Below are 72,089 nucleotides of genomic sequence, written 5' to 3' on the forward strand. Positions count from 1 at the left end.
AATAAATTACACATCTCATGGGATGTTGTAGAGGGTGTATACATGATGTATAAAAAGTTTCATATGTTGACATGATTATTTGAGTGAGTTATGGTGGTTTAAAGGAAGGCTAGTTATTTTAATGTCTACTAGTGTAGTTGAGTTACAAAGTTGGAGAGTTTAAGTTTCCACAAGAACATGTGAGAAGGTATATAGTCATGTCATTGGGGATGTGTAAAGGATGTATAAATGTGTCTAATACTCAAAGGGTTTGTGATTCTAATAACCTGCAAGGCAATTATATGTATTTTACTAAGAGGGTGACAATGTTCTTGAGAGGGCAAGACTTATTGGAGAATTAAAAGATGATGATTTTTTTTGTTTTTTGAGTTTTACTAATGTCTTAGGATGATCAAAGATTATGTTTTAGATGTGTTGATAGTCTACATTATTTGCATTGACCAAGGTAACCAAGTTCAATGAATTTGAAGAAAAAAAATTGTTCTAGGTTGATATGCTAAAAGAACATTATAAAATGGCTTATGAGAAATTGGTAAAAAAATTTAGGGTTAAGGTTACGATCTTTATGTGTTTGAGATGGATCAAAGACATGCTTGGAAAGTGTGTAGTAATTATGACGGTTCATTTTTCTGCTAGGATATAGATGTATTGATATTATGATTTTCTAACCTAGGTTTTATTGATGAAGAATTATTTGAATCCATGTATTGCATATTTATTTTTGTTATGAATGTAGGGGGTTTATTTTTTAGTTTTTTTTCAGATCTACCAAAGGCTAAATTACTTTTTGGCATGTGGCAAAAGGAATTGCATAAAGAGATTTGACTATACTTTAAGGGGATTGAGCTAGGCATAATGAGATGCTAATTATAGTTGGTATTATAAGATCATTCCTTTAGAAAGCCTGCCAACTTGAGGGAGATCCAGAGATGGCAGCATACAAGGACAACCCTAGATTTGATGGAATCAACTATGCATTGTGGAAGAACATGATGATTGTACATATCATATGCATTAATGAATATTATTGGAAGATCACAAAGGACTCTTATAATCCTCCTCAAAATCTAATAAATCTAAATGAAATCAATCATGACAACATGACTATTAGAGAAAAGTAATCTTTAGTGAGTGCATTAACTAATGCATAATTGAGTAGTATCATGGAATTAGGGATAGCTAATCAGATATGGGAGAAGCCAGAGATTCTTTATGAAGGTGACATTGTAGTAAAGATGGCCAAGTTGTAGAGCCTAAAAGGAAATTATGAAGCCATGAGAATGAGTGAAGGTGAAGATATCTTATTTGATATGTTAAAATAACATATGTTATCATATGCATTGGCGGTGTAGTTGATGAAGATGAAGTTTCAAAAATCTTGAGATTATTGCCTCTTGACTATGAAAACAAGGTAGCATGTATTCAAGAGATAATGATAGTAGCGACTATGAAAATGGAAAATATTATTGAGAAGCTTATAAATTTTTAACTAAGTACCCTAGGTGTCACACTACAAAATAATGAGATAACATCTAAAGCCACATTGACTGGAGGGAACATGCAAAGATCAAATCAGATTAACAAACCTATGAGAAGGATGGATAGATGGAAAAGCAAAGAAGGTGATCGAAGAAGAAGAAGACAAAGAGCTTGAAGAACTTGAAGAAAGGTTTGTATAGAATGTAGTGTAGAGCTTCTCCCAATAGTAAATATAAAGGAAAAATATCGTGTAAATTTGCTTCATGTGGAAAGGTATGACACTTCGCATCTAGATTTCCAACCAAATAGAGTTATGAAGTACAAGTATGAGCCTAATCCTAGAAAAAGATGTTATTATGCTCTTAATGATGAAGGTTTTACTCATGAAGAATTTGATGAAGCTAACAATACTGTAGATATCTTTTCATTATTTGTCATTAAAGAATGTGCAAATTCTATGGCTCACATAAAAATGGTCCCCAAATTCACCAACTAGAAATCTCTAACTTCCCAAATAGTGAAGGAAGATAAGTTGGTAATTAATAGAGGATCCTCTCAACACATGATCGATGATAAGAGTAAACTTGATATCTATGAGAAATGTGAAGGAGAGGTGACACAGGGTGATAAATTTTGACGGTAAGATCAAAGGAAGAGGATCTATTGCTTTGGATGGAAAATGTTAGGATTAAAGAGATAAAACTAATAATTACATGAAAATATAACCAATATTAGGAAATAATAAATTGTATAGAAGAGAACACAAAACATAAAGATTTAATGTGGTTCACCCAATCCTTGGGCTACATACACCAAATAGTGAGTCCATGATACAACAACATCCTAGGGTAGTTTGCAATCCTGCATGGTGAAGTGGTTGAACCTTGGAGTTGGAGAATTTGGTCATAGAAGGACCAGTGCTTGGTCATTATTGGGTAGTTCTTGAGTGTAGTGTTGGCCAAGAATCTTGGTTGCTAAAGGTTTTCTTGGCATCTACATTATTTCTCATCTTATATTATATTGTTTGGCACTCGAAGGATCTTGATAGTGCATGGTTAATGGTTGTTGATGCTTGGCAATTTAGGCTTGCCGAATGGAATTCTTGCAGATTTGATCAATTGACTTGGTATATTTAATATGTAAGGAGTGTGATCATGACGTGGACCAATCATGAGAATTTTTGTGGACCTATTTGGGTCTTGGTTATTTATCCTATTTGTATTTAATGGGCATTGTAAGCCTTCTAATTTATTTGGTATTTAGTATCTATTGTAGGCCCACTTATAATATGTATTTAATGTAAGGATTTTCTTTAATTTGTAACTTGCTAGGCTAACCTGTGGCTTAATTGGCTATAAGTAGAGGATCTTCTGGAGTCTAGAGTAATAAGCATCTGTATGGAGAAGGAGTAGCTGAGAGAGCAAATTTGAGCAAAGCTAGTAGCTGAGCGTAGCTTGGAGAACAAGGAGGTTGTTCGGTGGCTTGCAAGCCCCAATTTAGATTCTTCTTGGAGTTTCTACTAGATTGTGGATTTGAACTAGCTAGAGGTTGTACCTTGCAAGGTATAGTAGAAATACTATTGCAATTGCTTTGTATTCGGTTGTAACCCAGAAGGCCATACAGTCGAACATGTTGGATGAAAATATTATGATTCTATTATGAGAATTGGCATTTTTGTGCATATTAATATTCATGTTATCATTTATATTTTATTGTGTGGTTAATTATTGGGGGCTAGGATATATCCTTTTGGGATTCTCCTACCTTGCACTACACCAGGTGGTATTAGTGCCTTGTTTTCTTGTGTGTGTAGACAGGTCATCAAAATTGAGGCACTTTGCACCAAGACTTGGGGTGAAGATTATCAGAGAGAAGGTTGATCTTGTGGATTTGTTGTTTTGGGTTTGAAAAAATCTTGGAAGATGCCTTGAATAATATTGGACCCTAGGGAGATTGAAGATCTTTATTGTGTTGTGGAAGCAAGGATCTTAGAGAAGGTTTAAATAGATTTCAGATATGAGATGGAGTTAATGAAGAATGAGATCATGAGAGCTATTGTTGGTGTACCTAGGAATGTGGGTACTAAATATGGATATGAGGAAGTTCCTAGAGACTTTGAAGTTGCTAGATCAAGTTGTGAAGAAAAAATTGATCGCATGGAGAGATCTATTGAAGAAAGGGTTGGCTAGTTGGGTAGATCTAGATCTCAATTGAAATTGAAGCACAAGATGATGTTTCTAATTTCTCAGGTACTTTGAATCCTAAAGACCTAATTGATTGGATTGCAAAGTTGAAAGACTACTTTGAGTTAGAGGATATTGGAGATCTGCTTAGAGTGAGGTTGGAAAAAGCTAAGCTAAAGGGACATGTTATTTTGTTGTAGAAATAATTGCAAAGAGATAGAGAAGAAGGTGAAATAAAGATCACTAGGTTGAGATTTATGGTGACTAAGTTGAAGGCTAAGTTCATACATGTTGATTATGAACTTGAATTGTTTAAGAGGTTGTAGAATCTGAAATAGAAGGATATTTATTTGAAGGATTATACCAAGGAATTTAACAAGTTGACTATTCGGTCTGGACATCGAGAACTTTCTAAGGAGAAGGTGTCTTGGTACATTAATGGCTTGAGATTCAATATTTAGGATGAGATTAGTATGCTAAATATTGAATTTTTTGAGGATACTTATCAATATTCTATAAGGGCTGAAGAGAAGTTGAAGAGAATAAATCAAGGTAAATCCCATGGGAAAGAGAAGCAAGATCACTCAGAAAAGGATAAACCGAGTATAGAAGGTGAACCAAAATCTAGTGTACAAAAGAAGAGAACAGGTAGAGGTGCATTTAAGGGTACTTTCTATAGATGTGGTGAAGAAGGTCATATAGCCTTTGAGTTTTCACAAAAGGTTGGTGATAGGAGAGTTGTTGTGATGAATGAAGTTGAAGGTCATGTCAGTGAACATGAGTAGGAAGGGGAGAACTTTTTTTCTCGGTGATTACTATTTGGTAAAAGGGTTCTAGAACCTTGTAACTTGTTCAATACTCATTTTCTATATGTTGGTAAAATCTACAATGTGATTGTGGATGGTGGTAGTTCAGATAACCTTGTTGCTAAGGAGATGATTCAGCAACTTGGTTTGAAGAGAATGAGACATCCTTTTCCTTATATTGGTTGGTTACAAGATGATCATGCTTTGGAATTGAGAGAGAAATGTCTTATTAATTTTTAGATTAGACAGTATAAGGATCAATTTTTATATGATATTGTGGACATGAGTAGTCACATATTAGTTGGTAGACTTCGGCAGTATGATTGTAGGGCTATGCAAGATTGTGTCAAGAATGTGATTACTACTGAGAAAGGTGGTAGGAAGCATTCCCTTATTCCTTTGTAGAATGAAGAACTTGGTAGGAGGAACCTAAGTATTTGTAGCCAAGTTGAGTTGAAGGATTCTGAGAGGGTGAGAGATCAGTGTGGAAAAAAATCCTATGGAAATGAAGCAAAAATGGAATGAGGGAAAGAGTATGCAATATAAAGACCAGGAGGACAATTATGTGAAGAACCAGTTTGGGATTTATGTATTGAATCCTAGAAGATTCTCTTATAGCTACTAAAAATATATTTTTGCACCAAAGGTGTTTGATGTAGGAGTATCCTAGGGTAATTTGCAATCTTGCATGGTGAAGTGGTTGGACCCTAGAGTTGGAGAACTTGGTCATAGAAGGACTAGTGCTCGATAATTATTGGGAAGTTCTTGGGTGTAGTGTTGGAAGTCGCCGAAGTTTTTCTCGACATCTACACTATTTCTCATCTTGTAATGTATTTCTCAACACACAAAGGAGCTCAGGAGTGCTTGGTTGGTGGTTGTTCATGCTCGATAGTTTGGGCTTTCCAAACAAGTTCTTATGGATTTGATCAATCAACTAGGTAAATTTAACATGTGAGGAGTGTGGTTGTGAAGTGGAGTGATAGTGGGAGTTTCTATGGACCTATTTAGGTCTTAGTTATTTTTCCTATGTGTATTTAATGGGTGTTGTAAGCCTTCTAAAGAATTTGGTATTTAGTATCTATTGTAGGCCAACTTGTGGCTTAACTATGTATTTAATGTAAGGGTTTATTTAATTTTTAACTTTCTAGGTTAACGTGTGGCTTAGTTGGGTATAAGTAGAGGGTCTTGTGGATTCTAGAGTCATAATCATCCAATATGGAGAAGGAGTAGCAGAGAGAGTGAAGTTGAGCAAAGCTAGTAGCTAAGTGTAGCTTGGAGAGCAAGGAGGTCCCTTGGTGACTTGTGAGCCCAAATTTAGATCCTTTCTGGAGTTTCTACTAGATTATGGATCTAGGATAGCTAGTTGTTGGATCTTGTAAGGTCTTGCAAAATTACTATTGTAATTTCTTTGTATTGGGTCGTGACCCGAAAGGCCTTATAGTCAGGCATCTTGGATGAAAATCTTATGATTCAATAATGAGAATTGGCATTTTTGTGGATCTTAATCTCCATTTTATTATTTATATTTTTTTGTGTGGTTAATTGTTGGGGGATAGGACATCTCCTTTGAGGATTCTCCTGCCTTGCACTGCACTAGTTCAATATTCTTATTATCTAGTGATTATAATATGTAATCCCCTACACCTCAATACCATCACAAGAAGCTACAATTTCATTATACATTATGAAATCCCCAAGCCTAAGCCAATATTATACAATATTTTTGTCACTTATAAAATTACAGCTAGAATAAGCCACCAATATAAAAATAGTAGTCGACGTCTTTGACAATAATAAAGTTGGTTGAGCTTTCACTCGAAACCCCTGCGAGGGCATTGCCCCTCAACCCCACCTTGTACTATAGGAAGCAAACTTGAGGTTCTATCCCAGGACCCCACAATGGGCACTCTTGGGGATGTTGCCCCCAAACCCTCATAGAATTAATCTAGGGAAAAATTGTGCTGAATAAAGTGGGGAAAAATAACCTTCGAGTCTAATTAGGCTCTACATCAAAATAGTCTCCCACTTGGAAACATATCAAACTCCACAACAATAACCTCCCACTTGGAGACTAGTCATAGCACTGTTAAACCTATAGCTCCTACGAGAATGTAAAACCATCCCAGACTATGTTGTTATTTTATTCTATTCAGTCTAGAAGACCAACTAAAGCTGAAGAGGAGTTCAACTTCTCCCTTATCACTGTCTTTGTAAAAATATTTGTTAGATAATCATATGTATGTATCTTTTGAATCTTTAATTGTCCATCATCCAAAACTTACCAAATGAAATGTTATCACAGTTGTATGGGTTTTTTCTTTAAATGTAGAGAAAAAATATTTTCAAGATGAATGACACTCTGACTGTCTGTAAACAAATAATTGTCCATCTAAGGGTGCCCTAACTCTTCCATGAAGCATTGAAGTCATATCATCTCCTTGGTTGCCTCTATAGAAACAACATACTCTAACTCTATAGTGGATAATGCATTTACCTTCTGCAACCAAGAAATCCAACTCATTGTTGTCCCACCAATGGTAAAGACATATCATGTAGTACTCCACCTAATATCTAGATCCCCTACCAAATATGAGTCAACATAGCCTTGTAAATTAGTAATAGAGCCCCCAGAATGTAAACATTTATTGGATGTTCCTCTCAAATATCTAAGAATCCATTTGATTGCATTCCACTCGACTTTAGGATGACTCATATACCTACTAACAACTACCACTACATGTGCAATAGCTGACCTGGTACATACCATAGCATACATCAAACTTCCTACAATTGAAGCTAAAGGTACTTGAGATTTATTATCCTCCTCTTCTTGTGTCTTTGGACGTATCTCCTTAGTCAATTTTAAATGATTAGGCAAAGGTGTATTGGCATCTTTGGCCTTCTCTATACAAAAATATTGCAACACCTTCTCAATATAATCAGCCTGAGATAATATTAATTATTTTTTCTTCCTATCTCTACAAACTTTCATACCAAGGATTTGTTTTTTTGGCCCCAATATCCTTCATAGAAAATGAATGGACTACTTGTTATTTTAACCCCTTTAATGTAATCTATGGTAGACCCAGCTACAAACATATCATCAACATATAAACATAAAATAATGTAGTTGTTATCATCTAACCTCTTAAAATAAACACAATGATCTAAATGATGCCTAGTGTATCTATCCTCATGCATAAAACTGTCAAATTTAAGATACCATCGCTAAGGTGCTTGCTTTAAGCCTTGTAAACTTTTCTTCAATCTGCACATTAAATTCTCCTTAACTTTGACTACAGATCCCTATGGTTATTTCATATATATTTCTTCATCCAAATTACCACGAAGAAAAGTTTTTTTAACATCAAGTTTCTCTAAATGAAAATCTTCAATAGCCACAATACTTAAAACAACACAAATAGAAGTCATTTTAACAAAAGGAGGAAATATCTCATTAAAATCAATGCCCTTTTTTTGTGAAAATTGTTTGACAACTAACCTAGCTTTAAATATATTTTTACCCCATCCTCTTCTTTTAACCTATAAACCCATTTATTATGTAAAGCCTTTTTACCTTCAAGAAACTTGCATAAATCTCAAATCTAATTTTTCAGCAAGGAAGTCCATTTCATCTGTCATTGTAGACTCCCATTGAAGCTTTGTATACACCTACACAACTTCATCATAACATCCAAGTTCACCCGCATTTGTTAATAAAATAGAATACAAAGAAGGAGAGAATTTTTTTGGAGGTCTACTTAGCCTTGTTGACCATCTAACATTCACTAGTGGTTGTGGTATTCTATGTTGTGATTGTTGTAGAGCATGAGGGGTTGTTGGAACATCATCCTTTTGAGTATCATCTTGCACTACAGAATCATTTTCTTTCTTCTCATGTTGGTGCAACAAATCTTTGTACAACACTTTCTTATTGAATATGATATCCCTATTTCTCACAATTTTATTATTTTCAAAATCCCAAAGCATTTAACCAAACTCATCAATGTCATATCCAAAAAATATACATTTATATGACTTAGCTTTCATCTTGGTTCTATTTTCAGAATCTATATGTGCAAATGCTTCACAATTGAAGATTTTGAGAAAAGATTAACTCACATTCTTACTAGTCCATGCTTCCTCTGGAATACCACAACCTAAAGGAGTAGAGGGACCTCTATTAATCAAATACACAACAATATTAATAGCCTCCTCCCACAAGTTTAAAGGCATCTCATCATGTAACCATTGTTGTCATGTTCGTGCTTTCAACCACTCCATTTCTTGTGGAGTCTTGGAACAGTTTGTTGCCTACCAATACCATTAGTTGAACAATAATATTGAAACTCATTATTGCAATACTCACCACCATTATCAAATCTGGGACATTTTAGCCTTTTACTAGTCTCATTTTCAACTAAGCATTTCTATTACTTACAAGTTATAAACACATCAGATTTTTGTCTAAGGAAATAAACCCATATTTTTCTAGTTGCATCATCAATAAATGTGACATAATAATGAGAGCCACCGAGGAAAGATACTTGATTCGATTCTCATACATCTGTATGCACAAGCTCTAATTTTTCAATTTTCATTTCCTTTCCACTCTTCACAAAACTCACTTTTTTTTCATACACACAACTTTCACAGATATCCATATTGATACATTTCAAACCTGGTAAAACTTTCTTTTAATGAATTGATTGCATACCTTCGTTACTCATGTGTCCAAGTCTGTTGTGCCATATTGTTGTACCAAAACCTACAACATTTGTATGTTCTCTCTACTCAATTACAACAATTCTTCTTGAACATTCATTTTTCTCTTAAACAATTATAGTAGAAACAATAGTATGACCTTTACAAAGATATAAGGTGCCTACTTTCACACCTTTTGCTACTACAAGGGAGCCTTTTGAAACCTTCTCATTTTTATCATTAAAAGTAACTGTGAAACCCTCATCACCCAGTTGCCCTACTGAAATTAAATTCCTACTCAGCCTTGGAACATGTCTTATCTTTTGTAGTAGCTAATGATTCTCATTCTACAATTTAATCTTAATTTTATCCTTTCCAATAATCAGATAGTGTTCATTATCCCCCAAATAAACAAGCCCAGAATCCCCTTGGACATAACCAAGAAAATAACCTCAATGGGGAGTAGCATGAAATGAAGCCCCTAAATCTAAAGTCTGTGAATCCTCAACACTCTCTAAAGAAAGAAGCAAAGAGCCCTCTTCAGATTTATTACTTACCACATATGCCTCCTTGTTCCCTTCTTGATTGTCTCCTTCATTGTTCTTTTGAGTCCAACAATCTTCCTTCTTATGCCCTAGTTTCTCACAATATCAGCAATCTCTTGGTCCTCTTGATTGAGATCTCTTCCCCTTTGATTTTCCTCTCGATTTCCCATGACTTCCATAATTGTTTCCTTTCTCATTCGTTCTGCCTCTTATTTGTGCATTCAAAATACTTCTTGATGTAGATCCACATGATATTTTTCTCAATTAGAATAACACCAATCACATCATCAAATTTTAGGGTATTAGATCTAGAAAAAAATTACTCATAACCATTCCATCCTTTAGGAAAAGAATACAAAATCAAGAGATCCCCAATGTCTTCATCAAAATTAACATTTACAAAAGATAATTGATTGGTAACCATATTAAACTTATTTAAATGGTCTGCAACAGATCCACCTTTTTTTGTAACGTTTTGCCATGTGACCTAAAAGAGATTAACCTAAAGTTTTACTAAGTTTGCCAAACATTTTTTTTAAAGATAAAGATACAACAAAAATTATAGAAAAGTGAAAGCAATAACATACATTCATACATAAGCAATACATAAACATATTACATTCCTTAAGGATCCTATGATGTTGAATCACATTTAATTTTAATTAATACTAACTCCAATATATAATAAATGTCCATATTAAAGAATAACTACAACTAAAAATTCTATTTAAATAATATACAATTACAAGATGCCACTTGGCAATAAACAGAATGCACAATCATCCACTATACAAGTCACAGGGTATGAGAGGCTAAAATAATATACATCATGAAATAGATTACAACATCTCTTATGATCCATGAATTAAAATACAATACAATATGGATAACCATCCATCATAGAAATACAAGATTCAGATAGAAAGGAACATCTACACAAACACATCCAGCAACGGCATCCAACAGTCATATTTCAATGGTATAAGAAAAAGCACTACCCCTCAACCTTGTGGAACTGAAAAAGGTCCACTCCCACCGTACTAAGGAGATAAACTCAAGTCCCAAATAGGATAACAAAGTCAAAATTCAAAACCAACATCTAGGTTCAAGGAATCACTTGAAACAAAACTATCTCAAAGGGTACCAAGACACAAGTATCAACTAAACCTAGAGGCAACACAAACACGTAGGAAATTTATTATGCATGTGGACAAGTGTCATCACACGAGCCAACTCTAAGGTTACCTGGCTATTCTTTTAATCCTTTGGCCCCCTAGTGACTCTATGTGGCACTAGTATCCTTTTGTACTGACAAGGCATATTAACAAATCAGCTCTAAGGTTACTCGGCTAGTCTTTTAATCCTCCAGCCCCTTAGTGACTTTATGTAGTACCAATATCTTGTTAATTCATTTTAAACTCATTTAATGAAATGTTATCACTTATTAAATAACCTAAAATGGGTTACCCATCGGCCTCTTTAGGGCCTTGGCCTCCATTACAAGCTACTTCACAACATGACATACAGATAACCTACCCTAAGCTCAGTAAAATCAAAAGGTCTCATATGACCATAAACCACACATTAGTTCTTAAACAAGCAACTGACAAGCATTAAAATATCACTGCTCAAAAACCAAGTACACATAAATCAATCCACATCATAACATGACATCACCAAGAATAATATCATACAAACACCTCAGTCCTATAAAAGTGACTGGAAAGCAATCCAAACACAACTGATCAAAGACTCAAAATGTTAAATTAGATAGGTCACACCCTTCACCTCAGTTTCACACAAGAACATTGGAAAGCAATAACAATCAATAGATGAAAACTCCTTATAGAGCATACAAGAAATATTACCATGGTTGAGTATAAAAGATCAAGATCAAAACATCATCATGACATCACAAAATAGAACTCCCAAGCCTCTGGTAAACATCCTAATTGGTCAAAGCTAAGTCAACCCTGAAAGCCAAATCATAATACAACATACATCACGTCAAAAGTAAAACACAGTGCACCTTCCATGATTCATTAGGTTTGAAAACACAGCAGTTCCATTTTTCACTATAAATTTTCAAGTTTCAATTTTTGTTTTTCAAATATTACAATTCATAATGTTTGTGATCTCAAATAGGATTTCAATTTCCATTTCTCTAGTTACCAGATTTACTAAAGTTTCCAAGTTCACTAGAATTTCAGACGATTCAACAAATCATATAAAGTTGTTTAAACATTGTTTCATAGTTTAATTCATTATCAAAACATAAGAGTTCAGTGAACATACACATTAGAGTTTTCATCTTTTTAAAGTATGTTAATTACTAAGGTTTTCAAATAAGAAAATTTCCCTAGCAATATAAATCATTTTCATATAGAATTGAATCATCAAGCACAACCCAAGTTCACTAAAGATAACCATTAATTCTCCCAATTAGTTTCTTTGATTTTTAATTTACTTTAGAATTATATTTAAATAATAAAGTAATAAATCAATTTTTCACATATTTTAATTTGAAATTTTAACAATACTTATTACAATTATTAATAATAATTATCAATTATTACCATAATAATTTTAAATTAATACAGCTTTGGGAAAAAAAATTCCCAAAAAGGAAACTTGCTAAAAATAAAGACTTTTCTGAAATGGAAACCTGCTAAAAATAGAAACTTTCCTAAAATAGAAACCTACTAAAAATAGAGACTTTTTCGAAATGGAAACTTGATAAAAATAGAAACTTTCCCAAAATATAAAGTGGCTAAAATGGAAACTTTTTTGAAATAGAAACTTGCTAAAAATATAGACTTTCTCGAAATGGAAACTTGTTAAAAATAGAAACTTTCCCAAGATGGAAATTTGCCTAAAATAGAAACCTGCTAAACATTAAGACTTTCTCGAAATGGAAACTTATTAAAAACAAAGACTTTCCTAAAATGAAAACATGTTAAAAATAGAAACTTTCTTGAAATAGAAACCTGCTAAAAATAGAGACTTTCTTGAAATAGAAACCTGCTAAAAATTTAAAAAAATCTCCAAATAGAAACCTGCTAAAAATAAAAACTTTCCAAAAATGGAAACATATTAAAAACAAAAACTTACTAAAAATTGAAACTTTTCAAAAATGGAAATTTACTAAAAATGAAAACTTTCCAAAATGGAAAAATATGGTTAACCAATCAAATATTGTATGTTTTAATTTCAATTTATTTTCTAAACCCTCATCCCAATTTTAACAATTCCAATACAAGTCACCTAGTTCATCAAATGAGGGTTTCAATTCTAAATTAACAAACAATGATTTCAAAAGAATGACATTCATTCACAGATGTCTTCGAAAATGAAGAGCAATAAATATGCAAACAAGGGTTTCAACCCAGAAGAATTCTGAAAATAGAAACACAACATACACGAAGAAGATAGAAATTCGAAGGATCAAAAACCACTACACAAATAAACCATGAGATCCTACCTGGATCTGATGCTAAAATAACAATCGCACAAAGCACACAAAACAATCCCCTTTCTCTAAAAACTTCCTTCTTTGAAAATTGCTCCTCCAAAACTTGTGTAATTGCATAATGAGCTCTAGATCTCTGATAAAGAGTTATCCCCTAAATTTGGGGCTCTAATTGTGCAATCACGAGAGGGAACTCATTGATCAATTATTGTTTATTACTTTATTACCTTTTACCTTTTCATGCATAACTCTATTAGATATTTAATTACAAAATATCTTTATTTAATTAATTAGGTTTCTCTCTTTAGTTAATTCATTATATTTTAATTTCATGGATACACTTTATGCAATTTAATTAAGATAAATCTTATTAAATTTATGTTTTCTCTCTCTAGTTAATTACAAGACATTTTAATAATATGTTTATGAATTCAACTAATAATATTATTTAGAGTTTATTATTTAAAATAAAACTCCTAAATAATAATTATTGAATTAAATAAATATAATTACGGCTAAATTAGAACCATAACTTTATCTTTAAGTTTCATTCTTTTATTTAAATAAATTCACGAGACATTTTTAATAATATATTCATTAACTTAATTGATAACATTATTTAGAGTTTATTATTAAAATAAAACTCCTAAATAATTATCATTAAATTAAATAAATATAAATACATCAAAAATATAACTTTAATAAAATCTTTTAAATATAAATCTTTTATTTAATTAATTTCTCAAAAAATAAATATCGAATTTCTTTATAAAATTTTCATTAAATTATTTTTAATTCTATTTAATTATAATAGAAAATCACCACATGCCCACAAGACTGAATATGAAAACCCATCATACAGAACATAAAACTAAATCAAACACTAGGGTCAAAATCACGAATTCACGTCACTTTACACATTCAGACGAGTAAACTAACTCAGATACTTGTCCTATTTTCTAGGGCAATTGGCTTAGGTTAGGATTCGGACTCGAGTTATTTGCCCACTTATACCATTGAAATATTGTGATAGGGTACGCTCATCCTGGCAATTTAGGAAAGTTGATACTTGGTACCTACAATCTGCATAAAATCCACGCATGTACAAACACAATATTATAAACTAAAAGTCGTTCATCATGTAGATCTCGACGAGCAGATGACTACGACTCCCTTCCTCAACTACATTAGAAACATCACACATAAAGAAAACATACACGCATGCCATACACATGCAAGTATGGGGTAAGTATCCATAAAACTACATATAAATCATTCATCTAACTAACATCATGAAATAACTAAAATCACTAAATGAACATACATATATTATCATTGAAAGGATAAACATAAACACATGAAATAACTGAAATAACTAAGTAAATCATCACATATATCAACTGAATATGAAATACATCTAATTAAACTTAGTAACCAAGTACCGATAATCATAAAACACAATTTGAAAACTGGCCTAAAAGAATTCGGCAATATAACATAAAAGTCAAGGGTAGGCATTACATTTGTCATCTTCATATTAAATAAACACTTCATGAGAAATACCTTGTTTGAAGTGGAGGGTTTTTCATACAACTTTGCTAGGGTTGGATCAACTCTTTTGTCATCTTAGCTTTCATAATATTAAATGACATAGATTGTGCCAGACATAAACAAATACTTCCAATTGCCTTTTGATCCAAAATATCCCAGTCCTCATCTATCATAGTAGTTAGTTTCTTGAATTTTCCTTACAATGGTCGTCATAAATCCTTTTGATAAAGAGAGACCTCCATTTGCATTTTCCATAATTGAAGGTTTTGCCCATTAAACTTATCAACCTTTAGCTTACCCTTGTCTTCCATCACTCTCACTCAACCGTGAGATTCCCACTCAGCCATGAGACTTTTTTGTAGAGGATAACTTAAACAACCTCGCTCTGATACCACTTGTTAGGATTAATGAGACATAAATAACAATTACATGCAAATATAACCAATATTAGAAAATAATAAATTGTACATAAGAGAACACAAGACACAAATATTTAGTGTGGTTCACCCTTAACTACCCCTTGGCCTTGTCTTGGGGGTGTTGCCTCTAGACCCTTGTAGAAATAATCTGGGGGGGGACCATGCTGAATAAAGTGGGAAAAAATAACCTCTGACTCTGATTAGGCTCCACATCACAACATAAAAAGTAGCATTGTTGATGTCTTTCTTGTAGAAGGTTTGAAACACAACCTTCTACATGTTGGTTAGTTGATGGATGAAGGGTATGGTTTACATTTCAAATATGATATGTGCAAGATCCTAAATTGATGGAGCAAGCCAATCTCAATTCACAGAGAAATTAATAAATTCATAACAAAACACAAAACAAATTCAAACTCTCAATTCTTCATTCCTCTAAACTACTTCTACATGGATCTCTAACTCGATTAAATAACAACTACTACAAAAAAATAGGAAATTTCCAAATTTGGCAAATTTTGACAATAGGGAAAAAAATCCCATTTTTGGTAACTTCTAATAAAGCTCTAAAAGAAAATTTGAAGTTTTCTAAATCTACCCTTTAAACTAAAAAGGCGAATTGCCAACTAATCTTTGAAATTTAGAAAGAAATGTCGAAGTTATTACAAATCAAAAAAACACCTAAGATATTTTAAAAGTGAAATTCAGAGGTCAAGATGGAATTTCTGGCTCTCGAAAAAATAGTTTAAATGGCCCCAATAGAGCTAGTTGAGCTGGAATCCACTTCAACTATAGATTTGGAAAAAAAAACCCAGAAAAATATAAGAAAACCCAGATTCGAGTCAAGAGTTATGACTCTCTGAACTCCTTGCATCATAAATGGTCATGGAAAGGAAATTGTTAGTGGAACCTAGACAAGAGGTGACCCATTTCTTTTTGAATAGTGGAAAAAATACCTATTTGATTGCTCAAATAGATGAAAGTTTTCTATGAAATTAAAATTTGTGTCATGTAAACTTTAAAAATATAGTTCCTAGTTCTACATCTATTGTTAGAGATTTTCCCTTGATGAAGATGTTTCCTAATAGTTTTTGCAAGGAATATCAATTGAGAAAAATTAGGTCTATTATTACTCTAAAAAATGAAAACTCCAAGGGATTACTTGATCTTGTTCGTATTGAATTTTGTGGTCCTACAGAGACAAGAAGCTTTCTAGGTAAAAATGTATTTTATGTTATGCATAAATGATTACTCAAGATGATATGGGCAATTTTTTTGAAGAATAAATCTAAAGTTTATGATACACTGAAACTCTTTAAGGCATTTGTTGAAAATTATTCATATTTATAGATTAAGAAGGTGAGATCATATACTGGAGGTAAGCTCATATCAAGTCAACTCATCTTATTAATTTTTGAGAACACGGGAGAGCATAAGAACATAATAATTTTTGAGACAACAAAGACCATGATGTTGGAAAGGAATATTCCAAAGATGTTATGTAGATAGGTTATGGCAATGCAGTCCACAAACTCAACTGCATATAGATCAAAGATGGGACTGGTAAGACCTGTCATGAACTCTGGAATGGACAATCTAGGATTTATTATAATGTGGTTTTTTTTATATTGCAGGATGAAGTTTCTTTATCCTCATTTAATAAGTGATAAGTCTTCTAGTTGGTGGCATCCTGACCATTTGATCATGGGCACCCCTATTTCTTCGTAGCTATTGGTGGATGAGGCTTGTTCTTCTCTCTCATTTAATCTAATTATTACTCTTATCTATTCCCCATAGGTTGATATAGATACTTATGTCTTCTCTTGTTCCAGTGGCCATGTCAAGGTACTTTGGGATGTCTTGTGATGTTACTTAATTAATGGATTCTTCAACTCCACTTGTAGTTTTCCTAGGGATAGTGATGGTAAAGGGCAATGTCCCTTCTGCACGTTAAATTGATCTAGATGAAGATGTTTCCTAGAATATTGTCCAAATAAGGAAGAAAAGTCTTCTTAAATTGGTTTCTAACTCCCATCCTAGGATTGAGGAGTTGATGAGCAATAGGAAAAATACAAGCATTGTTTAGCTACCTATTTTGTTGCTCTTTCTTTTATGGACTAAGGTCCCTTGTTTTAAGTTTGTTGTAACGTGACTACTATCTCACTGTACATAGGATTAATGTCAGTTTCTTTAGTCAAGTGGTCTATTTCTGGTCAAGTGTGCTTATCTTGTTATCGATTTGATTATAAAGGTTTTTTAATCCATAATTTAGAAAAACGGAAAAAATAAGAATAGACTAACAATGTGTACCTCCATATTAAATTTTTGTCCCTATAAAAGTTTACTAGGAAACCTCTGTGATTGTTGATCTAACTATACATAATTATTACACTGAATTTATTCAGCTTCTACCTACGTCTATATTTACTACTTTCAACTAAAAAATATTATCTTTCAAAAATAGCAATCATATCTCATAAAAAAAAGTTGATCACACAAAAGGAACTTAATTTTTTAAGTAAATAAGGTTTCACTTAATTACTTAAGTAGAATACAAATTAGAAATAACTTGTACTACATGCACATTCATACAAAACTATGAGTAGGCCCCAAACTTAGTTAAAAAGCTCAATGTCTACACACTCTTTATCAAATAGGCCAGTAGAGATTCTCTTAACAAGTAGAGCATAAACTTCATATTGACAAAAACTTCTTAGATAGGCTAATCCTATTATTTGCGTGTTTCTTTGAACTCCTTCTCTTTTTTAAATTCCTCTATTATCATTGAATGGAGCTTTGATTCTTACTAGCCTTATGTTCTTACAAATATATTCATTTTCTTCAACTTTGCTTCTTTGCTTCTTTCTTGAGAAGGTTTGACAGTTTCTAACTATATACATGACTTCCACCTATTTATTAACTTGAAAATATAACATTTATAGAACTATTTTCTTTTCTTTTTTTTATTCTAAACACACATATAATGAGGAGCAAATGCACAAATCATATTTTCTCAACCCATTTGATTGCTTGTGAAGGTCGAAAGACCAAAACTTGACCACTTTGACAAAGCTCACAAGCAATTTCCAAAAAGATTAAGCTTTACATCTCTTTTCTCTTCATTGTATTTTCCTCGTTAAAATTAAGCTTGTTTTGACTAAAGTAAAATGAACGGCAAAAGTTGTCCTATGATGGCAATGATTAAATAAGAAAAAACAAAACGTTGATTTTAGTAAACGGGTGTAAGGGCAAGCAGTTTCATTCTCATATCATAGAGATGTGAAGAGGTTACATCGCCTATTAGACGCTTTCAAGGTGACGGACATGGTGCTCCATCAAATACATCGAAGGATGGAAAGGCATAAGTGAGCATGAAAGTTTATGCTTCCCCTTTGATTTTCCCCCAGATTTTGATGGCATTCTTTTGCAATAAAGAACGAACAATAACTCGTGTCTTATAAATATTACATTCTAAAAATTTATGCCGCCTCTTTGAAATATCACGTGTACTAAACTTCTTATTGTTGTAAGTCAATATTATTGCATTCACTTTATTCTTATAAGACTCCCTTCTTTTTTTTGGAGGTTCTTCCATATAACATTATATGAAATCAAATCACCTATTAAATATTTAATTTATAAACTTTAATAGCTTTACTAACAAAAAAAAAAAAAGCATTATACTACAAATCTTGAAATCTATATTTTAAATATCATATCAAAATTCTAAATATTTTTATTATAGTAAATAAAAAATTACATTATTACAACCTAAATGAGTGATTAAATTAATAAAACTATCAATAATAAATAACATAAGTATCAATTCAAATTCAAATTTATTATAAATACTTTGATTATAATTACAATTTAACCATTATTACTTTTGAAATAATCAATTATAAATATATGATAAATTTATTTATTTTTATAATATTAATTTAGCGATAGGCTATTTGTGAAAACTTTGTTCCTGGAAAACTAAATTTTTGACGAAAAAATTGCAAGAATTTGGCTGGAAAATTGAAAATCCTTCCCATTAATTATTTACGGGCGAATTTTTATCTCCCTCCACTTTTTATTCTTGTTTTAATATTTATTAGTTATTATCTCCACTTTTAACTATTGTTTTTCTTTTTCTATTTATTAGTTGTGATCTCACATTAGCTCACATAGCTCTTGTGATGTATTCAATTAACTTTTGATTTTTAAAATTAATTTAGATTTTAGTTTTTAAATTATTTTTTAAAAAAAATTATATTAGTTTAATTTTTACTTTAAATACTATTTTTTAGTTTCTATAATTTATTTAGTCAATAGAATATTTATTAGACATATTATTTTTTTCATTTTTCTTATTAATTTTTCATAATAAAATTTTGATGGGTTTTTTTTTAAATGATTATTTTTTTATTTGATCAATTTAATTTAAATAAATAATATTTATTAATCTATTTAAAAGATTTTAGTAAATATTATATTATTTAAATTAAAAATTATTAATAATCTAATTTGTTCACATAAGATTATAATTTAAATATCCACTTTTAATTATTGTTTTTCTTTTCTTATTTATTTAAAAAAATAATTATTTGTGATCTCCACATTAAATTATGTTGTGATCTCTATTTATTAGACTTTTGGTATTTTAAATTGATTTAGGTTTTAAATTATTTTATTTTTTATTAGTTTAGTTTTTTCTTTAAATATTGTTTCTTCAGTTTCTATAATTTATTTAGTCAATAGAATATTTGTTAGAGATGTCGCTATTTTTTATATTATTTTATTTGCATTTCTCTTATTAATTTTTCGTAATAAATTTTTTGATTTGTTTTTTTTTAAATGATTGTTTTTTTCCATATTTGATAAATTGAATTTAATTCTAAAATATTGAAATTATTGAACACGCTTCTTAAACAATATTCAAATTTCTTAAATATTATAAATTTTATATCTATGTTTTAATCTTCAAGTTTTTTATTTTTGTAATTCATTTTTAAAAAACTTATATTTACATTATTTAATGTTCATTCTACATTTTTCTCTTAAATCTCATCTTCTATCGGTGCACTCGTTGCATGTACAAAAGCATGCAACTGCTAGTATTTAATTCTACTTTTTGAGGTCAATATCTTTTCCACCTCAAAATGTTCTAGAGTAAAATTAACTTTATCCAACAATTTTCTAATTATAAATTTAATTTAAAAATATTAGAATTAGATTGAATTAAATTTATTAAAAAAATTAAAATATTGTATTTAGTCGATAGGCTATTTCTCCAATAAATTGAATTTTTGATGAAAAGTTATCAATAGGTTGGAAAATTGAAATTTTGAATTTTTATTTTATGTTGTTATCTTCATTTATTTAACTTTTGATTTTTAAAATTGATTTAGATTTTAGTTTTTAAATTATTTTAATTTATTTTTTATATTAGTTTAGTTTTTTCTTTAAATATTATTTTTAAAAAAATTATAATTTATTTAGTCAATAAATATATATTTGTTAGAGAAGTTGCTATTTTTTCATATTATTTGTTTGTATTTTTCTTATTAATTTTTCATAATAGATTGTTTGATAGGATTTTTATAAATGATTTTTTTTCATATTTGATAAATTGAATTTAAATAAATAATATTTATTAATCTATTTAAAAGATATTAGTAAATATTATGTTTATTTAAGTTGAATTTTTTTAATAATCTAATTTGTTTCACATAAGATTATATTTTAAATCTCCACTTTTAACAATTGTTTTTCTTTTCCTATTTATTTAAAAAATAATTATTTGTGATCTCCTTAGCTCATGTTGTGATCTCTATATATTTAACTTCTGATTTTTTAAATTGATTTAGGTTCTAGTTTTTTAATTATTTAAATTTATTTTTAATATTAGTTTAATTTTTCTTTAAACATGTATTTTTCTTTTTTCTTTTTTGTATTTCTCTTATTGATTTTTCATAATAGAGTTTATAGAGTATTTTTAAATTAAAAAAATTATATTTGATAAATTGAATTTAAATAAATAATATTTATTAATCTTTTTTTTTAAAAATATTAAATATTATTTTATTTAAATTGAAAATTATTAAAGATATAATTTGTTCACATAAGATTTTTTATTTTTTTTGGTTGGTCACATAAGATTATATTTTTTTAAATAATTTTATTATCGACCACCTATCGACTTATCGTTGCAAGCACAAAAGCATGCAACCTAGAATTCAATAAATCAATACAAATACAAATAACTAATCACTACAAAGACAAGTACAAGCCACTACGTAGCACTTGTTTTTCTAAACAAAGGTCATTACCAAAAATGATTAATAAAAACAACATTTCAAATGGGCATATACTTGATAGATGTTGCGATAAATTGTTTAACTGAAACACCCAATCAAGTGATTTAACAAGTATTTATTAGTTTAATATTAAATAGTTACTTAAATCATCTTGCAATTTTGTGTGATGGCAATTCTGAGAAAAAGACAATCTTGCTAAATGGAGAAAAGCCCCTTTGTTGGGTTGACTATGCAAATATTTCTCCACCATAACTTAAACTGCAAAATTGACCAATTTTCAAAAGATTAAAAATATCATGAATTTTTTTAAAAATTTCAACGTTTAATCTTCATGATCTGCATAGTTTGTAGTCGAAAAAACAAAAAAATTGAAAACAAAATCACTACATTTTCTTAAATCGAAAAAAAAAAAAAAAATTTGACTTTGTTTTGTCTTTGGTATTTTTTTTAATGGAGATTAGCCTGTCCCCATAACTTATACGAAGTATCATAGGCAAAAGTCAGGAAATAAAAATGGGTTTCCGATGAAATGATATTGTTGTAATTTGTAAACATTGGTTATGGACTCGACCAACAGGTTAAGAGGCATTTAATAAACTTTGGAGTCCATGTTTGACAAACCCCAAATTAAGTTCCAAAATTCCATTTATCACCAGCTTGCCGACCATGCGCATTATTGGGCAGCCAATTCAGTTATGAAATCATTGTCAGATTCGAAAATAAGGCTCCAAACAATCCCAATATTCTCGTTTATATTACAGGAGATGGTGGCAATCACACATGTCGAATTGTGAGGAACACTTGGCAGTTGCCGAAATAGTCAATCACCACAACTAGTGTATGTTGTGTAATCATATTATATAGATGTGTGTGTGAACCCATTAAAAATGTATATGATGAATATAATGTGGGATCGAGCAATATTTCATTAGAAGGAGGCCCATTTGGTTGCAGGCATAGGAATTGGGAATTAGAAGAGAAATTTTGAATGGGAATGGAAATGGGGAATGAGAATAGAAAATTACAATCCAATCCCATTTATCTCTTGTTCAGTTGCACAAACTTGAATTGAAGATTGAAGGTTCGAACCCCATTAAATTTTATGAATGAAAAAGAAAAAAACATAATTTATAGAGGGTTTCATCTTCTCACACGCTTATTTTTAACAAATTCATGGCATTTGCAAAAAGAATCTGAAGCAAAAAATAGTAAAGCAGGTGAATCCAAATCCCCACATCGTGCGATCAAATCGCGCTGCTGAGTGATTTGTTGGCCACTGTGCATTGGTCTTCTGTGAGTAGAATCTGAGGAATATATATATATTTTCAGTATCATCAGTTTGAAAATGGCCATATTTTTCATTTTGGGGAGCTCCAACAAGAAGTTATAATGAAGCGGATCTAAAAACATTTTCAAATAAGAAAATTCAAAATGGGAATGGGAATAGCATTTCCAATTACAAATATTTTGGAGAATGGACAAATGCTCATTTTGAGGCAAAATGGGAATACCTATTCCAATTCCCAATTCCAATTTGGCGCACCAAATAGAGAATTAAAAATGAACTATAATTTTTTATTCCTATTCTGATTGTATTCAAGCAACCAAACGGGCCCTTATATAATATTGGTGATTTATTAGTTTTTGGAATACTATTGCATTCATTAGATGCAATTAGACACTGTAAAATATATTAGTTTAACCAATAAGATTCAATTTTTTTTTAGGTTCTAAGTTTTTTTTATAAAGGTTGAACATTTTTATTATTTCTTATTGGCTCTCAAGAAAATTAAGGGAGAAAATTAATTTTTCAAACCAAAAAATCAAGAAAAACTTTTAACATTAATTGTGCAATTAATATGATTGAAAATATTATAAAAGATGATGTTACTTTATCATTTTAAATTCCTTATAAAGTTTGTACATTTTTATTTTTATTTTAAAAAAAATAAGAATAGTATTTAATTGAAATCTTATTGGGTTTTAGTGGAGAAATTTAATTTTTAAAACAAAAAATCAATGAAACTTTAAGATTCTAACTTTTTGTATTAATTGTGCAATTAATATAATTATTATAAAAGATGTCACACCACACTTTTTTTATATTAGAAATAAGGAGATCAAAAATATAAGAGAATGCAGAGTATCAAAGTTCGGAGGCCAAGCCTCACACCATCAAAAAAGAAGTATATACAACAAAACAACAAAACAAAATCATGAACCAAGACACCTAGTAAAGTCACACCACACTTTACCTTATCATTAGTCAAATTAATAATAATAGAATATACTAACTTATAAAACTTTGATTCATTTTGTCCTTAAATTATTATCTTTTAAAAGAATTAAAAGTAATAAAAACTAAATAATGTAACAAAGAATTTTAAAAACTAAAAACTAAATAATATTACAAAGAATTTTAAAATGGTAGTTATTATACGTCAATTATGTTTATTGTTTATATATTTAAAATTTAAAATATCTTATATCATTTTTGGGTGTCAAGTTGTTGATTAAATATTTAATACTGTATAAAGATGACAATTGATTGTAGTTTTTTTTTAAATAAAGAATTATTCGATGTTAAATATTTGTAAAAATAAAAAAAAATGTTGGTAATTTTCAATTTCTATAGTTTTTTAATCGTATAATTCTTTCTTTTAGGATAAACAATTGGTTTTTGATTTCTTACATTACAAACATGCTAAAAATAAAATAAAATTTATTATACTGTAGGCTTCAAGACACAAAAAATAAGCAATTTAAATTGTGGATATCTTTTCTATATGTAGAATTTAGTTATCACATGCTTATGCTTTTGTTAGGGTTGTGCTTGATATTGTTTAACCTTGCACAAGATCTCAATAATCAATTTGTTCACAACACATTACAAGACATTTATGACAACTTTATTATTGCATTCAAACTAATATTGTAGAAAAATTATTTATTATCTCAAGACTTCTTATGGAAAAACCAATAATACAAAAAACGTGTTGCCTTGTAATATATGTGTGAATTTTTTAATGAAATTGAACAACATTTCTTGAGGGCTTATGAAGATGCTTTCTAGTCTCAAAACTCTTGTTTATGTATTTAAAATTTAAAATATCTTATATCATTTTTGGGTGTCAAGTTGTTGATTAAATATTTAATACTGTATAAAGATGACAATTGATTGTAGTTTTTTTTTAAATAAAGAATTATTCGATGTTAAATATTTGTAAAAATAAAAAAAAATGTTGGTAATTTTCAATTTCTATAGTTTTTTAATCGTATAATTCTTTCTTTTAGGATAAACAATTGGTTTTTGATTTCTTACATTACAAACATGCTAAAAAAAAAAAAAAATTATTATACTGTAGGCTTCAAGACACAAAGAATAAGCAATTTAAATTGTGGATATCTTTTCTATATGTAGAATTTAGTTATCACATGCTTATGCTTTTGTTAGGGTTGTGCTTGATATTGTTTAACCTTGCACAAGATCTCAATAATCAATTTGTTCACAAGACATTTATGACAACTTTATTATTGCATTCAAACTAATATTGTAGAAAAATTATTTATTATTTCAAGACTTCTTATGGAAAAACCACTAATACAAAAAACGTGTTGCCTTGTAATATATGTGTGAATTTTTTAATGAAATTGAACAACATTTCTTGAGGGCTTATGAAGATGCTTTCCAGTCTCAAAACTCTTGGAGTTAAAGAATTCCATTTTGTTCTAGAATTCTTTTACACTATTGAGTTTTCCAATTTAGAGCTGCTTGTAACTTTTTTTGTAAAGGCATTGATGTTAAAATTCTAATGACACAAAGAAGTAATTTTGCACTTGGTAAGAGCTATAACTTACCTACTCGCATTCAACTACAAATATTAATGCAAAATGTAATTTTCTATGTTTCTCCACTGTCTTTAGTTCTTAAGTTCTATGTACAATTACAATTAATTTTAATACGGTTTAAAGATGGTTCAACCTCTAAAAGATCAAAGGATATAAACAATGTTGTTCTAATACATTTTTCATTCCTTCAAATTAAATTGTTTATTCCTCCATCTCAACCCTTTATTGCCACACTCTACAATACTATAACCATGACACATATGGCAGGAACTACGACACTTTGCGTCTCTTGCTAATGAATGAAATGTGTAACTATAGTCAAGATAGGAAGTGAGTTTATGGTAAAATCTTTGAAAACTTTTAATCTCAAGAATCAGTTATGACACCTGGGCAGTGATTGAGAAATTCTATGTATTCTGAGAAGACAAACAGAAAAATGATTCTTTTGCTTTTACAGTGGTCTCTGTGTTATGGGGGAAGCTTTTCCGGAATATTGTAATAATTGCGAAGGGGAAATAGCATTTTTCTTTCGAAATAATTTACTGTATAGGAACGTGAGACACTGTGTTCATGTTTTGATAGGGCAAAAAATGAAGAAATGCTCTTGAATCTTTGAGTTCATCATTAGTTCTTTCAGAAATATATAGAGCTTTGTCTTCAGTAATTACCTTCATATCGTCCTATTACATAAATTAATGTCTATTTTCAGTTTGAGGCTTTCAATTCAGTAATGTGTATTTTTCCTTCTTTATAGTTATTCTGTACGAATATAAAGGTAAAGATCTTTGTGCCATTCCTTTGCATTAATTAAAGTCTCAAATCTGAATCTTCACATCTATCTCATGTTTATGGATAGATGGTTGCTCGCCTTCTGTGCCTTCTGATTGAAGCCATACCAGTGATTTTGCTCTTTGCATATCAAACATAGGGGCTTGTACCTTCGTACCAAAATTCAGAGAGCACTTGCATATTTCAATTACAACTGACCCAACTGTTAGTTGCAAATTGTGTCTTCTTATTTGGACAATCAAAAGTCATTTTTAAAAAGTTTTGTTGAAAGACAAATCTGTTTACTAACATTCATCTTTTTATTCCTCTTCGTAATAATGGCTCATATAGTTTGATGAAAAACATCAATTCAAAAAACTCACATACAGCTAATTTCCATGGACTGGAGATATCAAAATCTATATCACATCCAAGTCTCAAAAATTTTCCTCAAGATATTTAACTTTCTAAAGTTTTCAATCATTTTCATGAATTGGTTCATTGTACGATCCTCATACCGTAATAAGTTATCAACTAATCAGTATACAGAATCCAATAAAGAAGTCTACTGAATATCAATAATTGGTTCAATTTTGTTATTTTACAGTGAAATTTCGAGATCGGTTTACCATGAGTTCATCAATGACAAATATTAGGATTTCATTAAAAAAAGCATTGCTGTTTTGCACCCACCAAGAGAACACTGCTGTGCAAGCTCACACACTCGTCCAAGAATGGCAATACAATCTTTTCCCTGAGCAGAGAAATTATTGAATTTTAAGATAAATTTTTAATTCTTTGAGGCTCATTTAAGCCATCAGCGTCATTTTTATTTCTGAATAGTAAAACATTTAAACTGATATCATGAAAGTTCTTACAATCAGAACTATGTGCATGTAATTAATGCAATTGTACGCAATAAACTAATCACAACTTGAAAGCCACTTTGAATCAACTAACATTTGAGTTAGGCATGTTGAATAATGGGATCATGATTTTTAAATCGATAAATTTCATGCTTTGATCTCAATCAAGGTAATCAAATCACGAGATTTACACTCTTATACCCACAAATACAAAGCCTTCACATTAATTTTTCTTAAGCTGAATTGATATGGACTACCAGGTGTAATTGATGCAATTGAAGAAACAAATTACTGCAAAAGAGTGAAATGATCACATAAATAGTTTATGATTCTCTACTGCATAAATATTCTGAAAAGAGTACTGAATTTGGGTTTTCCATCATGGAAATAGGCATGAGTGTTGAAGGATTGTGGTTAAAACAACATATACTTCGTATCTCAATACTGTTGTAGTAAACATTCAAATCACAAGGTGATAACAAAAGTTTAGACCCTGTGGTGCTAGAAAAGATCAATAGCATTTGACAAGGTTCTAAAAACACATATACAAACATGCAAGCAAAGCAAAGTAATTTTTTTATTGAAACATGAATAAACAACTTCCTAAAAAGAAATAGCGAGGTTTAGTAGATCTACTATATGTAGCTATAATCTAGTCATCATAGACACCAATTACAATTAAGGATGTGGCACAGGTGTCACACAGCAGCTTTATTTATTTGCGCACCAAATTAGTGCAGTCAGTAGATGACTTCAAAAGTTTGATTATTTTGATTTCAAATCAGAATGCCGTGTTACATAAATGCTTTATTAAATACATAATATGTGAATATTCTCCAGACATCTGACTCTTTTAATCAACTCAAACAAGGCATTAACTCTTTTACACATGTAAGGATGTCTAGGGCAATCAAAACCAAAACAAACAGAGAGCCATGTGTTTACTTTCATTCATGTGTCAGAATTCTAGTTTAATGAAAATGATTTTGTACCATTACAAATAAATCAGGAAAACAATGTCACTCTGGCAAACCTGGAAAAAAAATTGCAAGGCAGCCATATTGCTACAAATCTGACAGTTTGGTTGCACATTAAATGAACCCATAGAAGTCTCTTTAGATCATGGTACACTCTTTGTCAAGAGGTACTAAATTTTATGGGTTGGCAGAAAAAACATTTAATTTCTCTCCTCAAAAATGCAGTTTCTGCAGCAAGAAGAATTAACTATGCAAATGGAATCCCGCCACCAGCATAATCTATCTCCTGTAATCATGTCAACCAAGCAGGAGTGGTTTAGGATGCACAAAAATATCGAAAACATGATTACTATATTGATATATCCAAATCCAAAATATTTTCCAGGAATATCTTACAGGAGCAGGAGCCAGTGAGGACACCCAATCAGAGGCATGTGTAGGCAAAAGTCCTAATGTATTCAGCTGTCAATTGCAGATTGCATGAGTTAGGAACCTTGTGAAAGACATGACATACTCTATAAATGTCATAGAACAAATACCTTCCAGATGCCTAACAGCATCCCTGCTAAGTTCAGTGCAATATAAACAAGCTTCGGTAGTAGTAAGTCTATCCGTGTATCTTGAAAGGGCTCAAAAACTGTTAAACAAAACAATTTGTAAGTGTTATGTACAACATGCTATAAATTACTTTTATATCATATATTCTACGCTACTGATTTATTTTCACATCAGCTAATGACCAGAACATACAACTCAAGAATTCTTAACAACTAATTTAATTGCACTTCACAAGTTTATGTCCCAAGCCTAAAGAAGACAACAAAAATCGAAACAACGCTATTTGTCTCAGAATCACCATCCTGCAACTTTTTGCTATCAGATTCAAGGTTAATATATTGATAAAACCAACTAACCACAAAACTTAAACAGGTCTCAAACCAGATAGAGATGCACTGCATGTCACCTTTGAAAAGAAAAAATTTTAAATGCCTAATATAGAAATATCACATTAAAGCCCAATACCTTTTCCAACACCCTGAAGAGCACTAATAGGCTGCCAAAGAGCTGAAAACGTGATCCCAATACTGAACAAGTGAACTGTACTCCCAGCCATCCACATCATGAATCCCATCATTAACAAGTTCTTAAAGGGGGCTTGTGCCACTTCCCAGGCTTTCTGCTCGGTAATAAAACAAAACACCAATAAGCATGACATTAATTATCATTCCAAATGTTCTGAGAAACAAGGTACTTAAAGGAACATCAAATAACATTCCAGACAATCTGAAAATTTACACTCCCATGTGCATGTTTCGTGTTGACAATATTTATCAACAGAACTAAATTATTTGATGTTTACCACCCTTAGTGAGGGTATAAATATGCCGGTGACTGTTTTGATCATAATTTGCTATACCATTAAAAATATATTTTGTTGTGGCAATTTGCTTGCATTCTGTTACAAAGCAGTTAAATTAGGACTTAGTTTAGAACCTTTTAATGTATACGCCATTGATATAAATTTTTAGAGTTATAAAAAAGGTTGTGTCAATACTTGCCAATATAACAATTTAAAGTATAAGCCACTCTTTTTCAGATTATTAAGCGATAATTGAAATGGATGTGATTTTACCTTTGCAATGTGCATTTTTTTGCAGTTTTTAAAATCAAAAACATGTGTGGAGAAACATTCTTCCTGGTAATCAAAGTTGCTCTTAAAACTTTTATTCTTTATTTAAGTATATTAGCACTAATTTCATTAGACTTTTGAATAACTACTGAAGTTACTTATCAACAAAATCAATGCAATCAACACACTGCACCAAGAAATCAACTCCCTATATTCTTGTAGAATCCAACTTGAAAAGGCTCTAGATACCAAAAGCACTGTCTGAAGCATACTCTGGACAAAGAATTCAGTACCTGTGATTTCCATGTCAACTCTACATCTTTCTTTTGCCGACTTGTTGAACTCTCATCCTACAAGAAAGAGCAAATTGAATAAGTACATGCTGTGTCAAATGTCAGTTCAGATAGTAGTAGGAAGTTTAAAGCCAGCTATAACCATCACCTATTTTTTTGTATTGTTTAAAAAAATATTGCATTATAAATGAATAGCAAAATCAAGCTTTAACAACACAAGTTGGATATCGACTTGGGAACAAACTGGATCGGCAAGGTTAAACAAATATTGCGGATTAAATTTAAATGAAAATTTCCTAGGCCAAATCAAATAGATTAGGTATTGTGCAAAAGCTTGGAAAAACTTTGATAAAATGGCTACCCCTCACTTAAGGCTAACCATCGTATTTTATAATTAATCTTGATGTCAACCGCATAAATATTTCAGAACTTGATAACTCATTCTCCCAACAAATTGGGCAGCTCCAATGGAAGATCACATTGATCCTTCCATAGTTGATTAGATGTACCATATTGGAGTTGTATTTGAGGCTTTGGAGAGGAGATCAGGATGGTTAAACAGCTTCAAATATTTTTCATTAGTTCTCTGTGCTGGTGAAACAATTTCTCTACATTTAGGATACATCAAATGCTATTCCATTAGGTATTCTGATCAATATATTATGGGGAAATCTGTAATCTGAAAAAAAAAGATGATAGCTCTATTATCTATACATAAATTTCTAGTTACTGGCAATCTCAGGGCAAGGTACCAAAAAATTGTAAAAGCATTTTCTTAATATGATTGTCACCAAAAACTGAGCAATGAACGGACTCTATTTTTTTCCTGGAATATGAGCCAAACTCTGTAGTACTGAGCTGCTTACAAGAAAGGGTACAGTTTGACTTCACCCATTTGAGCATTTACCACTTTTTAATTTTTGTTTGGAGAGGAAAATCTAAAGTATGGTTTTAGGTATTTGAATGAACGAAGCAGTTGATAAAATCACCAATCAGGACAATCGTTCCAATTTGGATACTTCCCATGATGTTCGGAAACAGAAGCTAAAACAGCTAAATTCAACATCCTTTCCTCCTCACATGTTAGTCAGTTCCATGTTGGAAGCTACGGAATGGGTAGGGATTGTCACTGTCTGAAACCCATTTCTCATCAAACCAGCATTTTTTAAGCCATTTCTTAGCTATGACAAGGAGTTGGCCAAATCCGCAGAACCATTAAAAATCAAAATCAAAAGATGATTCTGCTATTACCAAAAACCATGAAAACACCTCTCCATCAGAATTATGTATTTAAATAGCCTAAACTCTTGTGCTCACCTAGTATCAGTATTAAATCAGAATCTTGTTGTGTTTTGCATATTATTGGCATTATGTTATACAATCTATTTGAAGAATGGCACTGGGTGGTATTTAACTTCTAGCACCAAATAATTTTTTTGTGCTGTATTAACATTGGTTCTTGTCTATTAGCTCTCATCCCTGAATCTGGACATAATGTTGTTGCACTTACAACAAGCTGAACCAAATGTAACTTTTTGTAGTATAATTTTTTTACAAATAAATAAGAATAAATCTCAAATGCATAAATGTAACAAAAAATCAAATTATTGGGCTGATTTTCCTCTAACTATAATTATTATTCTATCTCATCGCGTTTAAGTAGAAAATGAGGGCAGTCTAAAAAACCACATTAATCATGTAATTTTCCTAAAGAGGAATTTTAATGAAACTTAAAACATTAGAAATAAAAACACTACAAAATGGTATCCAGCGATGATATTATCTCTAACTGTTAAAATTGAAAAAGAATTAATGATTGGTAATAGATAATATCTAATAATATTTGAATGTGTATAAAAATGCCTAAAATGTTTTTCATCCCTTCAACATTTTCCCTTTTGTTTGTAATTTTCCATTTTGGATACAAATTTCCATTTCTAGTAGCAAGGGTCCACTCATGCACTAACCAACCAATGCAATTACCCCACTCCTTTTTCAAGTGAGAGGTAAACATGGACACCAGACAAACTAAACAACAAGATTTTTTCTATTTTGACTCTGATAAATTGTACACACCTCAGAATGGAAGATTGTGATAAATGGACATTTAAATGCATTTATTGAGGAAGTTGCCCAACACATAAGGGCACCCAAACACAGCCTTAATCCAGCATATCACTAAGAAGGAAACTGAATCACAGAACACTTTACCATCCAAGTTATTGACCTAATTGGGCTACATGAAAGTTCCATCAAGGACATAAAATTAAAGCTTATTGAACTCCATGGAAATTTCAATCTAGAATCCTTAGGTTTCTATTTTAATCTGCTCAGACATGCAAAGCAGTGCCCACTCCAAGAGCATCAGGACCAGATCTTTGCTTGCAATATTCACTTGTTGATCTATCAGGATCTGATGCAGAAGCACTTGAACACAAGTGTATTCCTACATCTGCAGAGTCTCTACCTTCTTCTTAAGAATTATTTTGCTTCAGCAATGGAGGTGAGTCTTGAGAGACCCTGGATCCTTCTTCCAAAGCTGTAGTTAAGTGGAATAGCTTGATTTATTATTCAGGTGATACCTTCAATCTAGAGTTTGGTAAGGGAGTATTGGAAGGAGGCCAACTATGCTGAATTTTCCATGGTGGACATTTTTTCTTACCTTCCGCCAACCATCCCAGCTCTTCAAAACCAGATGTCAAGTACTTGGAAGCCACACCAAGTTAACAATGTAAAAATATACCTATGTGCAAGTTTTCTTCACTGCAGGGTTTGAGTCAAAAAATTGAACATTTTGTTCCTTTGGACTTCCTCTTCTGAGAGAAGGTTGGTCTTTTCCTTAAAGCCTCTATCATCCATGCAGTCCATTGACAAAATCCTTCAAGGTATTTCAGAGGTGCTTAGACTTCCTAACCACCCTATGTATTTTTGTACTAATTACTGTTTAAAAGCTATTGGAAATTCTGTGGGTCCCTCCATCTCAATTGCTCGTAAGATGTTGCCTTTCTTCAACACTACTGATTGTATTAATTGACTTGGATACTTCAGATGGGCTGCCTGCAAAGAAGGATCTCACAGTTGCAAAATGCCAATTCAATCATGAGAGATTTGCTTCTTGTTGTAGGGGTTTCTTTAAGATGCGTTTCAGTTGATTGTTCTATCTATAAGTAGAAATCAGTAGGTTAATCATCTCGGCATAAGGATGTAGAATCTCATCATTTATCTCGGCAAAGTTCAATGGGGCAATCTTCTCTTCGTTTTCAGTTCTCATAAGCAGATACCTCATCATCAATAGGTAAATCTTCTCTGGGTATTCCTCCATTACAGGTCTCTGCTCCATCTTTCGCTGCTACTTGTTTTCAGCCTCCTTTTGTGCTGAAGGCTGCTCTACCTAAGCTCCTGGAGAACAAGGCTGCCCCCATCCTCTTGCAATGCAGAAATTGTATTGAATCCCCTACCGGTGTTTCCAATGGATGCAGAGATTTCAGGTGCTTTAGCCAAAACAAAAGAGTTAAAAATCCTTGGCAGATTTGGTGAATTATTCATCTGTATGAGAGAAGTCCCTTACACTAAGGTTAGAGTCCTCTCCCTTCTCGGAGGTTGAGCTGCAGCCAGTTGGTATTGCCTCAAGTACCGAGGTTTGGAATCTAGTTTCAAACAGGGAGTTGGCCCTAGAAACTTATATTCAGCACAGACAATTCTGCAATCTCACGACAAGTAATAACCAAAATCATATTTTGTCTAGTTGATATTGGTCTTTTACATATTTATATAGTACATCTTGCTGCAGGAGCAGACCAAACAGATTATGCTACAGGAACTAACATGGTTAAAGATGCTACAGGAACAAACAAGGATGAAATGAAGACATAACAAGAAGATGCCACAGGAAGTGCAGAAACTATGAAGAAAGTTAATGTCATGTTTTAAGTGTGTTTTAAATTTTCAATGTTTGTAATAAAGCCCTATGATGTGGTGGCATAAATGGAATAGTGATCCTATAAGCTCTCCGAGTCAGTTTTCTTTAAGTGTGTTTTATGTGTGTTTGATAATTAAGCCAACTGGGAAATCGATGGCTACAAAAGACTTCAAAGTTCAAACAGCTGGAAAAAGTTGGCAGCAGATTCTGATGCCTGATCCCTCATGATTCAAAAACGGTTTTCTTTTCTTGCTTTTGGGCTGACATTTTATCTCCCAATCTCAGAAATGAGAAAGTATTGAAAAGGCAGATTGTGTAATCGAAAAAAAGGAGAGGAATTGGATACAGCAGAGGAGGAATGGAAAGTTTTGAGTTTTGTTTCTGATTTCTGTGGGTTCCCGGATTGAATGTGTGACTTCTTGTTTTCTTCCCAGAACTCGAAAGCCTAAACTCTAAGAATATGCCGATAATCAAATGAGCGCATAACAGAACATTAATCTGTATTTTGAATCCAAATTAAGGTTGCAGATTTTGCAGTTTGATATAGAAATTTCAATTGTCTGAATCGTGAATGTAAGCATTTGCTGTTTTGAGGGTCGCGATAGAAAAATGGGAGTCCTTTAGACTCTCTGAGATCTATCTTCTAAGATCACGGAGGGGTTATGTATCATATTGTTTTTGTTTTCTTTTGTCTTATTATTTCAATTATCTCTACTTGTACCCACGCGGGATGCAACTTGTGAATTCGGTGAATATCCTCATGTATTCACCGATGTGTTGAAGATCACATAGTTGATATGTGATAAAAGGAAGAGTTGGTTTGTATATGGAATTTGCAAAAGTTACGAGTGCCCGAGTATTTCATGGTCAGCAGTCAGTTTGTGCTCGAGTTTTAAATCTCGCATGCAGCATGGTGATATAAATTGGAACCAAATCAATATTGTTTGATGGTCATGTTGTGGTCAGTGTGGGTCCTCACTTTTACATTCGTAGGGTGACTAAACTGTCTATGTATTTCAATTACATTGCAGAAGAGTCGGGTCGTTAAGTTGGTGCAAGAAACCAAATGTTGCTATAGGAGGTCAAAGAAGTTCCTGTCGCATGGCAGTTTATTAGTTGTATTAAGGGAGTTAGTTGGATAACAATCTGAGTGAAGTTAATAATCGATCCTGAAGGTGTATGAACCCCTTGATGCAGACTTGGTTGAGTGATTCATTTCCCCCCAAGTTTTCCAAGGTGAGGCTATGCATCACATTTAACAATTACATAGAATCTTAAAGGATCTAACAGTTATATAGAATCTTAAAGGAGAGATAAATGGCTTTAATTTCAGGACAACGGGGTCACAGTAGTGAATTAATATAGCACTCAAAAAATTACTTGTAGAAAATGAAAAACAAATAACATATAAAACTTTGAAGTGCTAAACACATTAAATTGAACAACAAAAATGCAAAATACTGGATATCAATTTTTGGCCAAAGGCCAATGCCTCTAATCGTCCCCAAAGTCCATACCAAACTCCACATCACTTAGACTATTAGACTCCTCAAGCTCAAGCTCCTCCAGTCCAATATGTGCCTCATTATCAACCTGTGCTCACTCCTCTAGCTCTACATCCCATTCAGCCATTGGGCCCTATTTCTATGTAAGCATGCTGCAGGAATGGGATGCATGGTGTTCATCGAGCTCAAGCTCCACCAACTCAAAATGTGCCTCATCATCGTCAACCTGTGCTCACTCCTCTAGCTCTACAAGCCATTCAGCTATTGGACTCTCCTTATATGCAAACATGATGCAGCAATGGGATGCAAGGTATATACAACTACAAGCTTCCCCATCATCTTAGATGTTACAAATGTTCCTCTTAATAGAATGGATGAAGCTATAAGTAAACCAATTCCTTTCGGCATTGGAAAAGCTTGAAACCTAGGACATTAGATGAGGCCCATGCATGGTACACAATAAAAATTGGGTCCTCTTGTGCCCTAATCTCCCTAGCTATCTCGGCTTCTTTTATATATCCCCCTATAGTGGCAAATTTTGTCCACCGAATTAGTAATTCTCTCAACATTGTAAATTTTTTACATAGACCTCATGAAGCTGGCTTTCACCTCAACATTCTCAATAGCAACCACTCTACCAAGCATTTTCTTATAGCACTTTGAATTCAATGTATAAACAATGATGTGCAAGGGATTGTTGATCTCGTGGTTCGAAAATTCAGACTCGGGCTCTACTTGGCATCCAAAAGTTTTGACTCGAACTAGGCAAAAAAAATCCCTCATATTTACACAATAGAAAAAGAAATCAATGCATTTAGAGAACATAAAAGCTAATTTAACTATCAATTTTATCTAACTCCACATTGTGTGTAACAACTGGTTTTTCTTCTAATTAACTTCATCACTAAACTAACTGAAATTATATTTCATTTTCACATGACATAGAATTCAATAACAGTTTTAAAAACTGAATTTAAGTCTACATTGCTTTTCTATTCTATCAAGATTATCATTAACTTATAATTTATATAATCAGCTGAAAAATAAATCTGCTCTAACTATAGTTTTACTGAAATGATATGCAGATTTAAAATATACATGATCAATTAACTAATTTTAAGAAAATATCTAACTTTTCAGAAAAATGATTCTTACAACTTGAAAGGAAAATACTAAACTTACAGGTTAAATAGAACATACAGTTTTTAGTTGACGGACTTTCTACATTGGTTGTCCAAGCTCTGGCTCTGGTGAGAGGAGAAGCATTATCATAGGCTTAACCTCCCAACCACGGACCTTTTTACTTATCCCCACAGGTTCTAAATTAATAGAACGGCCCTCCCCATCCCGAGCTCGAGCTTGGGACGTTCATTGATCCAACCATCAAAGTATTCAGGTGGGTTGAGGTCCCAGCAGCTATTCGAAAGAATAACTGAAGCGTCTAGACAACAACACGATCAATTTGTTGTGGCAAGTCTGCCTATCACCAACTTGGCCCAGGATTTTGAAATGTGGGTTTATAACCCGATCTCCACCACTCAGCTTGACAACTAATTTCAAAAGTGGAATTTGCATGAGCTAAATGTTTTAGATTTTATTTATGTAGTATTGGTTACTGATTTTATTCCTGATTTTTCTTTTTAACAGATTCATCTACACCTCATCACCTTAATTCGAGCCATCAGGTCGATGACTCCTTGGTGCCTGAACATTTATCTTTATTTGTATAGCTTGCACTTTCATCACCTCATTTTGGCACTAGCCGGGTGATATCCTTGGTGCTCTCATTACTGTTATCAGATACAATAACATATTTTCAAAAGAAATAATTATAATTTAAATGAAGAGCTTCAGAGATTATTCATTAGATTGGCAATCTTGAATATTCTATCTTTTCAAGAAATTCGACTAATTGAAAGTATTACTCGGACAAACAATTATATCCGACTAAGGTATATGCTTTATTGCAGTATTATATGGACGTAATTTCAGACTTAAAGATGATTACGAATAATCCAAAACATATGGATGACGGCTTGTTTTAATATTATCTGGAAAAACATGGAAAAAGACTCAAAAGCCAACTCAACTTAGACAAGTTTTAATAAAGAAATAAGGAAGAAATACAAGACATCTTCTTACGTAACCCACTGCTCTGCAGTTGAATTTGCTTTCACAGGGCTCAAACGTCTCCTTCAGATCTCCACAGGAAAGTTGTTGTTTATGGAATGCAAAAGCATATAAACTTGGGTGCTAATGGCGCCGTAACAAAGCAAGGGAAATTAAAAAGAAGATGCAGAATAAAGAAGAAATTGGATATCGGTGTGTTGCCAATACACGACAAGGCCATCATATATTACTTTGGAGATGACCTTACGGCTTCCTGCCGTTACAAGATCCATAATTGAATTCTTTTATTCAATCGGTTTTAAAAGAAGAATAAGGAAAGGAGGGAAAATAAAATGAAGAGGAAAGATGAAGAGTTTATCTAATAATATTATTTTATATTATTTTATCATCTTGGTTAAATTTATAAATACGTATTTGCAAGGTGGCATTATTGGATTAATGATTTTAATGTAATGGTGCCACTTTGTAATTATTTATCTATGATCTTAATCGAGAGAGTAAAATAATATTAAGTGACATTATTATTTGATAAATTTAATAAAGGTAAGAACTTTGTTTATTTTTAATATTCATATTGTTTTTACTTTTAGCTCATGCGGTTCCATCAAGAAATTTATTGTCAAGTCTTAATAACCTTGCCAGGGCAATTTTTAGGTCAAACCTGTCATTCTTGATGACTGAATCTTATGACCATCCCCTTCCGATGACCTCGTTTGGTAATGCTTCCCCTCTCTCTGCAGTCTTCATCCTGTAAACATTTTAAAACAACATTCTCGCCAAAACATCAATTCAAGATTCATAATTTGTTAAACAAAATCATCAAGTGATCGCTAGGAAATTTCATTATAATAACTACCTCATTCATCATAAATGTACAATGGCTAAAATTAACTAATTCCATTTCACATGAACACAACGACTAGATTTAACTGACTAGTTTCATTTGATAATCAAATCAATGCAACGGCTATAATTAACCGATTCAATTTCACATGAACATGAAGAAATAAATAATGACTATAACTAACATGATATGAAAACGGCTATAATGAACTAACTCGATTTCACATGAACATGAAAAATTAATTTGGTTCAACGGCTATAATCAGCTTAAAAATTTTAGGGCAAAAATTGGGATGTAATATTGTGCGTGTTTTATAACCCTCAAACTCGCAAAAATTTGAAATTTCAGTAGCTATGTCTGTTATTTGCAAGAGTCAAAATAGTCTAAGCTTAGGATTATGGAGTTTTTGAGGACTCGGCCAAGTACTCTCCAAGACATGACTAGACTCTGGAGTCCGATAGACTTGGCTTGCCCAACACAGAGATTCGCAAGTTTGGCAAGTTTTGCAAAGTTCTCAAGAAGTCTTCAAACTATGGTTAAGCTTCTATCATCAACATTGAACATATTTTCAATGGCCTTCAACCCGGCATCCTCCATAAAGGTAACTCTCCCAAGCCTTTGTTTATACTTTATAGCACTTCATATTCAATGCATAAGCACCCATTCACAAGGGACTATTGAGCATCTTCCACCTCTGCTAGATGATTGGCTAAATATGTTAATGATAAAACTGCAACATACAGACTCTCTTGTACAATGGCCTTCATTTGATCAAGCATGCAATCAATAACTTTACATCTTCTCCAAGCCTAGGTTCATTAGTCCCACCATTTTGTCCACTATGAGGACTGAAGCAACAATGGTCACATCGACCCAGATTGCACTCTCTACACCATCTTTTCTCTCTTCCCCTCTAGCATACAATCAAGCAACTAATTACACTTTAGAATCGTGACCTTAAGTTGCATTTTTTTGCAATGTTCCACAGGGATGCTTTCCCCCAATAAATTGCCCATGTTTCTATGATGGGGTTGTCTTTGGGATACAATGACTTAGAGGAAACTACCACCCCATAGCCTTCACTGCAATATCAAGGATGTCGATAAAAAGTCAAGACATCCATGGGACTCCAAGGAGTTCCCTAACAATCTCAAGAATGCCCAATCATGTCCTACAACCAGATATCCGAAACTTGTTTTAAAATTAATATTTTGGATCTTCGTCCTAAAGGCCAAACCCTAAACTCCACAAACTCTATAAACCAACCACCTATCCTCAATTCAACTTCCAAAAACAAATCAACAAAAATTTGTAATGTGAGTGTGAGAGTGAGTTGCAATTGCAAGGTGTAAGAGTAAGACTAAAGTCTATGACTAGTAATTTTATTTATTTTTTATTACTATCATAATTTATGTTGATAGAATCTCAAATTGTGCCACTGCCATCAGGATTTAACTGTGTAGTTTTTGAGTCAAACTCATTGACCCATATTTCATGAGTAGCGATTCAACACGAATCCATCTCTCATGAGAATAAAAGAAACACTTAGCACTCATTGGATCTAGGTGATGCTCACAGAGGTGAAGCACCAGGAGGTCACCCATCCCAGTAGTACTCCAACTTGAGCATGCTTAACTACGGATTTTCCTCCGTGGTTAAACCCACTCTGCTAGCAACCCCATTTGCAAAACCTTCACCAAGTGTTGTGCCTTATGAACCATTTATTAGAAAGCCCCTTAAGCTCATCAATTGATAAGTAGGAGATTATTTCCACAGCAAGTCAAATTGTGATATTGCTATCAGGATTTAACTTTGTTTTTTAGTCAAACTCATTGACCCATATTTCATGAGTAGTGATTCAACACAAATCCATCTCTCATGAGAATAAATGGAACACTTATCACTCATTGGATCTAGGTGATACTCACAGAGGAGAAGAACCAGGACTTCCCAAGAGGTCACCCATCCCAGTACTACTCCAGCTTGAGCGCACTTAACTATGGAGTTTCCTCTGTGCTTAAACCCACTTTGCTTGCAACCCCATTTGCAAAAGCTTCACCAAGTGTTGTGCCTTATGAACCATTTATTAGAAAGCCCCTTAAGCTCATCAATTGATAAGTAGGAGATTATTTCCACAGCAAGTATTGTCAATCTTGACAATAAATTTTGCACCTACCAAGTATTGTCTGAACTTAATGCGTGCATGATAGCCAACATTTCTTTGGCTGGGCTTTTCCCTTCAAGTGGAATGGTTTTCCTAGGATAATCTCGTGTCCTTTGTGCACTTTTATTCTACCTTTTATTCTTGATTATCTCTATTTTCTTGGCAAAAACCAATGTCACCGAGAGACGGGGAGACTTAGAGGTGTCCGGTCCTAGTACTGGTACCGGTATGGCAATTTTTCAAAAATAGGAGACAGGGGTACTTGAAGACGACAACTTTTTTTTTTAATTGTTTAAAGAGTTTAATACTAAATACAAAATTTGAAAACAGTAATATTGTAAAATTAAAAGACTAGAGTAAATAATAATAGTAATGTCACATTAATATAGAGCCAAGTATTTCAAAACTCACATAATCACCATATTGTATCTCATTTGTCTTAATTTTTGTATTAAAAACATTAAAATTGAGGGCTACAATATATTAAATTATTTAATATTATATTTTACATTTATATTTTATCAATAGACTTTGGGGAGACTTCACTTTTTGGATTAGGAGACTGGGAGACTTCAGGAGACTTCGTCATGAAGTCTCCAATCTTTTTAGAGGTCTCCAGAGACGCAAAAAGTCTCCGAGACGCGACTTTTATGGGGCAGATGGGTCTCCCCATAACCATGGCAAAAACATTAAGTCAGTTAGAAATTGCTATTGTCCTATAGCATTAAATGAATTCATAGATAAGAATAAAATGTATTTGATATAGAAAGAAATCTGGGATGTGATGAAAGGTAAAGGTGAAGACTAAGCTTGTCACCAATCCTACCTACTTCTGCAGCAGATTGTGAGAATCAAAGGGAATAAGAGAAATGAACCTAACAGAAATAGGTCTTTCAGATATGCAAAAACAACTACATATCAAAAAATGATGCCATGAAGTTTGGAAACCATTCAATAACAGATTCGGTCAAATGATGAAAGTACTGAAAGTTTATTGGAATAAAGAAATTTGGATTTAGAAGTCTGAAAGTGAAAGCATTCCCAACCATGGTTTATTCCCAACCATATAAACCATTAAAGTTCTTGACAAATTAGATTGTAAGAATATAAGCAAAAACAAAAGTTATTAATGCAAGGGTACCTTTATTAATAAGCATACCAAAAGCTATAACACTAGACAATTAACCTAAAGAAAACAGTAAATCGTCATCAAAAAATTTCAACAATGCCTTCATAAAATGAAGTGAAGAAAAGCTTTGTACACTTTGCATGGTATGCATAAGCTTTATTTTTGCATAACATGCAAGCTGTACAAAGTTGCAACACTTACATCTTTCTCAAGCAAACTTAACATTCACTACCGTTGTTGCCTCTTGACATTCACATCGTAAAGGTACTTTTTTATAAATAAAGGGTGGGGAACTTTGAGGTACAGTATAATTCATGGTTTAAAATTATCTGTTTTAGCTTTTTATTGATACTTCACGCTTAAATCAATGCGAATTCAGCATTATAAATATTTTAGGCCCTTGAACTTGAGATATGACTCACCAATCAATCCGATCTATCAAGATCTAATTTACCGGTTCCAAGTTCCAAGTTCAAGAACTGATTTGCAAGTTCGTCAAAAAATTTGGAAAAGGGTTTGGATTCATTTGGAATAGTTAAAACAAAAAACATGTATATATATATATATATATAAGCATGAGTTAGAATTAAGATGTAGCATAGTAGCATAAACACATTTAAACAATAAAAACACCATAAAGTTGTAATCATAATGATCACAGCACCAAGTTCATGTACTTATTAACAACCTTTTAGGGTTAGGGGCGCCAAAAAGTTATTGAATTTTGCAAGTTTTGAGCTTGGTTCGCTGGTTTCTGCCATGGTCCACCCGGGTTCAAACTAGGTTCAAAGCAGTTCAAACCAGCAGGGAAAAAATCAAACCCTGCCCGAACCACCCAGCAAACAGAACCTGAACCACAGACCAGTTCAAACCTGGGCTGGTCCGGGCGGTCCAGGGGCGAGCACTGGTAACTTAGATCAAGATGAATGAAAATTGAGCATTAAACCATTTTTTGAACTTGAACTTGGAGAAATGACCAATTAATACAATATACTATCCACCTATTTAAAGGTATGTTAAGAGGCAAACATGAAAGTCGAGCAAAATCATAATGGTCAACTTTCATTTCTAAAAGAAGGGTTAAATATATCGTTATCAATTAAGAGCCTGTCAATGATTGATGGAGTAAAACATGTAGACCATTATGTAGAATAAATTGGGTAAAAGGAAATTATATATTTATCAATATAACTGTAGCCTCAGGGTTCATCCCGGAGAATGTGACGGTTAGAGGTTTATCTCACAATGTGATGCATAAGTTGCAGCATTGTTAATGATGCCACCAAGGTTCAGATCCCCACTAGGCTGATTGTAAACTGTTACGATGTTCAGGCCAGTTGTTGCGCCAGAGCCTTGTTGGGCTGCTGTGCTCACAGGATCATACCATTGCCAGCCTACCATGCTCACAAGTCTTGGCTCTCATTATGTGAATTGTTACAATATTTCATTATTCATAAACAAGTAATTACAAATGGAGACATAGTAACCTTATATAGAGAATAACTGAGAATGAAATAAAAAACTTTCTACAAGGCTAACAGGAAAGTTTATATGTTATCTTTAAACTCACTAGTAAACTAAATATGCCTTAATGACCCTTAATATAACGTTAAATACTTTATTATCCCCCCATAATGGTCATTTTACTAACTAAACTACAAAAGACACATTGTCTTTTGGTTACAAAGAAGGCTGCCTCCTCATCAGAAGATTCTACTGCTGCTGGAACCTCCCTGGATCTGTAAAATGTTAATGACCAAGAATTCATCCAACCTGATGTTGGATAACAAAGCTATCCCTCAAAGATTAGATGTCGAAACTTGAAACTGCAATTTCTTAGGAAAAGTCAACAATCTCTTGTGTGCAGACCGCTGCCCTAGCAAATCTAGGTATGGTCCAGAACAGCTGCAAAAGTCCACAATTTTGGTGGAAAACCCCCCAAAACCTGAAACTGACGTTTATAAAGCATCGCATTTTTAGGATGAATAAAAAGGTGAAAAACCCTCCAGCGAAGAATCCATGATTTTTGGAATACAAAATTAAGCATAACGAAAGAAAAAAAAGATTTTTGAAGATAAAACTGAATAAAGCAAACACGATTTTTAAGAGAAAAATCAATCAAAACCCACCACAAAATTCAAGACATTGATCAGAATATAAAACTACCTTTGAAGAAAAAATAAAAAACCCTTTTACAACAAGACTTTTGAGACATTTAAGAGAAGAAAAAGAAGTGGTTTCCTTTTACAAAGTGATGGCTCGCGCACGCTCTGCCATTTTTCAGCCTCCTTGGCAAGTTCGATTCTGCTCCCGATCCTTGGATTCTTCGGCTCCTCAAGGTAGTTCAGTACCATTCTGGAATTCAGGATTTAGATTTGGAGTTCCTCCTGCAAATATTCCCACTCGGAATTCCTTTGCTTCTTTAATGGAGGGCTGTCCTGTCTCAACGAAGAATTTGGAAGGACCTCTTGTACAAAACCCAAAGCGTCGTCTAGAGACAATGAGCGCTCCTCAGCACCCTAAGTGCAAGTAAATCGGCCGTGAGGATTGTCAGGATGGTGTGATGGAGGTTCTGACTCACAGTGCTGTCATCCCTAAAAGGTATATCCTCCTAGAGCAAGAAGTTATGGGTTATCCCAACCAAGATTTCACCAGTGGCAATAGGTACAAACACCATCCCTTTGGGTCATTTTGTAGCCTCGTCCAGTCTCCCCCATCCTTCGGCTCCTTCCTTTGTGTCGAATCTTGTTGCTTCTTGACAAAATATTCCCTAATCTAGGGTTAATACAATGGGCACTCCTAAATCACCTATGCCAATGATTTCCAAGGTTCCTGCCCTAGAACCCCATACCCTAATCTTGAGCAACAAATATACTACTGGACTATGGGATTATTGCAAATCCAAGGGCATTTTTGCAAGATGGTGTGGGTCAAGCCCTATAGAAACTAAAATTAAGTGCTGGTTGAGCAACCAGGTAAGTATTTCGACCCTTAAAAATAAGGTTTTTTTACTTAGATTGTAAATCTTTAGATCTTAAAGAAAAATTGTTACACGAGCAACCAATTTTTTTTGGTCGGCAGATTAAATTCATTAGATGGTCTCTGAATTTTAATCCAAATTCGTTTGATGAAATTAATGTTTTAAAATGGATCCTGATCAAGGATCTTCCTGTAGAATTCTTACAGAGTAATATTTTAAGGCAAATTGGAGATTCTATTGGTGTATTCAGGGGTTTAGAGGAAAATTTAGTCTCTTCAACGGATGTTAAAATTCTGGTAGAAATGAAGCTTTCTGATGTCAATTTGAAATGCTCTTAAGGCTTATCACAGATCATTCTATTCATTATGCTCAGGAAAATTAACTGGAAATTTGTTATAACATCTTCCCCGATGTAGCTCTTGTAATATTTCAGAGGATTATATTTAAATAGATCTAGCTGGGTATCAGAAAGTTAATACTAATATATCAATCTCTTTAAACTCACAAGGTAGAGGCTTTATATTTAATGAAAATGGATTACCCCCTCCCAGGAATGGTTCTCCTAAGACACCAGACCTTCCCCAAGAAGCCTTAGTGGAAGAAGGGCAAAGAGTGGAAGGTCTTGTCAGGAGAGAAGAATCCCCAGAGGCACCTCTACCTCACCTCCCCTCAGCCCCCACAAAATTAGGGCATCAACCCCTACCCAACCCCATCATGGATTAGACTGAAGATCCAGGTCCCTTATCAAAAGATAATGTAGAGGTTGTGAGTCTGTTAGATGCTCCTAGAGACTCCTCCCTGCCGGCAGGACCTATACAGAAGCCCCTGATCTCTGCCTCCCCAAGGAGGCTCCAGAGAAATCGGGATCATAAGGCAAGAAGCATTCCTCCCTTTCAGGTTTAAATTCAGAGGCAAAGAAACCTTCTGTGAACAACTAACAGAAGACCTAAGTGTTGCATTCACTGATGAAGAAGTGAAAGATGAATTGAAATCAACAGAGGGAAGTATTGGTTGAGTGCCTCCTACAGTTAGGTGGTGAAGGATATACAATAGATCGCCTTAGAAGCGATTTGATTCTATTAGCACAGCAGGATGAAATGAATGGTATAGAACAATCTAAAGAAGTGTTGATATCTCCTAATTTTAAACACAATAACAAGAAAAGAGGAAGGAAATCATTTAATGAGCTCAAGACCATGGATGCAGAGGTTGAAGGACAAGCTAAACTTATTGACTTATTCATGCAGGGAAGGGGAAGGTCCTTCCTGAGGCCCAATGAAGGTCATTACTTAAAATGTTAAGGGACTCAATGCCCCTAACAAACAACACTTATTAGAGTATTGTATCAGTAAATATAAACCAGATATCTTTTTATTACAGGAAACTAAAATGAACCAAGAAGAATTAAATTCCTTTAAAAGGAAATTAGGTTTTAGAAACATCATTGGAAGTCCTTCTATATGGGCTTCCGCAGGGTTGGCTATTATTTGAAACCCTAGCAATATCTCTATCTGGCCACCCTGTATCGAATGAAACTAGATGAGTGTCCAGGTGAAGAACTTAAAAATGAACCTAGACTTCTCATTAATCAATATTTATGGCCCTACCTCTACTTATGATGAGATCCCTATGGCAGGAAGTAGACTTCCACCAATCTAGAACAAATGCCTACATTATCATTGGGGGAGATTTCAATGCTCTCTTCCATCTCTGGAAAACGGGGGGGGAGGGGGGGGGAGACTAGATTATCTCAAGCCTCAATTGATTTCAATTATTGAATTGAGAGTTCAACCCTGCTAGAAGTTCCCTCTAAGGACAATGCTCTTACCTAGAACAATAGAAGGAAGGGTTTCAGTCATATACCTGAAAATTAGATAGATTCTTCATTCATGGCAACTTGGTGGATTTTGTTGCCTTCTTTGAAGCTGAAACACTCCCCTTCTTTGGGTCAAATCACTATCCAGTTCTATTATCTATAGCAGGTGAAAGTACCCCTCCCAAAAACCCTTTTAAATCTGAGCAAATGTGGCTCAAAGATGGCTTGCTCCTCAATCAAATAGAGGAATGGTGAATAATATGTAAGTTTCAGGTTCCAAACTTTCTAGAGTAGATCAGAAACTTAAAACCATTAAACTAAATCTCTTACAATGGAATAAGGAAAAGTTTGGTAACATTTTTGACAAAAAAATTGGTTGCAGAAACAGAACTGGAGAAAGTCAATACAGAAGTAATGAGATTTGGCATGAATGAAGCTCTCTATTTACAAGAAGAGTCTCAAATTAGAACTGGAGGCAAAAAACAAGAGAAACTTGGCTTCAGGAAGGAGATAGGAATAGCAAATACTTTCACAATAGTACCAAACTAAGGAGGTCCATTAATAAAATCACAAAAATCATAGACAGGAATGGAACTATCATGGAGAACTCCTAGGAAATTGCATAGGAAGTAGTATCCTGCTTTGAAGACATGCTCAAATAACATCAATAGATCATCCTTTTATGCTCAAAATTCGTTTCTCAACAACATTCCTAAGATTATTGCAAAGGAACAAAATAAGATATTAACCAATAAATTTACTAAGGAAGAAGTAACTGCAGCCCTCTTCCAAATGTATCCTGACAAATCCCCAGGACCGGATGGATTCTCGACTTGCTCCATCCAACAGTGGACATTTTTTAGGAGATGAAATCGATGAGGCTTTGGAAGGAGCCAGAAATTCTGGAAGTTTCCTCAAAGAAACTAATCATACTTTCTTGGCACTTATCCCTAAGCAAGAATTTGCATTAGACTTTAAAGACTTTAGGTCCATTGCCCTGTGTAACACCCTTCACAAATTACTTTCTAAAACTCTTGCCAATAGAATTCTAAAACTTATCCCTTCGCTGATTAGTGAGGAACAACCGGATTTGTCAAGGGCAGGTCTATTTTTTGATGGTATTATAATTTCAAGGAGACTACTCACTCACTGCAAAATGACAAGTCTCCAGGTATGCTCATTAAGTTGGATATTAGTAAGGCCTATCATAAGGTGCATTGGAGATTCCTATGTAAATGTTTGGAGGCTTTTGGCTTCAATAAATCTTGGATTAACTTGATCTTTGAATGTATATCTACTCCTAAATTCTTTGTCCTTCTAAATGGTACCCCGGAAGGTTTCTTCTCCCCTTCAAGTGGGCTAAGACAAGGGGATCCCATTTCCCCATTTCTCTTTGTTCTGATGTTAGAAGCTTTAGGAAGATCCATTCAAGACTGCAGCTCCAACAAGTTAATCCAGGGCATTCAACCCTCTTCTAATGAGGACCCTTCCACACACCAACAATTCGTAGATGATACAATGCTCTATGATCAGGCATTCAACCCTCTTTAAAAAGATCCTCATGGGCTACATGAAGGCTTTAGGGCAAGAGATTACTTTGTCCAAATCAGAAATCTTCTTCTTCAATACACCTATCTCTACTCAACCAGATATTTGCAGAATTCTATAAATAAAAATGGGCTCCTTCCCTTGTAAGTATGCAGGCGTTCAATTGGACCAAGGCAAAAGGAAATTTGTGGCCTCGGACAGTCTCCTGGAGAAGGTCAATCACAGAGTCAATCACATCAATCCTTTCAAGTATCTCTATTTATCAAATGTCAACTATTAGTCTCCGGTGCCAAAAAGAGATGCTCTAAATAAAAAAATTAGGAATTTCTTCTAGTAGGGTTCTACAAATAAGAAAAAGATGTCCATGATGGCCTGGAATAAAATTTGCCGGCCTAAGGATGAAAGACGATTTGGTCTGAGGAACCTAAAGAACCAAGCTATGGCCCTAGGAGTAAAACTAATCTGGAGCATGCTAAGATGCCCTGACTTGAAATGGACCAAGGTCTTATATTCCAAAAACTTAAAGATCTGAATCCAAAGAGTCTCTTAAGAATGAAAAATCCTCCAAGAGGATCCAAGATTTGGAATTTCATGCTTGATTGTAGATCCTTAATTTTAGATAAGATTACTTGGAAAATCAGTAATGGGAACCGGAAATCTACTAGATTTTGGTTATCATTAAGAGGGAAAACTTGGTAGTCTATAGACACATTTTGGAAAGCAATGTTGGAAGTCCTGTCAGAGATTATGCTATATTTGATATAGATAGCCCTGTCAAGTGGAAATAGAAATCCTTTGACAACCTAAATATTCCCCCTAATGAATTATCTGTCCTCCAAAAAATTTTGCAAAAAGAACAATCTCTTTCTCCCAGCAAGAGGATGTCTTAGATTGGAATGGATCCAAGACCGATGAATATAATCCTAAGGATGGCTACAACTACTTAAGTCTTAGAAATAATCCTAAAATCACTATCCCTCATTCACTATATTGGGATGCTATATGCATCCCTAAAGTGGGAATCTTCTCATGGCTAGCCCTACAAAATAAAATCTTAACAGCAGATAAATTTATATGAATGGACTATGAAGGACTTAGTCCCTGCCCACTATGTGAAAGTGTTGAGAAAGACACAAACCATATGCTCCTCAATCATTATTATGCATAATCCTATTGGGTGTGGCTCTTTCAAACTTAAAGATTAAAATAATCATGCCCAATTCAATCTTGGCCCAAACTAAATTCTAATAGCTTCTTTAAGGGGCTATGGATTATCGCCCCACCCATTATGATTTGGGGAAAGAATTAGAAGAATTTTTAAAGATAAAAAATGAGTCGTGACCAACCCTTAAAATTGAAGGAATTATTATAGAAACCTCGAACAGTAAGTTATTCAAGAATACAAGATTTTCTCTTCCTATGACCTAGATGGTAAGATGCGTAATAATTGGTCAGGTCTTAAACTCCCTACCTTTAGAGGAGGAGGTAAGGTCAGTATTAAGCAACGAACTGAGTATAAATAGAAGCCTCCCTTGGTAGGATGGTTTAAACTTGATTTTGATGGAGCCTCCAGAGGTAATCCTGAAGTAGCTGGTATAGGTTGTTGGATAAGAAACCATGAAGGAAACATTCTAGCAAAATCCTCTAAAGCCATTGGTTTAGCATCTAATAATGAGGCCAAGATTAGAGCCCTCCTAGAAGGGTTATGGCTAGGCTTAAAATTAAAAAATTGAAAAATTGAGATAGAAGGAGATTCAGCTATTATTATCAATGCCCTCCACAAATAGTCTATGTATAATTGGAAATTAGCATAGTAACACGGGGACACGTTCCCCCCCTTTTTGCCCCACGCATCGAGGACTTGGACGCACCAAGGACTTGGGGACTTCATTCCCCCATCCCCAGTGGTGCCACTAGATTCCACCACCTCTGCCGAGGATGGGGGGATGTCCCGGTGTTAACTATTTGTTGATTTGACTATTTATGTTCAATGTTTGATGTTCCAATTCAATGCAATGTTCAAGTATGTACTCTTTTATATCTTTATATCTTATATTGCAATAAATCTTTTCATAACTAGCATTTTAAGTACCATATTATAATATATACAACCCCGCCGGGCCCCCTACCGCCATCCCCCCACCGTCCCCCTACCATCCCCAAATTAAGGCCTCTTCTCCCCCTGTCCCGAAAGTCCTCGCCTTCCCCCATCCCCCAGAGTGGTGTAACTATGGAAATTAGGAACTTTCTTGTTCAAGGCATTAGAAATTGCCAAATCAGTTAAAGAAATAGCTATCAACCATATATTTAGGGAGGAAAATAGCTTGGCAGGCAAATTGGCAAATGATAGGGCAAATGGCATTAATGAAACATTCTTGGCCTAATAATTTATGTCTTCTCGTTTTTATTTATTTCGTTAGTACTTTATTCTTTTCGTTCTTGTCTTTTCAAGTTCCTAAAATTTGCATTTAAGGCTTGAACATTCCATAGATTTGGTTCTAAGTCATGTCTGTCCCCCACGCTTAAGCTCATATAGATTTGCTTAATCTTGTCTTTTTGATCTTTAGTCACTTGATTTCACATTTATTTTCTACTTTTGGTAGGTTGTCTGCCGCTGCCATCTTCCACTTTATATTCACCTTCTCCCTTCTTTTTTCTTAATTTAGCTATGGATACTCCAATTAAACTTGGCTGTCCCAACAGGTTGATGGCTTTTCATGCTCCTATCACTTTGGATAGGATCAGGCACTTTGTTAATATCAGGAACAAAGTGATCTGGAGAGCAGTGATGTGTAGTCTAGGTATCTGTTGCTCAAGTTTCAGTTCATATCTTTTGCTCTAGTGTTCTGAGTCAAGTCAAGTGTCAATGTCTTGAGTCTGAGTCTAGACTCCCTATAGGATGGCCTTTCTTCTCATCATTCCTTTGAGCTAACAAATCATGTAAGCAATGCATCAATCCAAAGCTAGGTGATTAGGGTTTGGAGGGTTTATTATGTGTCATCCCGATGAGAAGAAGGTTTGGATCTTCTATTGATTTGTTCCTAATCATGCTGAAGACAAGGATTCATGCTATAAAGCAGTTCTTCATGAAAGCATTTCTAACTTCATGGTCAAAGGTCTATATCTAAAGGAAAGATAAATTTAAAAGAGATTATAGGCATATACAGAGAAAATACAGTAAAGAGCATCGAAGGCTAAAGCTAAAAAATTGATATGCAAATCATGAGAACAAGTCAAAAGCAAGATCAGTTAAATTCAATACAGAGTGAGCGCTCAAAAATGCGGAAATGGCGAAGAACACAGTCAAATATAGCGAAGAGTTGAGCTGAAATTGAATCAACGAATCTAAACAATCTAAATGTCCATGTCATCAAGTTGAATAGTCAAGTCACCTTGGAAATAAGACCTTTTTCACGATTGTCAAATTTTACAAAGATTTATGGATGTCGCTTTGTCGCTTTCCAAAGTTGCACGAGGAATAACCAATGCGAAATAGCAACAAGCTGACACCTATCCCCGGAACCCAATTGAGGTAGGACCTTTCTTTGAATCATGCGCAATAGTAATGTTGACTGTCAGATCAAAGAAGATCTACGCTTGTCGCTTTGTCGCTTTCCAAAGTTGCACAAAGAATAACTCAAGCAACATAACAACGATAGTTAAGGCATTTTTGAATCTTAACCATCCGATCTTGGAAATCTACGGTTATCGCATGGTCGCTGATGATTAACACAAACCTCAGGTTAAGGTCACGACTAAGTGAAAGGAAACAATTGCACCATCGTGGTCAAGGTAACTCATGGTCAAATTTGCGATAGAGAGAAAACACAGAAATTGCACAGTCATGGGTTAAGAAAGGCAATTAAGTTTAATGTTGCGAATCGCAATTATGGTTAATGAACAGTTATCTCCAAGTCGCTGCGATTAATGAAATAAAGGCATGCTAAGTTGCGACCCAGCAAAAAGGTTAGTGCTGGATTCTTCAAGCAATGAAATTGTGCCCCCTGTTCGCCACAGTGTACCTAGTTAGAAAGTGGACCCACATCGTAAAGCAAATAGAGACTTAATATCTTTTTTTGCTATCGTCGGATCACAAGGAAGATCAATGCTCATCGTTATGTCGCTATAAAAAGTTATAAGGAAAATAATCATAGCGACATAACGACAGAAAGACACGTATACACAAAGTGACCCACGAAGGAAGTTATAAAGAAAGGTTATAATGTTTTAATCGCGATCGTTAATTTAAGATCAACGGCCAGAGTTCAAGGAAGATCAATGCTCATCGTTATGTCGCTATAAAAAGTTATAAGGAAAATAATCATAGCGACATAACGACAGAAAGACACGTATACACAAAGGGACCCACGAAGGAAGTTATAAAGAAAGGTTATAATGTTTTAATCGCGATCGTTAATTTAAGATCAACGGCCAGAGTTCAAAAATGCAGTGACCGTTGGAATATGAAATACGCAGGTTTGGCGCGAAATAGCACAATATGAAGAATTAACAATTTTCTACAGGATTTTTTGAGATTGCATGAAGTTGAATAGTCATTGTGTGTTTTCAAAAACACCATGGATTCAAAATCACTAATGGAGAAGATGCCACATGTTCATATGACTGGATAATTTCATATTTCATTTCTTTTTTTATTTTGTGACTATTGCTCTGCTGAACTGAGGGATGACAGAAAACTATAAATGTAACCTCATTTGACAATACAAAGGTCGGCAAACTTGATGGTGAATTGGTCTGTAATTCCATTTACCCTATTTGCTTGTCATGTTTTGTTGCCCATTCTTAGATTAGTTTTGCATTAAGAGTTAAAGGACAATTACTTGTGATCCTATAATAATCAAGCAGATTCCATTTCACTTTGATGTTTACAACATAGGTGATTCTATTTACTCTTTTCATGTATGGTTCTGCTGCTTCTCTTGCTGGTTCCATAACATGTTAGATAGTTTCAATGAGAAATGAAAGATAAATGTGTATGAATCTATTAGTTGTTGGTTGGAATCCATTTCATTTAAGGCTGATAGTGAAAGCAATTCCATTTTCCCTCATGTGCATATCTCTTCATTCCTCCTCTGCATTTAGATTGTTAATTCTGCATTTAGAATAGAAGTAAGAGTCAGAAATCTCACGATAATCTACTACAGTCATTCCATTGGGTGTGATAGGTTATTCAAATCCATCTTCCCCGAATCGTTTGTGCCTACAAACAATTTGGTTATCTTTTACTGCTCTCAAGTTAAGAGCTTATAATGTCAAAACTTCTAATCTCATTAAAACATATTCATTGCATATTATTGCAAATCATAGGTAGTTGCACCTAGTAATTTAGAAGGCAGTGATAGAATACTTACACTGACCCATTTGTTGGTAAACATCCTTTTGTCTCTCCAAAACATTGGGAATCAAAGAGTCAGGTTATAAATTCTAATAGGACAATCTGTTAACCAACAGTAACCAATATGTTGTTTGCGCCAACAGATTCCGTGCTAATGCCGATATTGTTGCCATTTTTATTGTTATCTCTTTGCATATGTATGGGGATAGGGATCTACTTGCCAATGTCTGCAAAGAGCTCTTCTCTGAGGAACTTTTAAGGGATTTGGACAGAGTCCTTACCAATATTCGCATGGACCTTACGGTCCCTCTGGCTGACAACTATGGTTTGCTTTACATTCATGGGGCACCAATGCCAACCTATCCTATAATTTTCTTAGAAGACCTGGAGTGCTTTTGGGCTGGCCATGAGATGTATGAAAGGAATATTAGGTTCCTTATGCTCTTCCATGGGGCTTTCGACTTTGTTAACAATGACTAGCTTGAGGTATACCTAATGGCGGAAGAAATTCAGGATGATAGGTCGATGCAGGCGACCATTGAAGATCTTAGGGATGCCTTGAGGGAGCTTGATGCTTAGTGTCCTTGGGGTTTCCAGGGTTATCTTTTTGTTTATCTTTTGCTTTAGAAACTTTTATTGCTTCCCTTGATGGTGTTACTAATTACTATACTTAATACTGAAACTTCTCGACTAAATTAGACTTTAAGACAGATTTTGAAATGTTATACAATTATGGTCATTATGTTTATCAATCTATATGATGCTTTACTCAGATGGGATTAACTTTTGTTCGGCTCATTGATTTCCCTCTTTTCTGTTATCTCAGTTCAAAAAGCTTAGCTTTATAGATCTTATTTTCCTATAATAAATTGTGTCTTAAAAAAAGGATATGCTTTAAGCTACTTAGGTCTAGAAAGATTGGTTCAAAGCTTTAAATTATTAAGGTTTTGAAAGATTATGTTAACAGTAGATAGTAAATATACTGGAGCATGAATCAGAAATGTTAAAGGATCTAATGTAAGAGCTAATGATGTCATGGTTTTGGTCAAGGTTGTAGATGTCTTGATAGTAATTCCAAGTTTGTCTCTTTGTGTCTGGTGAATGGTTTTTATGATTACATAAACTGACGTGATCTTCTGCAGGTTTGGGTTCTAATATGTTAGCCTCTTAGTATGGTTTAATCCTAACTTCCATACTTGTAAATTATTTCTCCTTCTGATTTTTTACAATCTCCAATGTCCTTTTGGTCGGTAGCTTTCTACTTGGCCTTTACTGAAAGGAACAATCTCCAACGTCCTTTTGGTCGGTAACTTTCTACTTGGCCTTTAATGAAAGGAAGGTTAGGTCTCAGTTTCCTCTTGTAGTTTGGTTAGGTTTGCTATATTTATGTATTTCAATGACAGATTGGCATGGCCCGAATATTATCCATTTTTACAAGTTATGGCTATGGGGTAATAGTATACTCTTAAACTAACATCTCATTTGGCAGCTAGTAGTTTCTATTTCCATGAACTGAAGGTTCTGAAACAGTTGGGTTTCTAGCTCTTTCTTCTTTCCCTCTCTGTTATAAGAATGTCAATCTAATCAAAATTGGATTTAGTATATTTGTTTCTAATGTAATATAGGGTATGCCTTATATAGCCCCACGGATGGGCATTTGTATCTCTTGAGCAGGATTCTGGTATAGGGGTAATAAGGATGTTATCCCTAATAAAAATGATATTATGATTTTTAATAATGCAAAAGAAGGTATGCCTTCTTCAAGTCCCAATAATGGGCACCTATAACTCTTGAACAAGATTTCAGTCTTGGGCTACATAAGGGGTTTTCTTCCCCATTTAGTTTATTAGATCCCATCTAGAGAAAGTTTCTATTCTATGTGAATATTCCCATCTAGAGAATAAGGAAAAGCATGATGTTTAGTCCAGCCGTTTCTGCTATTATTAATAATTATGATAGAAAACATTTCTAAGACTGATCCAGACTCAGCAAGGGAAACTTTCGAGAAATTGAATTTATAATTTATTTCAACTGTAGAATTGGGGTTTAAAATATGTAGCATGACAGTAAGAAAATAAAGTGAAAAAATCTTTTTTAATTAGAGGACTGTAATATTTCTTTAATGATCATCTTAGTCTTTAGTTTATTAGGTAACTTCTTTTTCATCATTCTCTTTGTAAATCTTTACAAGGAACTTTCATCTCCTTTGTTTAATACAACTACAATGTCAATTTACCATAGCATTTTTTTGTTAATAGTAAGAAAAACTATGAGTTTACTATTGATACACACATATATGTGAAAAAGCTGACATCTTTTGCTAAATTTTAGCAAATATTCTTTTGATTTGTTTCTAATCTGCAAATCAGGTTGTCCAAACTTTTCATAAGACATAAGCCAATTAGGAAAATAAAAATAGCCCATAATAAAACTACTCGGTACGAATCCCCTCAATATAATAAAAGGCATTGCAAACCATACAGGCATTTGGCAGATTTGAGATAAAACAGTTATGGGATCCATCTACCCACCACCTGGATAAAAAAGTTTGCAAATTGTAAAACAACAGGCCATTTGGAATATTTTAAGGTAAAATGCATATGATATACGTTATATTGGTATATGCTTTAGCCATAGCTACCCATGATATACACCGATTTAAAGATAATTGCCCTAAGACTTCACAGAAAAAAATAAGCATCCACCTTTATTCCATTTTATAATCCGTCCTTTCAGGGCCATTGCTTGGTCTCTCCACAAATCAAGTCATACGCTTCCATAGTCCAATAATAATATGCAAACAAAGTTTTTGGAATTCACTACATAGAAAATTTTCGAGTCGACATTCAAGGCACCTTACTGCAGATATTTTTCAACTAATAGTTAAGATCACTAGTGTAGAAAATTTTGGGTTAAAAATATCAGATCACAACAAATCAGCAAACTGTTACACAGCTTATTCAATAATAAATTGACTTCATATTAATAATGGCAATTAAGTCGGATGGAAGGAGTTGAAATGACCAAAGTAAACAGACTTCACAAGCGGAGACCAAGCCTCAAACCACCAAAAAGAAGCATCAAAATTAACAAAAACATAAATGGCCAACATACCATGCACAAGGGATTAATTTAGGTAGTCAAAAAAAACATGAAATTTGCAATATCAATAAAAACTAATAATATTCAAATATTGAAAGCTCGAATTACCTTTAATTTGAAAAATAAAATTGATATACACAAAATTCATTAAAATGTTATAAACTAGGGTTCGACGGAAAGAAAAATACATAACGAAATACCTGTTCTGTAGTGGAGCGATCAAAACCTGGGGGATCAGGAACTTCCCTTGATGATGAATTAGAAGCGTCTGCTAGCTCTATCGCCCATTTCCGAACATAAGCTCCTTTCTTCTCCATCTTCTAAAAGATCTGGACTGGCCGGATTTTTCTTCTGATAAGAAAAATAGTGAAGGATTTACCAACACCTACGCCGGCTAGGTAAATCGGTTTTCAGGATATTTTTTGTCTTTTCGATTTCCCATTTACAGTACCTATAAGAAGAGAGGAACCGATGAATAGAATTTTGGAGTCTGCTATAATGTCTATTTTAATTATCTTTTATTTTAAAAAAACAAATATGAAAAAAAAGCAGCTTCTTTGTAAGTACATAAATAAATAAAAGTATATTTGAATTATTTTGTCAATTAGTTAAAGTCGTTCTTCTAATTTTTATTATTTTTCAGAAAATTGTTTTGAGGATATATTTATTCAATAGACTTTTCATTGTAGATTTCACTTTAAAATCATCTTAATATTATTTTTTTAATGTTTCAAAAATACGTTAACTAATAATAAAATTATTAAAATCTAAATGAAATTGTCATTCAATTTGATAAAGGATTTAACAAAATGCATTAGAAAATAAAGGAAGGAATGCCTTCCACCCCATTGGTAAAAAGGGGTATATGTAAACTAATTCATTATAGTGCAATTTGTAAATAATCTAAATGAAATCGTCATTCATACGGATAAAGGATCTAACAAAATGTATCAGAAAATAAAGGAAGTAATGCCTTCCTAAGACCCCATTGGTAAAAAGGGGTATATGTAAACTAATTCATTATAGCACAATTTGTAAATGAACACAAGATAACAAAATATAAAGAGGAAAAAGCTCTTTAAAACTGGGGTAAGCCCCTTTTAATTTTATATATGTGTAAAGGACTTATGTCCCAGGCAAGACTAGAGGCTTTGACTTTTTATAACAATATCAGTGAATATTATTTCTTTTATTTATTGATTCTTTTTATTCTTTAAAAAATAATTTAAAAATATATAGATTTGATCAAAAATATTTGGAAGGAAAGGAACCGTAGAATCTTCATGAATGAGAAACTGTGAATCTCTTCTTTCTTGAATAAAGTAGAGGTTATGATCATAGACAATATCAACAATAATCTCAAAAACTCAATCAAAGAAGAAGGATCATTTTCAGACTGCATGCGAAAATGAGAAAAAATTGACGCAATCTTATCAATCCTCCCATGATGTACTCTAAAGTTGATAGGCAGGCTAGAGCAAATTGTAAATGTAGGCCACCACCAAGTGGATTGACTAAATTGAATGTTGATGGTGCATCAAGAGGTAATCCTAGGAATGCAAGTTTAGGATGCATCATTCATACTACTAATAAAGTATGGTTAGCCAAACATGTTAAATTCATAGGGAAGGTTACAAATAATGTTGCAAAAATGAGGGATTTAATTGAAGGACTACACCTGAGTTTGGATTTGGGAAAAAAGAAATTGATTATTGAGGAAGATTCTCAAATCATTTTAAACACAATCACAAAATGAGGAACTCTTAATTGGCAACTCAACTCCAAATTAGAACAGGCTCTAGAATTAATAGACAAAAGGTCGTCTGAATTCAACACATTTACAAGGAAATATAGAAGTTGGCTCTCTAGCAAATGCAAGGGCAAATGGAGAAGAAATATTCGTTAAAAAAGAACTAAGCATTTTTAATTAATTATTAATCAAATACACTTATAGAAACCTTTATGACTAAATAGATGCTAAATATTCCTACTGATTAAGTAAAAATTAGTTAATATTTTTCTTACAGGTTAAGTACTTTCGATTATGCCTTTAAAATAGAATTGGTTCATCTTCAGGTCAGTTATCTCTTTTCTATATTTAGACGTCTCCTCTTTTTTATTCTTTGTATCTATATGTAGTGCCCACCTATAGTTTGTTTTTCTATTATATTTACCAAACTCTTTTATTCATATTTCATGGATGTGTTAGTTTCAAGGATATTACTTCATAACTTGGATTGCATGTATATCAATAAATAATTGCTTAGTTGACTATATTTCATGTGTTGTTCAATGATTATGATTATTGGTGCATTAATGATACTTTAATGGTTTGTAGTTAATAAATGAGATTTCTATTAGAATTCTTTAGAATAACTGGGGGGGGGGAGGGGGGCGGTGAATCAGTTATCCAAGGTCCAAATGCCCTAATAATACTTTTTCACTACTTTTAATGAATCCATACACTTTTCATCCATCCAAACTTAGATCAACCATATTAGCAAGTTATAGTAAATCAACATGCAGAGATAAAACATGCAAGATCAACACATGACATAGTGATTTACGTGGAAACCCAATTTGGGAAAAACCACCAATAACATGCTACTTGATTTTTACTCTTCTAAAGTGATGCCCTGTTGAAAGCCTACCCTGTTAAAGGCTTACAACACACTGTTAAATGTGACCTTGTTAGAGGATTTCACCAAACTGTTAGGAATGGGCTTGATCAAAGGACTTTAGAACATTCACTTGGAATGTCACCCTGTTAAAGGATTTACCTCATGGCTATTAAACCAACCTAAGTCCATAGGATTTAAACTAACTGTTACAATTGCTAGAGAGTAACAATAATGGATTGTCGATCTGATACAACTTACAACATACTTTGTAGATTTCAGATCACTCTTCAGTTCAGTCCTTTTGCTTGGCTTTTAATCACTTTAGTTCTTACAGCTTGTCATCTCAAGCTTTGTCTCCTTGAGTCTTCTTACTCATCATACCAATGCATCCATATCTGTGGTCATCTGTTGAAGTAGAGTAAATGTGCTTTCTTTCTCTTTAGCACCTCCTTCAGCAATTACGCTTTCATGCTTGTCCTCCTCTCTCTCTTTGCTTCGTGACCTTATGATTCCTTAAATAGAAATTTGATTTTCCTTTGTCACTCGATTCTCCCTTTTAAACTTTAGGGATTCAAATGGATTAGGTAGGATACAATGTATCTACACTATATCTTGCTCTTATCTAGAAACTTCATCTAGACTCCAGTTGTAATCTACAAAAATGTTCTACACGGTGTTCTATGCCACCAGCTCATCATTCTTATCTTCCATTTAATTCACAGATTTCTAGATAACAACCTTGTCGGCTTAGATCTGGCGAATCTTCGAGTTTTAAAATAATGCAACAACTTGGCACTATTGATTTACTGATGCTTGGCACCTCTATGTTACTCAACACTTGTATTTTCTCGGCACTTGATTCTGCTCGACACTTGATGTTCACTCGGCACTTGAAGTTGAACTTGCTCGGCTTCAACTAGGAATTTGTTCGGCACCTACTAGCTTGCTCGGCTCCCTCTTTCTAATGAACTTAGTTGGGCTTTACAAATTACTTAGTTAAAACCTTACATCTTTGATATGTTTCAGTGTGCCCTTTCTCTGTGTCTTAGAGTATGTCATTAATACACTATTTCATCAATGACTTAGCTGATCCTTGTACTTCATTACAACATCATAACTTCAACCTTTCTCTAGGTGTTCTAGTTACATCTTATTGATTGCCTTCTCCTTGTTAATCAACCACTTGATAGTATTTGGATCACTAAAGCAATTGTCATTCCTGCAAGTAGCAAGTTTGAAATCAATGACAAAACAATGATTGAGAACATTCTTTACCAGTTCCATATGATCATTCCAACAATTTTCCTCATGATATTTTCAATCATTTCCAACAATCTCCCTCTTTGGCATTGATGGCAAAACCAAACTGATCAATTGATCAACTTAGTTACCACCAAGATTGTATACGTTGTCTGCTATTGTCTACTACTTTTCCTGGCTGCTGCATCTTTACTATTGATCTCATATATCTCCCTCTTTCATATATATCTCCCTCTTGCTTTGTATTGATCAGGTTTCTGCATATTTCTCCCTCTTTGACATAAATGCCAAAGATGTAACATCTTTAACATGCGAAGTATAAGCTTTGGCTTCTTGATGTCTTCTCCCTCTGTCACCATGCTTGTGATTGATTTGGAGTTTCTGCTCCTACTGTCATCCTCTGCATCATTCTTCTGATATTTCAATGATTTGTTCCTGTTGATGCAGGGCAGCATCCTTGTTGCTTTAAATTGCTTGAGTTAGGGGTATTACCCCCAACTTGCCTCTAAGATATTCATAAGCATCCTTGGGCAATGGTTTAGTGAAGATATCTACAGAGTGTTCCTTTGTGTGAATGTATTCCAACTTCACTGACATAGTGATACTTGATTGCAATATACTTGGTTTTTGCAAGCATTACTGGATTTTTGGATATGTTTATAGCACTTGTATTATGACAATACAGTATCACAAGTTTAGTTACCTCTTCTTTCATTCCTTTCAATAGATGTGTTAGCCACACAATGTTTGTGCAATTTGCTGCAGCTGCCACATACTCTGATTCTGCAGTGGATTGAGATGTGCATGTTTGTTTCTTGCTAGTCCAAGTAACTAGCCTTTTACCTAAAAATAATGCACCTCCACTTGTGCTTTTTCTGTCATCAATGTTGCCTCCCCAATCTGCATCTATATATGCATTGAGTTCAAACTTTTCATTCTTTTTGTAGTATAGACCAAAGTTATCAGTTCCTTTTAGATATCTCATTATTCTTTTTACTGCTATGAGATTATTTTCTTTGGGATTAGCAGAGAATCTAGCCACTATTCCAACTGCTAATGCTATGTCTAGTCTACTATGTACAACATATTGTAGTTTTCCAATCATGGATCTGTACATTGTTTGATTGACTTTAGTTGATTCATCATTTTTAGATAGCTTATTTCTTGTTGCCATTGGTGTGTTGACTGGTTTGGACTCCTCCAATCCAAATGTTTTAAGTATCTCTTTGATGTATTTTGATTGTGTCACAAATATGCCATGTTTTAGTTGCTGTACTTGTAATCCAACAAAAAAATTGATTTCTCCAAACATAGACATCTCAAATTCATGTTTCATTTTGTCTGCAAAGCCTTTGCAAAGCACTTCCTTTCCTCCAAACACTATGTCATCCACAAAGATTTCAGATACAATAATATCCTTACCTTCGTCTGATTTGATGTACATGTTGTTGTTATCATCAGTTCTTTCAAATCCTATTTGCACTAGATACTTGTGAAGTCTCTCATACCATGCTCTGGGTGCTTGTTTCAGACCATAGAGTGCTTTATGTAGTTTACAAACCATATCCCTATTGTTCTCATCAACAAATCCCTCTGGTTGTTCAATGTAGACTTATTCTTCCAGTATACCATTTAAAAAAGCAGACTTTACATCCATCTGATAAACTTTGAAATCTTTATATGCAGCATATGCAAGTAAAGTTCTTACTCCTTCCATTCTAGCAACAGGGGCAAATGTTTCCCCATAGTCTAGTCATTCTTCTTGAGCATAACCCTTGCATACTAGTCTAGCTTTGTTTCTAGTAATCTCACCATTCTCATCTAGCTTGTTTCTAAATACCCACTTGGTGCCAATCACATTCTTGCCAACTGATCTAGGAACCAAACTCCAAGTTTTGTTCTTCTTTATTTGATCAATTTCTTCTTCCATAGCTTTATACCAGTCATCATCTTGTAATGCACCATATACTATTTTAGGTTCAGATTTGTTGATCAAACATGATTCATGTCTTAGTCTATTCCTTGTCATTGGTCTTGCATCTTTGTCACCAATAATCTGTTCATCAAGGTGATGTCTTTTTACATATTTGGATAATATTGGTTCTGTCCTTGTTTCCATGTTTGATTTTTCTGATTCAGGGTCACTATGCACTGAGTTTTCAGGTTGTTCTTCATTTATTTCATGTGTACTGACTTCAGTATCAGATTGTGCATTTCCTTCATTTTACAACTCGGCTTCTGAATGCAACTCGGCATTCACTGGTTGTGACTCGGCTGAAACTAAAATTTGTTGTTGAGTTTCAATTTGATTGACAACATCCTTGTCAACAATCATTCCTTCATGAGAATACACAAAGGTTCTGTATTCATTCATTCTCTTTGGTTCTTCAGCTTGGACTTCTGTATGCTCATCAAAGTTTACATTTGCACTTTCCACAATTTTGTTGGTGTTAGTATTCAAACACTTGTATGCCTTACTTCTAGTGGAGTAACCAAGGAATATGCCTTCATCACTTTTTGCATCAAATTTTCCATTTCTAGCATCTTTAAGGATAAAGCATTTGCAACCAAATACTTTGAAATGTTTTACATTGGGTGAGTGACCATACCATAATTCAAAAGGTGTTGTATTTGTACCTTTCTTGACTTGTACTCGATTCAGTGTATGAATAGCTACACTTACAGCTTCTCTCCAGTATTTTAGAGCAACAGTCTTTTCCATCATTAATGTTCTGGCACAGTCAATCACAGATCTATTTCTTCTTTCAGCAATTCCATTCTGTGGGGGAGTTCTAGGAGTTGACATTTGTCTTTTGATTCCTTTATCATTACAAAATATCTCGAATTCTTTTGATGTGAATTCACCACCTCTGTCTGATCTCAAGCATTTCAAGCTTTTTCCTGTTTCCTTTTCAACTCTAGCCACATACCACTTAAACATTTGAAAGGCATCAGATTTTTGTCTTAAGAACACAGCAGTCATCATCCTAGAATAGTCATCAACAAACAACATTATGTACTTATCTCCTCTATAGCTTTGTACTTCCATTGGACCACATAAGTCAGTATGAACTAACTCAAGTACTTCTTTAGATGTATAGTTTTTGCTTTTGAAACTTTACTTTGTCATCTTTCCTAGCTAACATTGTTTGCACATGGTATTATCAGGCTTCTTCAATTTTGGTAAACCTCTGACTTTCTTCATTTTACTAATATTGACTAGATTGTCAAAGTTGACATGACATGGCCTTTTGTGCCATAACCATTCATCATCAAATTTTGCAACAAAACATGAAACATCATCCATATCAAAGTAAAACAAATTACTTCTTGTTTGATCTCCTTTTCCTATCAATTTACCATCAGTATCATAGATTTTTGCAGTTTTGTTTCCAAATTCTACTTTGCATCCTATATTGCCTAATTGTGAGACACTTAGCAAATTGTAGTTTAATCCTTCAACATAGTATGCATTATCACATGAAATTTTTTCTGTAAGTTTAATGGAGCCTTTTCCTTTTATTTGACATGGAGCATCATTACCAAATCTAACACTATTTCCATCATACTGAGTAAAGTCAACAAACTTACTTTTGTCTCCTGTCATGTGATGTGAGCATCCACTGTCTATGATCCATCTGTCATTTTTGTTCATACATGTTACCAATGTTGTAGGTTCTTCTTCATCAGATTGGTCCTTCATGGCTACATAAACAACTTCATCATCATTATCATCAAAATTCTCTTTAGCAATATAACACTTCTTGCCTTTGTCTTTGTAATCTCTCTTATCATCTTCTCTTCTATATTTGTATTTGTTGCCATCCTTGTAATCCTTTTTCTGTGTACACCTTGCAGCAATATGTCCTACTTCATTGCAATTGAAACAAATGATAGGCATCTTACTTTTGAATTTTCTTTTGCCTCTGTGAAATCTTCTAGCTAGCAAAGCTTCCGATTGTTCCACATCTTCCTCATCAGTGCTACTGTCACTGGATACATATTTCATCTTTCTTCCCTTCTTTGATTTTACCTATTTAGCATCTTTCAGTGATAGCTTGGCTTTGAAAGCAGATTCAACATTTTCAGGTCTGTAGTTGTCAAAGTTAGATAGCTCAAATGCAGTGAGTCTACCCACTATTCCTTCAAAACTTAGATTGTTTCCTGGTACACATCTTAGTTCTTGTATTGCAGATACTCTAATAGCATAGATAAGGAGCAAAGTTCTTAAGAACTTACTATTAACAGTATCTTCATCCAATTGACCACTCAAACATCTTATTGCACTTACCACTTCCTTTATTCTTGTGCCATACTGAGCAGCATTCTCATTTTCCTCTATTTTCATATCATCAAACTTTCCTCTGAGGCTTTCTCTTTTTGCTCTTTAGAAATTATGATCTCCTCCATAGATGTCTGATAGGGCTTTCCACATTTTGAATGCAGTGTCACATCCTTTGATATCATCAAATCCAGCATAGTTGAGTGCAGAAGCAATCTCCAGCATTGTCTGATTGTGTTCCTGTTTATTTTTCATATCTTCTGCAGTAAGAGTACCAGTTGGATCAACATGTTCAGTAACAATTGAATTTTGGGCATAATCTCCTATGGATCCAAGATGTAGCTTCATCAAACTTTGCCATGCAACAAAGTTGTCTTTGTTGAGCTTGGGGACTTCTCTCTTAGGCATTTTGATCTTTCCTGCTTATAGTCCCTTTAAACTGAATCAAAAGATTGGCTCTGATACCAATTGTTAGAATTCTTTAGAATAATTGAGAGGGGGGGGGAGGGGGGGGGGGTGAATCAGTTATCCAAGGTCCAAATGCCCTAATAATATTTTTTCACTACTTTTAATGAATCCATACACTTTTCATCCATCCAAACTTAGATCAACCATATTAGCAAGTTATAGTAAATCAACATGTAGAGATAAAACATGCAAGATCAACACATGACACAGTGATTTACGTGGAAACTCAATTTGGGAAAAACCACTAGTAACATGCTACTTGATTTTCACTCTTCTAAAGTGATGCCCTGTTAAAAGCCTACCCTGTTAAAGACTTACAACACATTGTTAGATGTGACCTTGTTAGAAGATTTCACCAAACTGTTAGGAATGGGCCTAATCAAAAGACTTTAGAACATTCACTTGGAATGTCACCCTGTTAAAGGATTTACCTCATGGCTATTAAACCAACCTAAGTCCACAAGATTTAAACTAACTGTTACAATTGCTAGAGAGTAACAATAATAGATTGTTGATTTGATACAACTTACAACATACTTTGTAGATTTCAGATCACTCTTCAGTTCAATCCTTTTGCTTGGTTTTTAATCACTTCAATTCTTACAACTTGTCATCTCAAGCTTCGTCTCCTTGAGTCTTCTTACTCATCATACCAATGCATCCATATTTGTGGTCATCTGTTGAAGTAGAGTAAATGTGCTTTCTTTCTCTTTAGCACCTCCTTCAGCAATTATGCTTTCATGCTTGACCCCCTCTCTCTCTTTGCTTCATGACCTTATGATTCCTTAAATAGAAATATGATTTTCCTTTGCTGCTCGATTCTCCCTTTTTAACTTTAGGGATTCAAATAGATTAGGTAGAATATAATGTATCTACCCTATATCTTGCTCTTATCTAGAAACTTCGTTTAGACTCCAGTTGTTATCTCCAAAAATGTTCTACATGGTGTTTTGTGCCACCAACTCATCATTCTTATCTTCCATTTAATTCACAGATTTTTAGATAACAACCTTGTCGGCTTAGATCTGGCGAATCTTCAATTTTCAAAATAATGTAGCAACTTGGCACTATTGATTTACTGATGCTCGGCACTTCTGTGTTACTCGGCACTTGTATTTTCTCGGCACTTGATTCTGCTCGGCACTTGATTCTGCTCGGCACTTGATGTTCACTCGGCACTTGAAGTTGAACTTGCTCGGCTTCAACTAGGAATCTGTTTGGCACCTACTAGCTTGCTCAGCTCCCTCTTTCTAATAAACTTAGTTGGGCTTTACAAATGACTTAGTTAAAACCTTACATCTTTGATATGTTTCAGTGTGCCCTTTCTTTGTGTCTTAGAGTATGTCATCAATACACTATTTCATCAATGACTTAGCTGATCTTTGTACTTCATTACAACTTCATAACGTCAACCTTTCTCTAGGTGTTCTAGTTACATCTTATTGATTGCCTCCTCCTTGTCAATCAACCACTTGATAGTATTTGGATCACTAAAGCAATTGTCATTCCTGCAAGTAGCACGTTTGACATCAATGACAAAACAATGATTGAGAACATTTTTTACCAGTTCCATATGATCATTCCAACAATTTTCCTCATGATCTTTTCAATCATTTCCAACAATTTCTTTCATAACAATGTGATATGATGTTGTTAATGATGACTATTTCATAGTCATAATGATGCATTGTTATACCTAAGCATTTGACGTTTGACTTGTGATTATTATGATACTTACACCATACTTGCGTGTGTGTGTGTGTGTGTTTATTTTATCTTTCTGTCTGACATGTTTGATGTGGTGAAGGGAGGGAGTCATAATCACCTGCTAGTCAGGATCTACACGATGTACCACTCCCCACCATTGCCTGTTTAGTTTAGATATATATGCATATGTACATGTTTGGATTTTATGTAGAATTGTAGGTGTTGGGCATCAACTTCCCTGAATTGTCAGGATGAGTGTGCCCTACCACAATAACTCAATAGTAATAATGGAGAGATAATGTTCAGGTCCAATCCCAGCCATAGCCTAATACTTGTTCTGCAAGGAGGACTTGTAATTGATTGTCTACCCTTTTTAAACCCATGAGTTTATCTTTGTTTGTGTTGTTTGATTTTGAGCTTTGGTCTATTTTGGTAATGTTTCTTTTATGTGGATTTCACTATGTGATTTATTTGGTAAATGATTTAATTATAATATTTCAGTTAATCATATAATATTGAGAATTATTAAATATTATTTGATTAAAAAGAAAATATTAAAGCATGAGAATATTTAATTATTTAAAAAATCAATTGAATATGTGCTTTAATCTAAAAGTCTTAATTTAGAAGTCTAAATTTAGAATTAGTTAAAGAGAAATTAGAATATGATGATAGTTAATTAATTATAAATTAATTAAATATGTACTTCGGTTTAAAAGTTTAATTTAAGAAGTTGGACAAAAAAAGAATTAAAATATTAAAATATTAAAGATTTAATATTGCTTTATTATTATTATTTATTTAATAATAATTAAATTAGAGTTGCATTCAAACAATGAGCTTTGATTATTATTATTAATTTAAATAATAAACTATGCTTTAATTAGTGCTTGCACTAATTAATAAACTGGAGGAAAATAAAATATAAAAAGATTAAAATTTAAAGATAAAGTTATAATTATAATTGTGGCATAGTTATATTTATTCAATTTAATGATAATTATTTAAGAGTTTTATTTTAATAATAAACTCTAAATAATATTATTAATTAAATTAATAAATATATTATTAAAAACACTTCAAAAATTGTTGGAATTTACAAGTGGGAAAGTTTACTTCTAAGAGGGGGGTGAATCGGAAGTAACTAACATTAACTTTTATAACATTTTAGCTAAGATCATTCACATGCATCTAACATATCTACTCAACATTAAAATAAAGACATGCATGAAAATAGATAACATAAGATTTTGGTTACCTAGAAACCCTCCAAAATGAGAAGGTAAAATTGGGGTGGGGATGACACCCACAAAGTATCACTGTAGTAATATGTAACTGTTTAAGGTTACAAAATTTGACCACTTTCAATGGTCTACCCTGTGAAAAGCCTGCTTTATTAAAGGCTTTACACTATTAAAAGCGACCTAGTTAAAGGATTTACAAACACTCACTTGGAATGTTACCCTGTTAAAGGATTTAGCACCTTGTTGAAAGGCTTACAACATGACTATTAAACCAACCTATCATCATAAGATTTTCATTCCTAATACAATGGCTAGAGAGTATTAGAAAGTCTTGACCTGATGACTTGCAATCTTCAATTGTTGATTCCAAATCCTCGTTCTGTTCTGTATGTCCTGATCCTTCCTTGATCTGATATGTCTCTCCTCAAAATTCTGATGCTTTGTTCTAATCAACTAAATTCTGCAATGTTGTTCTCCCTTTTCTAAGTCTTTCCACCCCTCTGCACTTCACTAGCATTTTTTATAAACTCTCACTCACACACGAATAATGGGGTTTCGTCCTCTTTTTAAAGTTTTCAAAGACTTAGAGTTAGGTATGAATCTACAATCAATATTCTTCTTATTTTCTTGCTCAATTCTTTCACTTTTCCTATTGGTTGCATGCTTTGTCCATTTTTCTTATTGGCTGCATGATGATTACATAGAGAATGCAAAAGATTTGATCTTATCTTCAAGATCCTTCAAGATTCATCCTAAGTCAACTCAAAAATGGTTTACATCTGAGTTTGTGAAGACACAAACTCATATGTTGATTATGTGTTACTTGGCACTTACTAATTGTTGATGCTCGACCCATATAGGAGTTCTGTCTCACTTGGCTCCCATAGTAATTTTGTTTAGCTTGGTATATATACTTTGCTCAGCACCTATAGTGACTCGACATCACTTATTACTCAGCACTTGAATCTTTCTTGGCACTTGAGGTTTACTTGGCACCTGTTGAATTTTTGGCTTGGCACACATTGTAGCTCGGTATCTATATTATACCTGGCATCACCTTGAGAATTGGTTAAATGTGTTGACACTCAATTGTCAAAACCAATCTGAGACCAGTAGAAAATTGATTAAAGAGAGAAAGCTAATAATTTAAATTAAGATATTTTGTAATTAAATATCTAAAAGAGTTGTGCATGAAAATGTAAAAAGTAATAAACAATAATTGATCAGTGAGTTCCCTCTTGTGATTGCACAATTAGAGCCCCAATTTAGGGGAGAACTCTTTATCAAAGATGAAGATCTTGTTTTGCAATTACACAGGTTTTGGGGAGCAAAATTCAGAATTGTTGAAAGTTTCAGGGGGTCAAGATTTGTATGCATTCACAAATTGCCTTAGATTTTAGCGGTGGTTTTGAGTTAGGGTATGAAAACCCATTGTAGAATTTTATTGAAAGATTTGTCTACTTCATGTCTTCCGAGGTGTTTGCATATTGCTTAGTAATTCACTATATTGATTGTTGAATAAGAAATTATGTTGTAAATTTTGAAAAGGAAAACTTATTAATCAAGAAAACTTGACTAAGGAAAATTATGAAAAAACTTCAGAAAATTATTATGATTGTATTCTTATAAAACCCTTTAGATAATGTAGGCAATATTTGATAATGAAAATTTGGAAGAAAATAATAAATTGAACAGTTAGGGTTTCAACTTTAAATTTTTCATTAGAAGCATGAGATTATCATGAGTTTTCTAAATATAGATAAATATTATTCTTATATCTAAATTAATTTAATTGTAAAATTTATTAAAAAAAGAAAAAGATTAATTGAAAGGAAAGCATATTTTAAACTTATGCATGAATGTGAAAACAAATATGCTAAAAATAAAAAGCTAAGTATAGTAGGGTTGCATGTAAAAACAAATATGCTAAAAATAGAAAGCTAAGTATAGTAGGGTTGCATGCATGTGAAAACAATTATGCTAAAAAGAAAACTAAGTATAGTAGGGTTACATGCATGTGAAAACAATTATGCTAAAAATAGAAAGCTAAGTATAGTAGGGTTACATGCATGTGAAAACAAATATGCTAAAAATAAAAAATTTAGTATAGTTGCATGATTTGAGAGATCAGAGACATGCGAAAATACTAATTGTATGTGTATTTTTATTTTATATAGTTTAATTTTCAGATTTATTTATTTAAAAAATAATAATAATTTATTAATTTTTAATATAAAATAAATATTATCCATTTAAGTTATAAAGTGAATGTTAGTATTAGTGATTATTTAAGTGAAATTAAACTCTTAGTTGCATATAAATGATTTTATAATTATTAATGCAAGAGGGAAGTTAATAACTAAATATTTATAACTTTATCATATTTTAAGAGAAGTTAAAGAAGAGATCACTTTGTAATTATTTAGTTAATAACTATTTGACTTTATGAGAGAAATTATAAATAATTAAATTAAATTTATAATTTTGTCTCTATTTGCATTATGAATTAAAGGAAAATTAAATGTTAATATTGGACTAAAATAGAAGTCAAATTAATGTTTTAGAAATAAAATTGATATCAATATTTAATCTAATTAAGCCGAGAGGCTTTCTATAGTGGAAGCATCCATCAATGTAAACTTTTGCAACTTTTAAAAAAATTTGACGTGCAGCTGGCTGTTCAAATTATCATTATTTTTTGCAACTTTTTTTGAAAAAAAAATCAATAACGCGGAGAACAATCTGTCAAAGTTTTGTCGTTTTCCTCTTCATTTTCTTTTTGCATTCTCTTAAAAAAGATGCTAGTCTAAACAGACGGTTACTAAATGATTCATTAAGAAGCGGCATTTTTTTTTCTAAGAAGAAATCTATGTAGCCACGATAGAATTTTCTATTTACATCTCATATATATATTTAGAGGTTGTCCTCATTGCTAATACTACTATGAATTATACAAACCAAACAAGAAAGTTATGATGCTAAAATATCCCTCAGGGCACAAGTATCCATGTCATATTAAGGAAAGACACAATATTTCTCATTGCTACATTTCAATATGCTGCATAATGGCTATTGTGCATCTTCTATGGTTCAACATAATTGGAGAATGGAAACCAGAATTGACAGATTTGCAGAAAGTGAACATATTAGAATCACAACCAAGCTCAAATCCAATGTCTTGAGGGTATCGAGGAGGCTCATTGAGTCTCACAGAGGTGAATCTTTTGCAATGAAGAATAATTCTAACATTTGATAATTGCAAGTGTAATCTTTATCGTGTGTCCAAGGTTGTATTTAGATTCAAACGAACAGTCCCAAAAGATTTATTTTAATATCAAAGTTATAATTTTTATAACGTGGAAAAAAATTAAAGCAATAAATACATATTTTGATTTAAATGATCATTTAAGTTAACCAATCAAAATAATATAAATTTAAATTAAAAATATTAAAATTTACATATATTTTAATTATAACAATTTTATAATATTGACAATAATTCTTATATTTGAATAGCAAAGTATATTAAATTTAATTTAGAAACATAGTAAAATATATCAAGTTATATCAAATTTAAAATAATTTTCAACTTACATTACTTTGTTTATTATTCATATTAAAAAGTTAAAGAAGATCAAATTTAATTTAGAAACATACAAAAAATTTAATTTATTTTATTATAAGCATTTATGATATTGACAAGAAATCTTCTATTTATATTTATATGCATTTTAAAGAATATCAAAATACGTCAAAGTTAATTTAGAAACATATTAAAATATTTTAAAATATATAATTATATCAAATTTAATTTAAAACATATTAAAATTTATATATAAAATTCAATTTATAAACCTACTAAAATTGGAACAAAGAGTTAGATATTACATTTAAAATTATAACTAAGGTTGAAATTTAAAAATTTGGACAAACCTTAGAATGTACTTAAACCTTTAAAGATAAACTTAAACCAAGGTTTAGAAGTAATGTTAATTTTGAATGTTAAGCGAATGATTTGAAATAAAATTTAAGTTTACAAATAAAATTAAGTTTTATAAATAAATTCAAAGCATATACATGTAATCAATTTTGAAAATGAGTGTGTCATGTGAGAGGGAGTGAGAAAAGGGAAAGAGGTTAACACATTAAGTAGATACTATGAGAGAGGGC

At 33.0% G+C, this 72,089-nt stretch overlaps 1 protein-coding gene across 1 annotated transcript; it reads right to left on the minus strand.

Moving 5' to 3' along the window:
• Nucleotides 1–27,616: 27,616 nt before the first annotated feature.
• LOC149558019 (ER membrane protein complex subunit-like protein) lies at nt 27,617–56,806 on the minus strand. Its single transcript, XM_089832457.1, has 6 exons — nt 56,538–56,806; nt 29,845–29,901; nt 28,945–29,098; nt 28,461–28,558; nt 28,318–28,383; nt 27,617–28,207 (listed from the first exon to the last, which is right to left on the minus strand). The coding sequence occupies exons 1-6, from the start codon at nt 56,652–56,654 to the stop codon at nt 28,169–28,171; spliced, it is 531 nt and encodes a 176-aa protein (XP_089688583.1). The 5' UTR covers nt 56,655–56,806; the 3' UTR covers nt 27,617–28,168.
• Between the last annotated feature and the right edge of the window lie 15,283 nt (nt 56,807–72,089).

This window comes from Cupressus sempervirens, chromosome 5, assembly GCF_028749045.1.
Source record: "Cupressus sempervirens isolate cs-2001-9-10 chromosome 5, ASM2874904v1, whole genome shotgun sequence".
Classification (NCBI taxonomy): domain Eukaryota; kingdom Viridiplantae; phylum Streptophyta; class Pinopsida; order Cupressales; family Cupressaceae; genus Cupressus; species Cupressus sempervirens.

Excerpts from the sequence above, each read along its gene's own strand:
- LOC149558019 (XM_089832457.1), bottom strand. The coding sequence starts at position 56,654 with ATGGAGAAGAAAGGAGCTTATGTTCGGAAATGGGCGATAGAGCTAGCA. Across the intron at positions 28,559-28,944 it reads TCTTCAGGGTGTTGGAAAAG|TTTTTGAGCCCTTTCAAGAT; the intron begins GTATTGGGCTTT and ends TTTGTTTAACAG. Across the intron at positions 28,208-28,317 it reads CCTCACTGGCTCCTGCTCCT|GAGATAGATTATGCTGGTGG; the intron begins GTAAGATATTCC and ends ACATGATTACAG.